This window comes from Rhea americana, unplaced genomic scaffold (genome assembly GCF_003343005.1).
Source record: "Rhea americana isolate MKP2758 unplaced genomic scaffold, rheAme1 scaffold_24, whole genome shotgun sequence".
Taxonomy (NCBI): domain Eukaryota; kingdom Metazoa; phylum Chordata; class Aves; order Rheiformes; family Rheidae; genus Rhea; species Rhea americana.
The window spans coordinates 999,700-1,071,261 of NW_028186357.1; the positions used below are offsets into that span (position 1 = coordinate 999,700).

General features: G+C 41.8%; 2 protein-coding genes and 1 long non-coding RNA gene across 5 annotated transcripts in view; 1 reads left to right on the forward strand and 2 right to left on the reverse strand.

Annotated features, from left to right (window-relative positions):
- Positions 1-20,286, forward strand: part of ZDHHC7 (zDHHC palmitoyltransferase 7) — a 22,027-nt gene extending 1,741 nt beyond the window's left edge. The window contains exons 2-8 of the mRNA XM_085306400.1: positions 3,799-3,879; positions 6,726-7,048; positions 9,888-10,012; positions 15,052-15,148; positions 15,617-15,698; positions 16,969-17,099; positions 18,153-20,286. Coding sequence (XP_085162526.1) covers positions 6,743-7,048; positions 9,888-10,012; positions 15,052-15,148; positions 15,617-15,698; positions 16,969-17,099; positions 18,153-18,329 — 918 coding nt within the window. The 5' untranslated portion in view covers positions 3,799-3,879; positions 6,726-6,742 and the 3' untranslated portion in view covers positions 18,330-20,286. The remainder of the gene's footprint in view (positions 1-3,798; positions 3,880-6,725; positions 7,049-9,887; positions 10,013-15,051; positions 15,149-15,616; positions 15,699-16,968; positions 17,100-18,152) is intronic.
- Positions 20,287-24,714: 4,428 nt separating this feature from the next.
- On the reverse strand, positions 24,715-51,067 carry LOC146595026 (hepatocyte nuclear factor 4-beta-like). 3 transcript variants are annotated; one of them, XM_085306486.1, is made up of 11 exons: positions 50,953-51,067; positions 50,122-50,125; positions 44,240-44,440; positions 42,282-42,376; positions 32,533-32,639; positions 31,313-31,468; positions 30,655-30,742; positions 29,556-29,708; positions 26,803-27,039; positions 26,022-26,135; positions 24,715-24,851 (listed from the first exon to the last, which is right to left on the reverse strand). In XM_085306486.1, the coding sequence occupies exons 1-11, from the start codon at positions 51,065-51,067 to the stop codon at positions 24,715-24,717; spliced, it is 1,407 nt and encodes a 468-aa protein (XP_085162612.1). The 3 variants fall into 3 exon arrangements, with proteins under 3 accessions (XP_085162612.1, XP_085162613.1, XP_085162611.1); XM_085306487.1 differs by lacking the exon at positions 50,122-50,125 and having other exon boundaries at positions 44,240-44,411; XM_085306485.1 differs by lacking the exon at positions 50,122-50,125 and having other exon boundaries at positions 44,240-44,433; positions 50,942-51,067.
- A 1,081-nt stretch (positions 51,068-52,148) lies between these two features.
- On the reverse strand, positions 52,149-55,419 carry LOC146595027 (uncharacterized). The gene is made up of 3 exons (XR_014896030.1): positions 55,354-55,419; positions 53,030-53,204; positions 52,149-52,280 (listed from the first exon to the last, which is right to left on the reverse strand). It is a non-coding gene; the product is annotated as an uncharacterized LOC146595027 (long non-coding RNA).
- Between the last annotated feature and the right edge of the window lie 16,143 nt (positions 55,420-71,562).

The following is a 71,562-nucleotide window of genomic DNA, read 5'->3' on the forward strand; positions in this document are numbered from 1 at the left end:
ATAAGACATAAGTAATCAGATGACCAATTTCCTTGTAAAAACATCCATACTTAAGTACTTCTTTAATTTTTCCCCCTTTTTGAAAAGAAGATATGCTTTTTCTTTAGAATCTCAGAACTGAAAAGAGACACTTCCAGAATTTTCCTATGGCCTGGTTCTTGCTTTTGCAAGGTGCTAATAAGAGACTAGTTTAAGGAGAATCTTTAAAATAGCTTTAAATGTGACCATGTTAAACATTTGCTCACTGAAAATTGTCCTTTGAATTCATAGGTAGGTGTTTACCTGTAAACAGCATCACATTATTTATGTGCTTACACTGTAAAGTATCATTAATGAGGATATGTAACTGAGGACATGGGGGAGAGTTGAGAATAAGTTGGACACTTGGGGTGAAGTCACAGATTGCCAGTGCAAGCTATTTAATCTGCTGTTTTTCAGAGTTTCAGAGGTCTTTATGCTGGTGCACTATGTTGCTTGTGTCCCAGATCTGTATTTTTGTAATTAGAGATAGCAAAAGTTGAGTGTGTCAGGGCTGATGTGGGAATGCAGTTGATGGATTTGCTGTTTTGAATACTTGCAACTTGAGCAGTTCTCGCATAGGCTGTGGTTTCTCAGAAAGTTCAACCTTGGAGCTCTAGCACCTTTCCTTGTTCACAGCCAGACTGTTGCTTGGGCTGAGCTAAGGGGTTTTCAGTGCAGATATTGGTTGATGTAGTTACTGGAGTAATTTATTTGATGTTTGCAGTGCAACTGTTTGCTAAAACCAGCCACTAAGCAGAAGTTGAAAGCAGCCACAATTTTCTTACTAGATGGCTTTGCAGTTTGGATTACATGCCTCTATAATGAAAAGTTAGTCATCTAAATTAGACGTGATTACGTCTAGACATTAACTAGTGGATTTTTATGTCATCAGTGAATGGCCCACGTTGTCCATGGAATCGTAAGCATTACTAGGTTTATCCATTTGATTTATTTTAAAATTTTGCTGTTACTGAAATTGTTCACCCTATAACCTTTTGGTGAAACTACAGTTCTGTGACCTTGATTTGATCCTGTGCTTTCTAGGTAGAATTTAAATCCTTCGTACGTAAGCAGTATCTGTCACTGTCCCTACAACTATTGACCTATCACTAGGCAATCAGAAAAGTTAAAATAAAGGCATTTTGTTTACTACATTTTAACTGAAAAAGAGCAGTCTTCAAAACTGTTCGTTTCACAGTTTAAGAAAGTAGGCAGCCAAAAAAAATGTAAGGTAGATTTTTCTAGAACAATGTTTTTCCTTTATTCCTCAAAAAATAGCAGGAAAGACCAGTGTCCTTAACTCCAAAGTGTTCTTTTTTCTTTTTCTTTCTTTTTTTTTTCTTTTGATCTTTGCTTACTTTAGTGGACCTTGCACTAAGGTATTTCCTCTCTCATCTTCCTAAAGCCTTCAGTACCCTTATTCCCCTTAACTCAGAGAAAGGATGCAGTGAATATTCTCTAGCCCCACTGGAGAACTCTAAACATAATTAGGAATGGGCATTTTACAAGGCAGTCTTTCCAGTGGTCATGAGTTTGTAATAGCTTCTTCCATGGCTGTTTTTATATTGTTGTATGCTTTCTAAGCAGCCTGATTGTCATTTGTGAATATCGTTGTTATTCCAATAATTTTTCAGCAATTTGGGCTTGTATTTCATTAACAATGAGATGCAGGACAATTAAGACATATTCAGCCCAAGAATTTCAAATAACATCTAAGAGTGGAGCTGAATTGAAATTAGGTTTAAGATAATCATCTGTGCAAACAGATAACATTTTGCATGAAGTATGTTGAATATATTAGTGTTAAGCAACAGCTAAACTGCAACTGCTCCTCCAGGTAAACCAATAACCCTTGATACTACAAGACACAAGGAAATACTGAGTGGAATTGCACTGAGGATTAGAGAATTAACTGAACAAATCATGAACCTGACCATGTTGTCAATGAGTTCTGCATAAGTCATTTAAAATGATTGCTCTGATTTTAATATTTCACCTGCAGAGGGTTAGCATGTGTCTTCTATTTCTTGTCATCGTTGACTCAGAAAATGGGTGGGTAGCTTTGCAAATTAGTGTGATATATTCAACCGATCTTTTTATGAGTTTCTGCTTAGCTTCCACAAAATGCCATGTCTGTGACAGCTTAATGATTGTTGACTTCACAATATTGTGAAAACTTGTTTAACAAAGGTATAATAGGTTTTTCATAAAGCAAAACAGAAGGCAGTCAGTAACTTTGCTCAGATACGTGTACATAATAAGTATTTGCATGGTCTTGTAGGCTTGCAGTAGAATACACAGATTTATTTAAGGCAAGAACCTTCTCATTTTCAGGGGAAATATGTATTGGTAAAATTAGAAGATTGAACTGTAAAAATTTGAAAACATATGATGAACCACCCCGTCAAATAATACTGCCTCTGAAATGATTTTTGGAACAGCTAGTTTCAGAAGCTTTCAGTTAATAGGAAGCAGCTAGTATTTGCTATTAGCTGTTGAATAGCAGAATCCTTGTATTACTATCAAAATATATGAATTTAAGCTAACATTCCAAATCAAAGAATGAAGCTGCCATGTCAGGAAGCTTACATAAGTAATATAAAATAACTGAGAAAATAAACCTAGATACTTTTCTAGCCAGACACAAATCTGAAATTCCTTCTGCAAGCTAATCATCTCATCCTGGACTGTATAAAGCAAAACAAGAAAATCCTCTTTGGTCCCGTCTTGGGAATTTAATTGCAGGACACATGTTATAATTGGCGCTGGCAGGACTGGGTGGGCGATGGCACTCAGATCTCGTTGCACAGAGCAGGGGTCCCAAACTTAGTTTGCCAGGAATCGGTGCCAGTGGTAGCAATGTGCTTTCTGTGCAGCATGCGTATGCTCGCCTGCTTTTTGAGACAGGACTTCAGGAACATACTTCTGTTCTCCTCCTCCAAACAGCCAGCCAGCTTGGGGCTCTGCACAGCAGTCCTGCTCTAAATGCCATGTGATGACTTCTGAAGTTCAACTGTTGAAATTTTCAAGCTTTGAAGTACTTGGTTTTCTAAATTAAGTGCGTTTCCCCTCCTCTCCTTTCCTTATAAAAAGAATGATCTCCTAGAGTCTTTAAATCATGATCTCTCAGTTCACAACGTGTGTGAGTTTGGGTATCGCATCCTTGTAAAAAGGAAAGAATGTGTTTTTTAGACTCAAACTCATGAAATATTCATGTTCTAAAATTAAACATGGTTAGAATAGCTTTTCGTCATTATGCTAATTTGTATATCATAAATAATATTGTTATTTGCCTGTGTGATGGAATCTAACTGCACATTTTCATAGGCATAATTTTGAGCTATTTTTTTACATACAGATTCTAGAAAGAGTAGCTTTGTTGTTTTAAATTAGCCACAACCCAATCAAATTAAATTTAAAACTGTTCTAATTTTTGTATCTTCTAATCATACAGGAATGGCAAACATACAAAAGAAATATGTTTTGGATACCTTAGTTTGTGATGCTAAAATGTGCATATCTAACTCATCTTAAAAAGACATGTACAAGATTGATATCCAGGGTTATCTGACATCCTGCTGTTTAGAGTTACATAGCTTGTTCTTTATGGTAGCTTGATCACTCTAAAATATTTTTTCACGGGCAAAAGATTGCTTGCTGTAAAATACATGCGGTATATTTTGAAGTAGTCCTATCATAGTACATTATTTGTGCTTGATGTTAATTCCTTGAAGCAATAACGCGTTACTAACCAATTTGTTGATGATGTCTTTTCAGATTACACCAGATATGACTATCTGGATGTCCTAGTATAGCCTAAAGGAGGAACATGATGTCAGAATAACAGACAAAACATTTGTGAGTTATATTTTTCTCTGTTGTTTTACTTTTATGTTGATTTTAATACAACAAAAATACAGTAGCTTTATATCATTTTATTTTCATACTGAAATACTTTACAGAATTAATCAAAAGTTCACATGTCATGATCTATGTAGAACTATTGATTTTTTTTCAGCCTCCTCTTGACACACATTCTGGTTCATGATAACTTGCTGACTTGAACTGCTGAAAAGCAACTTTGATTGAAAAATCATTGCATATTTCTTCTGCTAAGATAATATGTCCTAGATCAATGAAATTGAAAAATTTGTATGAAGCTTTAGAATGGAGAGCTTGGGTTTTGTTCTCTTTTTGTTGTTTGTTTGGGGTGGGGTTTTTTGGGTGAGTCGGGTTTTTTTTGTTTTTTTTTCATTGGTTCCTCTCAAGCACTCCCAAACATTAGAACAGCAGGAAGTTTGGGGAGCAGGGAGAGGAAGTGATTTTAGACGCTCTTCGGGGAAATTTTGCTTGTAAAAATATTTCAGAATTACCTACACTTTGATTTAAAAGGTCAATACATAACTTTGAAAAAAATATAATATCAAACAGTTGAAAAACCTAGAACTTTTGTCTTTAAAATTAGTTGTATCTACCCTAAATTTCAGTTAAGCAAAAATTTGCCTACGGAAAATATTTTGACAGAATACTAATAYCTGAAAGCACTGTAGTTGACTGTTTTCTGCAGTAGTGCCACTTAGCTCTTTAAAGAAGGTTTGGCTCTTCAAAGCATTTTGGTGGGTATTTTGAATGTGTTATAAATTTGACTGTCAGCTTTCATAAGCTTTAAGGCTTATTTGCAAGTTTATTATGCATCCTTTTGGAGTTTGGCAGGGCAGGGGGAGGAAGAGTCAGACAAGAACTTCTAAGTTTAATGTACTCGTTTTTGATGAAATAATACCTGTTTTTACTTAGCTCATGTTCCAGTTGCTAATTACATAGTCTGCATGAAATTTAACTTTTTTTTTGTTTTTACAAGCCTTAACCACAAGGAGTGGTTGATGTCCCAGAGTGCTTTTGAAGTCAATTGACATACACTGTAATATTAGCTGTAAACATTCAGAAAGATTTGAATAACTTTTAAGTAGCTGAAAAGAGAGGGTCATTACCTATCCAGGTTAACCTAAGTTTGAATTGTATATGAGAAAGGTGAAGCTTATTCTAAGGCATTTTTCTAGTATGCAGCTGCCTTCATCTGTGGTTTAATAGCTGCATTCTAATAAAAAAGGAGACTTTGTGTTTAAAAAATAAGAAAAAAAGTTGGAATAGAAAGCAAACACAATGTATCTGCTAGAGATTGTAACATTGCATTCCCTTAGTAACTGAGACCTGGCTCTGGTCGCTTACTGTAGTCAATTTTTCCTGTTTTGCAGCAAGAGAATGTAGGCTGTGCTTAGCTAACTTGAGATACCAGTAGGAAACAGTTATTTTAAAATTTGCTCTGGGATCTTTGTACTGTAATTTGCATACAGTTGTTTCCATTCTTTTTTTCTTTTTGGCTTATTCCTGCTTGATTCAAGCAGTAAGACTTAAGTATCATATAGATTTAGTAGTTGGAATATGTTTATATGAATTGATTCTTTTTTTAAAGTAACTAAAAACACGTAACTTCATCTGAAAGCTGCCTCATGTGTGAGTCTCTTTACTTGGTAGTAGTCACTGACCATTTTAGCCTAGCGAAGTGATACTATGCTCAAGATCTTGGCATGTAACTTAGTGTTTTAAATCCTACTAGTCGTGTGGAGGCTGCAGTTAATGCAGGAAAAAAACTTGAGACTTCTGTTTTGCTATCTCCAATCAATACAATGCTTTCAAGTTTCTCTGAGACATGGCCTTTAGCAGCATGAATCAATATGATTTTTCAAACACAGTAACTTCTAATGTAGCAGGCTATTCTTAGCACATAATGCTTAAATTATAACTTGTCTCCTGTTTATTGATAGCACTTCAGTACTGCCATTCCATATCTTTGCTTGTTAGAGATCTCTGGAAAATAACTCTATTTTCATGAAAAGTATAAAGATTTCAAGTCATCTTTTTGTTCCACACTGGAACAACAAAGCCTTATAAGGATTTTCATGAAGCTAAATTAACGTGTTCTTTGAAAAATCTGATCTGTGTAATCCATTGCCATGCTAATTCAACCACTGCCATTTGCTTCCCTTAAGTTTGGTCTGATCTGAAACTGTTTTGTCGGTTGTCCAATATATTTTCGTAACAGGCTTTTTTTCCAACACAAAAGCACTTTTGTCAACAAATTTAGCTGTTTTCTAACATGCTCTGTTTTTTGTTGTGAACAATTAACTGGAACAATTCTCCCCCCCCCCTTTTTTTTTGTTTTTTGTTTTTGCTGTTCCCTGGGTTCCTGGAGCAGTATGAGAAGACAACAGTCTGGTGCTGTAGTTTGCTAGCTCCTGGGACATAAGCTGTAATTTAATGAAGGCTTTGCTGAGTTTTTTTTTTTTTTTTTGAGATAGGAGATTGTATTTTTATTTTTTTTTAAAAAAGGAATGATTTACAGACATCAGCAAGGTGGAAATAAAACAACTTCCAAATATCTTGGTCAAACATTGAAGTTGAATGATCAAAAATGAAGTTATGGTGTCATAATGCTTGGTAAACAGTTTAGAAACTTGTTGATGAAACTTTGTAAATGATTATCTTTTGACTACAGAAATATTTCAGCTTTATGTAATAATAGAGCGGCTTTTGATCAAAAAAGCCAAGTTCAAAATGGATTAACAATACATGTTTCATCTTATAAAAATGACAGTGGTTATATTTCAGGCTTCTTTATGCGTAATAACAACATCTGGTTTCTGCAGGACAAGTTCAGAAAACCATGCAGTCATCAGGGCACAGATTCCGTGATGTTGAGCACCACCCGCTGCTTGCCGAAAATGACAGCTACGATTCCTCTTCCTCGGAGGCCGACATGGCAGAAAGGGTTTGGTTCATCCGAGACGGCTGTGGTATGGTCTGTGCTGTAATGACATGGCTTCTGGTTGTCTATGCAGACTTTGTAGTGACTTTTGTCATGTTGCTGCCTTCCAAAGACTTTTGGTACTCTGTGGTCAACGGTGTTCTCTTCAACTGCTTGGCAGTGCTAGCTCTGTCATCTCATCTGAGAACTATGCTGACTGATCCAGTAAGTATGCAATTGTTCCTTGACGCTGCATTGTTTTCTCATGTAACTCAGTCAGCTGCAGAGAAGTTTGAAGATGTGGTGTCTGTCCCTTCCTGATAGGACTAGTTGTGTTTGTTGCACATCCCTTAAATTGGAGGAACTATGTCAGTGCTTTTCCTGTTCTATTAATGAACCATAAATGAGCTTTGACTTGAGCAGAGACTATAAACATGAATTATAAGGGAGAGGAAGGTTCCTGAGAAATACATTTTTGTTGAATATTAACCTAGACTCTGAGGAAGTTACTAAAGCTTAGTCATTTCTGTCCTATATTTTCTTTCTTTTCTTTCTAGTAGTATTTTTAAAACTTAATAAAAAGTTGTGGTTTCATCCTGTTGTATCATTTGAAAGATATCTTCCGTTTACGGAATGTGAAAGAATTTTTGGAGGTAGATGTGCTGTCCTGGAAAGTCTCATTCACATGCTGTCATATCAAGCATCAAGTACTACATCATAAGGTATTGCATTTAGATACATGGACTCAGTGGGAACTGAGATTTAAGCTGAACTAGCATGCAGTTGGAATAGTGTAAATGTGAGAGGTCTTAAACAGACTCATTTCTCTGGACTTCTACTACTTCAGTTGAAGACTTAAAGAGATGAAATTGTTTATTTTCTACTAAAAGTCTATTACTCTTTCTTAGGGAAGAAATCTAGAGAGCAAGAGGGAAGGAAAAAATCAATTGTCTCTAGGTTTTGAAACAGTAATAGTATGTCTAAAAGTTATGGGAGTTTCCAAGTAAGCAACGGGGTACTTCAGTTAATGGCTTGCTAGATCTTTCATTCATTTCTCAGCCCACACCCAGTGGTGGAACATTGACTTCTACAGACTGTGACAGTTATGAAAGCTAATAGTTTAAGGATAGATTGCTTAAAAATATGTGCTGGTAAAATAGTGTATCTTTCTAGAACCCAAGTTGTTCTTTATGGAAGAACATGAATTTGAGATGAATCACCACCTTTTTTCTTTGCTCCTCCTGACTCCCTGAATGGAAGACAAGACTGTGTTATAAAGATTGAAGAGAAAAGGAATAAACTGTCTCAAAACACATTAATTATAGCATACTATCTTAAGTATAAAAATAGATTTTTTTTTCATTGAAAGGAATTGGCAGTAGTGTGAGATTATGAAACTCATTTTTTGGAAATAAAGCATATTTTTATCAACAAAATGGTAAAAGTATGGCCTGAAGGCATGGACCTATTCCTTAGTGATAGGTGAATTCAGGAATTGTTTTATAAGCATAAGTTTATCTGGAACTGGATAAATTTGTGCGTATAGAAATTCTGTCTTTGAGGCAGTTCGTGATGCCTACACTGAAGCAGTTTCCTGACTTCAATGAGAACACTCATACCGCAGAAAACACTCCAGCAGCACAGCATGAGTGTTTAAGAAGCACTCTTTCAGCCTGTACCCATTCACAGGCCAGCTGGCTCAAGTTTGAAGCACCATTTAGCCAGAAAGCTTCCTTCTGGTGCACAAAAGTTCATCTGGGACAGAACTTGGACTGTGTTTCAGGCAACACAAATCAAGATTGTTATTCCAGCCCATAGGCAACAAAAACATTCTGCTTAGGTGAAGAGGTGTTTTGCAATTGAATGTGAAATGTCTGCTGGTTAGCTAATTCTGTCATGAAAACTTTCTTAAGGTGTCTACATAATGTGGTGTTGCCATTGGCTTTTATTCATTGAGGAATAATTATAGAATATTGCAGACAACTTAAGCCAACCTGGAGAAAGATATTCTTGTGTGAAATAATACTAACTCTTGCAGGAGTTAGTACGGAAAGGCCATTGCGCTGTCATTTCGCATTCCGGTTGATTTCACAATCACTTTCTGTCACAGATAAGCATTTAGCTATATAAATAAGCAGAATGACAGTGGTAATTTCCATTATTTTTCTTCTTACTATCCAAAGTTAGCTTCCAGTCTCATGAGGCTATATATTAATATTGCTATTGGAAGAAGCAATCCTGCTTATTCCTGTCCTTTCATCACCTTCCTCCTTATATCAGCACCACGGTTTATGCAGCTCTATGGTGAATGGCTCAGGGAACTAATCAGCTAAAAAGTAACCTCTCTTTTTTCCTGCTGGATTGTTTCTTTTCTGGATCAGTTCCTTTAACTGTTCACCATGCAGCTACCCAAACTTGCACAGTAGCAGAAGGGAACATTGGGTGTAGAATGAAGAAGCTGATCGTGAGAAAGCAGTGGTGGTTCATGCCAGCAGTGTCCAAGCTACAAACTTAAGTATAAAAGAAAAACGGATGACTCATGATTGTAGAAAAGTTGTGTATGTAGCGGGGGCTAAGTCTTGGATTCAAGGAGTTCAAAATAAAAATCTTTCAAGTAGTTTGCTCTGCTGAGTTAACTTCTGTGGATGGTTTGACCTAATGATAGAGTCTCGCAGTTAATGTATGCCACTGTAAAGAAGGCATGTCTCTCTTAGCAGTGCTTGCTCAGAGTAACTGCTGAGCAAATATTCTACCCATAGTGCTTATGTCTGCATGTAAAGATGTGTATTCCTTTGCTTTATGTATGCTGGTAACTGCAGGTTCTATCAGAATTATGTTAATGCTTGGTCATAGATGAGTCTTGCTTAAGTGAAACAAATTGAGATCAGCCAGAAGTAACTTACTCATCTGGAAGTGGTTCTGGCTTATGGCATACTAGCTTTAAGTAAATTAACTTATTTCAGCAATTGTACTGAGATGACTGGTATGAAAACAGTAAAATATGCCTTTAAACACTTTCATCTCATTTAAAAAGCTTTCTCTCCTTTAACTGAAATGATTTCAGGGGGCTGTACCCAAAGGAAATGCCACTAAAGAATACATGGATAATTTGCAACTGAAACCAGGAGAAGTGATCTACAAATGTCCAAAGTGCTGTAGTATCAAACCTGAACGTGCACACCACTGTAGGTATGTCATAGTTTTCTTTGAAGCAATTATGTTGTGTTTCAGAATATTGTTCCCAATATATATGTATTATTTTTTTTCTACAAATTTTTTACTGTATCCAATAAACTTCCATGTTAATGCATTGCAGAATAGTTTGTATATATAATATTCTGTGACCAGAAATGAGTGTGGGTCAAGGGATAGAAGCAAGGGTGAAGAGTTTTCAAAATAATTTTATTGTGGTGTGGTAAATCTTTTTCAATCTATGATTTTTTTTTTCTGTGCATCATTCTAAATATTGTGCCACACTTCTGATAATGCAGAGCAAATGGAAAAATCTCAATGAACTTTCTGATAGAAGCCAGCGTAAGGAATGACTCCTGCAATCTTAAATTTAGAAAGTACAAATATATTTTAAATTGCCACTTTAGTTTGTATTCTTCCCGTCTTCATCATACTTCAGTTGAAATGATATGTGAATTGGTAGCTTATTTTCCCAGAGTTGTATGCATAATCAGTTAAATGTGTTTCTCTTTATTGATGATTCCTTTTAGTAAGGAAAAAAGTGATGTTAATTTGAACTTAGCATATTGTAAAACATCATGTAAAAGATTGTCAGTCTATCTTTTAATTAATTCTCAGCCTTTTGAATTTTCAGGCCCTGTGGAAGCATTTGTCTTGTATATTACGTGAGAATTGAAGATAGATGTGTCTGTATAATTAAGACTTACAGAAATGTTAATGATTCTGGTGATTATCTCTAGGTGTGAGGAGTGATGCATATTGAAACATGTGGCAATATTAAATTTTAAGTGTCTATGTTGGTGCCATCAGAAGAGGAGTGAAGGTTTTGTCAGGACTAAAACTATTCTGTAAATTTGGGTTCTAAATTAAATGTTTCTGTGTTTGTCACTTATCTGGGTGAAAATTGTGACCGAGTAGCTATACCCATTACAATTTCTCTGCCTTGAGCCTGAAGTCTTGTTTTTATCTCAGATGTGAGTGGGCTTTTTATCTGGAGTGCAAAGGGAAAAGTTCAATATATAAATAGGCAGTATAGAATCAGCTAGTTTATCTGGGTTGGAGATTAGCTATGGCCCAAACGCAGATCCCAGGCGTGGCATTATGCAGAGCAAGCGTGGTTCTGGCTGCCTTTGGTGGTTCAGAGAGGGCTGTGTGAACACAGCATGCAGCTCGCAGGGCAGGCTCGGCCGTGGAGCAGTACAGCAGCTTTCTTATGGCAGAATATATGTATGGCTCTGGGGATCCGAGACAGCTTTGCGCAGCCTGCTGAGATGTCTTGGCACTTTGCTCGTGGGATGTGGTGAAGGGACACCCCGGAGGCTCTGCTCAGTGTGGGTTGGATCTTGCCAATTTGCTCACCTTAGATTCAGACTGGCTCCCGCAGAGACTTTGCAGGTATCTCCCCAAAACGTTTCCCACATCTGAAATGAAGACATCATATGTTGAGCTCTGTGTGTGAGCAAAGAAGCCGGAGAGCCTGGAGCCCGTGTGGCTGCGCAGCTCTGTGTAGGCAGGATTTGTATCGTGGACCCAGAGCTGACAGCGCACAGGCTTCAGGCAGGCCCTGCAGAGTTACCTGGGTACACCTGGGACAGCATCCCCAGCAAGTACTGTGTTATCTTGGATATTTCAGCAGCCTGCGGTCCCAGCTAGGGCAGTGTTCATCAAAAGGCGTTACTACTTCGTCGAGGAGGAATCATCTAAAGAGGACCTTCAAATATCCTGTTTATAGCAAGCGATCACAAGACTTTCCTCGTAAAAGAAGAGCAAGTGTCTGCAATGAGGAAATCTGTAATGCTTTCAGGGGGTTTGCTTTCACTATCCCAGGGTTTAGGGACCTAACTTTGTAGGCATATACTTTTCCATGCCTTGGTAGAAAGTGCTGACATGTTCCACGTGGGTGAAAGCGGTGCATTTTGATGCTTAGACAACGCGTAACTGGCTTCACAAGATACCTAAATGATAAGGCAGAGGCTGAACATGTGTGTGCCTAGCCTTTTGCAGCCTGCTTGCGCGTTCTTCTCTGCAGGTTGCTATCCTGTTTAATTGCCTGTTTGTTACTGTTATTCGTACCATATATGCTACTACTAGCTGCTCTTACTAGCTGCTCTGAACTTTTCTTGAATATTGAATTTACCTGCATTGACAGGAAATGGGCTGGAAATCAGCTACCAGAATCTGACTGTTTGCCTTAGATTTAGCATTGCAGAAGTGTACCAAAGAGAAAAAATATTTATTCAATTATGCTGCCAGCTTTCTAGTGGCTTACACACCCATTACAAGAGCATTAAAAGGATGTCTAGCCCCTAGTAGTCAAAGTGGCAATTTGCTGATAGGAGAGACTTTAAAATTGGAGTTGGTTCCTGTTGTGAAATAGTTGCACTCAAAGCCACAGTGCATGTTTTGAGTAGTCAATTATTAACAGAAGAGGCTCTTATGATGCAGTTATGAAAATTGTTTTGCAACATTGCAAAATAATTTCTGTTGAGGAAGAAAAGTAGTTGCATAATACACATTAGTGGTGGGGAAAAAAAAGAAGAAATTTTTATTTACAGCTAAGATATCTGGTTTCACAGAAATACCTTAAATTCGATTTTTGCTGCAAAGTTAACATTTTCAAAATAAGGAGGAGACTTATCTTAAGTAAATGTTACTCCTTTTTCACTGAAGGAGGGCAGTTGCTGTTACTTCTAACTGATCTGGAGTTCCTGTGTTTGTGTATGGGATCTGTTGTGAAGAATCAAGTCACTGGGATGTTCGCATTGGTCTATCTGTGAAATTCTGTTCCCAATATCAATTTCTCTGTTGTTTTTGTGGATTTTTTTTCCTTTTGAAATATAGTACTTGGCAATAAGCTATGTCTTTCTGAACATCAGCTTTGGCATTCAGAGGTGAAGCTGCATCTGTAGTTCCCTGAGTGCATTCAGCAGCAGGAGCCACAAATTGGAGAAGTCTTTTTGCTTTGTGCACAGCTACTCACTCTCACTGCCATCCTGCTCCTGCTTCTTGTATGGGTGGGACTGTTCATGCACCAGGAAATGACCCAGGCTCCAGCTAATGGCCTGATTTCCCCAAATTGTTCCCACACGAATGTCTGTGCTGCTGGACGAGGCAGGGAACAAACTGCAAGTGGCTGGAGTAGCAAGAAGGCAGCACTGCTTTCTCGGCATCCTTGCCAGATTGTTGGCTGGAAGCGTTCATGAAAGCACGGTGTTAGATTGGAAATGGAGAAGGCAGGATTCCAGGCATCTGATGGCTCAGAGGGCTCCGAGTGGGCTTGTGAGAGGAAAACAAACGAGGAAGAGTGTGTCCTGCCCACCTCACGCCCTTCAGTGCTTGGCTTGGTTGAATCTGATTTCACTCGGTACTTTAGTTCTGGTTGTGGAGTGACAGTATGAATACTGTTTTACATTAAGAGGCGTGGATATGGTGGCTATAGTTAGCCCACCTTTCCCACAAAACTCGAAGTCATTGAGTGGCTGAACTTACTGGCAAGCTAAGAAGGGCAAACATGTTTTTTGAAGAGCCTTCTGAACACCTTATCTTGAATCATACTTGTTTCTTCTGCACTAGGGAATGGTTGCAGTGTTTGGTTATGGTATTGTTTTTTACACGTAACTGGTGCTATTTAAAAAGTAATTTGCATCAGAAGATGAATCATCTTTAATGTCCACAAAATAAGCAGTGGGAACATAGAGGCTGGGTTGTGATAGGACAACGGGAGTTTCTAAGGAGCAGTGGGAGATTTGAGATTCTCCTGTTGCCCGCACAGGAGTATGTTGTGCTTGTTGCTGAATTATAGCATGCATATGCAGCTGCTTCTAGTCATTAAATGATTTTTTTTCCATCTTTCTTAATTTTAGTGATGATCTTCTAGTTTTGTTTCATGGCTTATCACTGCAGCAGTTATAGGAATCATATATAAACAAGCATGCATTAAAAACAAAGGATTTTGAATAATAGTACCTGCATATGTCGGGCTGATTTGACTCCTTATCTGCTGAAATGAAAATGCTTAACTCTTCAGATATTCTGCAAGAAAATCGTGAAACACGTGGTGTGTGGCTACCTTGAGTACAAAACTAGGAAAATGAAACATGAGCATCATTTGAACTATTGAACATGTGTTGCAACTGTTCTGTTCCTCTTGTCTAACTATTCCTGTCTGGCTGCAGATGGACACACATTTAAGAGAAATGAGCCCTGCAATGCTGCATGGCCTAGTAAATATTTAAGAAGTTACTGAAATACTTGCCTTTTCTTTCTGGCAATAAGTTTGACTAAAATCTGTGCAGAAACTAAGCCTTTAGTTTAGAACTAGCAAAGAGCAGTAATGTTTAACAGCATTCAGTAATTATATTTACAAGCAGGCAAAGAACGTGTGCTGCTTATAGTTAGGCTTTTTGGTGGGGGATGTATTTTATTTTGGGGAAGTGAAGTATCACATGGTAAGCTATTCTTTGACTGAAATTTTGATTCCATGTGTTCAGAATATTTACAGAAGTATGACTAGTTAAAACTACCTCAAGAGGGAAAATTTCTCTCTTGAAAAGACTACCTTTTCTGACTTGTAAACCAGATTTACAACTTGAAAGTCTACAAATGTGAAACAATTACTTTGTCTTAACCTTTTCTAAAAGGGAAGTTCTTACTTTTCTGATCTGGCATCTAGAAAAGATTACTGTTCTGCTCATTCAGTGCCACAAGTGTCTAAAATAAGTTACTAGATGTGCTTGATTCTATGTTTAGATATGCAATGATCCTCTTCCAAGAACATATCAATACAATTTTTTTTGTGGAAGAACATCTTATATGGTCCGATTTATAGTAGGCGGAAGCTTCAGTGAAGGGTTTCTTTAAAGAAATGCAAATACAATGTTAGTAAAATCACTGTTGTGATTGTTAATGTTAGTAAAATCATGAAAGTAGCTGATTTCTGCACATCAGCTTTTCGCTGCTGGGTACTTGTATTTCCACATTAAAATGTGTGCTGTATTGTTTTGCTACAAAAGTTGTCTTTTCTTCCTTTCCTTTAGTATTTGCAAGCGATGTATTCGAAAGATGGATCACCACTGCCCATGGGTGAATAATTGCGTGGGTGAGAAAAATCAGAGATTTTTTGTTCTGTTTACGGTAAGTGCAAATCAGCAACAGCTTGATGCCAGTATGAATCTACCTTGATTATAGCAATTTTGGTCGTGTTTATTAGCAAGTAATGACTTATGGACACAGTTGCTTTTTCCCTCCCTCCCCCTATTCTACCCAAGATATTCTCCATGTAGGAAGATATTTCTACCCATACTCATTTTAATCAGTATTTTGTAAAGTGTCGTTGTCTTAAATCACCTAATTTTACTATGTTTTATATAGTAACAGTTGGTGAAATTACAGTGTTGATTTAGGGAGCTAATCTTTACGCTTTCTTAGTTGCCCACGTTTTTAGATTCAAACTTGATTAGAATTTGATTTTACATCATTGTATTAAATTAAAAATGGAAATAGGAAAGTACATTCACTGTACAGTGGTGTAGGCTGGCTGTAAGGAATGTCTGGTTTACTACCTGGCAACAGTCAAAAGTAAGCACTCTCTCTTATTTCCAGATGTATATAGCCCTAATATCAGCTCATGCGCTCATACTGTGTGGGTTTCAGTTTTTCTCCTGTGTCCGAGGGCAGTGGACTGGTAAGCACATACTTAACTTTCACTGGCATAATCAAGCAGATATTAAAGGGGGAAGTCATAATGTTCCACTTATTTTAACCCCGTGTAAGAAATATTGGACTTTTCTCTTTTTTAAAGTGAAGTCCTGAGAATCTTTCTGTACCTGTTTGCCAGTAAGTCCAGCTAGATTAGGTGAGTGGTGATTTTGAAAGATTTACAAAGTCTTCCATCTTTCTTTTTTTGTCATTCACCACAGGAGCAGTGATTGTCAAGGGCACTGTCACTTGCTTCCCCTACAGAGAAAATTTATCACCTCTGTAATAGGAAGAAAACGGGTACCCAGGCCTCAACCAGCTCAGCAGCGTATTAGCTGAAGCTACCAGCTGGGTTGTGTGTCACACCACAGATCTGTGAACAGCTGAAACTTAAGCTTGTTTCCTACCCGATTCTGTTACAGGAGCCAACTGTGGGGCTCCTGTAGAAGAGAGATTTCCTAAACTGCCCTAGTTGTTTGTTCAGTGCTCTGACTTGCATTCCCTAATATGCCAGTGCACCAGGGCTGACTCTGACCTTGTGCCTTTGAGAGAAGRTGGTTGATCATGTGTTCTTCCCAATACCCAGAGCAACAAGGGAATCTGTATCACTGCTTTCACTGAATATTCTGTTAAACAGATGGTAGCCTAGTAGCCTTTTTTAACCTGAAAAATTCTAATTGCTGTATACAATCCCATTTCTTTACTTAACTGATTAACAGAGTTAATTATTTGATCAGAGGATCTCCAGAGATGTAACTGAGTGCAAGTCATAACCTTACTACTTTGTATGATGCTAGAAGGAAAAAAAAAATTTGCAGCAAGTTGGAAAATCTGGATTAATTAGCAAGTCAGAGCTGGCAGTGGTGATGATTTTTACAACCTTTGTCATGCATGAAACTTAAAGCTGCTGTCATCTTTATAGATGTGTGGTTCTGAGTACTGTTTCAAAAAGTGTCAAGTGAAAACATTTATTTGATATCCTATTTGTTCTAGCCTTGACATATTCAGGCAGGAGTGCAGTGATGCAGTACCATGTGCTGTATAGAAAAGCAGAAGTGTGACTTTCTTAAAAATCCTTATTTCCTTGGACAGCAAATAAAGCGTCTACAGTGATAGTAAAATTTGATGCAACTGTGAAATAGTTTTAAATATCAAAGCTGTTTAGTCTTTTTATTGCTGTTTGTTGAAGAGAGGATGTATTGCTCTGGACTTGCTCTTCAAATCTTTTTTTATAAGTACATTTATCCATTTCACAGAATGCAGTGACTTCTCCCCACCTGTAACTGTGATCCTGATGATCTTCTTGTGCCTTGAGGGTTTTCTGTTTCTCACTTTCACTGCAGTCATGTTTGGCACCCAAATCCACTCAATATGCAATGATGAAACGGTAAGAACCACTATTTTCATATACTTTAACAATTTTACTTGAACAATGTGATTAGGTATAGTTTTATTTGCCATGATGGGAGGCTGTTATTCTGGAGAAAATCCAAAATCTGATATAAATCCTAATTTTTATTTTCTACCACTGTATAAATAGAAGTATTTCTGATTCTGCTTTCTAACAGATACTCTTGCATTATCTGCTTTTCTAACATGTATTTTTTAGCTAGGTCTTCAGCTACACAGATTACRCAATTTCTGACTTTTTTGGACTTGTAGTTCTAAACTACCACATTTTTAATGTGTGTTACAAGAAATGATTGCTTCTGTATGCTTAAACTAGCTATCTTGATATTAGCCCTTCATGCTGTTCTTCTATTTTTCTGTACTTTATTAGAAGTAGGCAAGAGACCAAACGTCCAAACTACGGTAATATTCTATCTGCCGTGTTAAGCCTTGAAAGGATGTTCTTTGTGCTGGATAATTTACTGGAAACATACRGAATTTGCATAATGCAGCTGTTCAGAATTTTCTTATCTGATGCTGTGTTCTGTTTTGAAGAGCTTTTATGTGTTACTGACTTGAAAAACAATTGGTTAATATCCAGCCTTCATTAGTGGGAAGTCAGTACGGAAAATGATTGTAAGAATAATGCGCTTGGGAAAGCAAGCCTAGCTTCAGTAATTGCAGTAAAAGAATCTTCCTGGAAGCCTTATTGCCTAGTTTCGTTAACTGAATAAACATCTTTTAGCAGSCGTGCTGATCCTCTAGCTTTCACATCAGCCTTTCTGGTCATCTTTTTTCTTTCAATTTGGAGTGTGTGGGGGGAACCAACCTGTTTTGTGTTCATTGTATGTTCTAAGTCTTCTGCTATGTACCTAAAGGGCTAAATCAGCCATTCTTATTTCTTCCTTGCTAAATAAGTAGCAATAAGAAACTAGTTTGCTCACTAGCCATGAATTGAAAGAATACCAAATAGCCATCATTTTTTGATAACTGCTGTTACACTTTACTGAACTGTAGGCTTCAGCATGTCACTGCATGCCTTTATTTGCAGGAGATTGAAAGACTGAAGAGTGAAAAGCCAACGTGGGAGAGGAGACTACGTTGGGAAGGAATGAAGTCTGTTTTCGGGGGCCAGCCTTCACTCCTGTGGATCAATCCTTTTGCAGGATTTCGAGTCAGGCGACTTCTACTGCGAGCAAAGAAAGGAGGACCTGAGTTTTCTGTTTGAGTTTAATTATGCTGGAACTTGCAAGAATACTATATAATATTTATTTGGGGCCAGGAAGGCTATCTACGTATAATCTGTGACCAGGTGAAACTGACACCAGACATTTGCTTGTAGCAAGCAGTTYTATACGTTTGTCACAGACATCTCATTAACTTTCAGAGACACAAACTGGATCTGTAATGGTCTTAACAACAAGATGACAAAGGAAAGCACGTGGTCACACTAAAGAAGCCAAATGTCATGCTACTGTAATTTATTTTGAGATTAATTATGCATTTTTGTTAAACCCTTTATGTTTGGGGACTTACCTGTGTGTTTTTATAAAAATTATGTACTTAGGTGCAGTTGTCAATCATAAGGAAGAGCGTTATAGTGAAAATTGATCTCAAATGAGACCCAGCCTTCTAAATCCACTTTTCAGGGAATAGCAGTTTGTTCAAATTTAATTTATATTTCAGCTTGTCCTAATAAACAGAGCTGTACTCTTGTGTCCCACTTCAGACACACATTCCTTATATGCAAGTGATTCAAGGGACTTGTGCACATGGAGCATAGCACGTTAGAGGCACTCTTACACCGCTGCCAAATGTCTTCCCAGGCTCACAAAAGCATGTCTCGTGTTTGGCAGTACTAATCTCATGTGGCATTTAGGTAAGTTCTAAATGTTCAGTAAACAGTACTGTTTACTTACAACTACGGGCCAAATTCTGCCCTCAGATATGCATCTCCAATTCTTAGTGCATTGATTCGAAAGGAACTTAGGCTTAGGTGTCCAAGGATGTTGTTTAGTCCTCTGTGCAGGAGTAAGTGGGACCAGTGACTGTATCCTCTTGTATGGGATTAAAACGAATGTACTGCAGGCTGGAGTTAATCAGCTGAAAGAAAATTGTTTTTGTAAGATCTTGCTTTGCAGACTTTTCATAGAAGGAAAAGTGAATGATCCCTTGAACAAAGACATCAGAGGAAGGAGGGAGATTTCTTCTAGTGCTGACAGAGCTTACCTCCTTCTCACGTGCAACAAATCTTAAGCATAGAAGAAAAATCTGCAACAGAAAGGGAATTATTTTTAATTTAGCAGTTTTCCAACCAAAACTACTCTCAAAAAACAGAAGAGCAGTATAGATCCAGAACTGCTTTATGTGGGCCTGACAAATAACAGTAGTGCTAAGATATATTCGTAAATCTGCAAGTAATGAAATTCAGCTGGAAGTGGCTTATTTAAACATTACATTTAGAATTTTTTTTTGTGTTTGTTCTGTAAGTTACCAACAACGTAAAGGATAAAAAAGGAGCCTTGATGCATAGCTTGAAACTGTAGCCTAGGAAGTAAACAGTTCTCTGTTCTAGGACTTGCCTTAACTTGTCCAGTCTTTGCTTTTGCTTTGCCAGTAGTACTGATGATCTGTCCCACCTCAAGCAGTACAACGTCCTCAAGAATTTTGTATTAGTAAGTTTACTTACTATAGAAGCTGTACTTTATTTATTTTTTTTTTATGACCTGCTTCTCCATTTCTTTGCAACTGTTTGTGGCATTTTGATTCCAGCTTCATCAAGTTTTATACCATTGAGTGGGTGAACTTACTAAAGGATTGCAGTTTATGAGCCTGCAAACAAAATTGTGCAATATTATATAATACCTTCACTTTGCTTGGAGGAAATGGTGTGTATTACTGGAGAATTTCTAGGTGGGCACATCCAATGAAATTGCAGCCAAATGAACAAAACTGTCTGATGTATATGAGGAAAAAGTTGGAGGTTCCACAAGGATCTTTGCATATTCAGTTGCACATCTTAAAGATTGGGAGAAAATGTATCTGGCTTTGTCATGAGGCTCTTAATATGTATATTGTTTAATAAAATATCCTGATGAAAATCAGAAAATATCACTTAAAAGCAATTGAATCCTGTGACTTAGCAAGTGTGTGCGTGTGTGAAATCAAGTTTACTTGGCTTTTCAGACCCTTGTTATGTTGTAATTTTTTTTAATGTAAAAGGAAAAATAAAGTGATGAATTGAAGTCTTAAAGTTGATTAACCTCTGCTCTGCACAAATGTGCATGATCACCTTCAGATTATACGAACTTCAGGGTAGCGGTCTTGCATCATTTGGCTTCTAATCTGTATTTACCTGTGTATTGAGTAATTTAAAGCAGTAGCAACTGGTAAAGATGCAGYTTTATTTTCCTTACTGAGGCTTTCAAACTACACTAGCTGCTCTCAGGCTTTTCACCTTCTGCATCCTCTGTTGTAACTGCTTATGTTATTAGTGCCTGTTTGTCCAAGGCCAGTAAGAGAGCCTAGGTAATGCGTCCTCTTTGAAAACTCTAACATAACCGGCTTTGTGCAATCAAAGCATTTGTTCAGAACAGCACAGGTTTGGACTCCCTAGTTTTTCTGTTCAAATGTTGACTTTTTTTCCCCTAATTCTGTAGTTTCGGATACGAAGACAGCTACTTCTCCAGCCTAGAAAGCAGCACTGCAGGCAAATGCTTGTAATTTTGGAGTTGTAAACAGAGCAACTGACCCAACAACRCAGCACAAGGAGGAAACGAGGTCTGCAAAGGCGCTGAAGAATGGAGCGACTGGAAGCTATTTATTTCTGTTGCAACAGGAAGCTGTTACTGTTGCAAACACATCCAAAGAATAGGTGTTTTGGTTTTTTTACCTTTCCTGGATGTAATGTCACGCTTCCTTTTGTACACTGCTTGTCCTAGTCACTCAGATAAAAATCGGTCATATGCAGAAAATTTCTCCAGATACGTTGTTACAAACTTTATGCTGGCACCTTGTGTTTCTGGCAGGTTAATGGTCTCATGTTTGTGGTGCAACAGTTAAGCTGTGCTAYGTTTATTTTATTTTTTTTAATTAGAGATGATCTTGTTTGATCTTCAAATGGAGCAGAAAGCTCTGCAGATGGGRCTGACTAGTTTCTCTTTTTTATTTTTATTTTTTTTCCTCTCTTTTGTTTTATTTCTAGTAGTAATGACAGGCTCTTTCATAGGCCCTTTCTGAAGTCTTAACAGTAGTGGTAAGCAATAATTTATTTATGGACTTCTTCATGCCTTTCCTGTAGGGAAATGTCACTTATCTGTCAGTGTTTTCACTGCTTTCTATTGGTGCAATGTTAATAAGCAAAACATTCAAAGTAAATGAAGGAGTGATAAACCTTGTTACTCACGTGTTCTCAAAATGTTCTCTGAAAGTGGCTAATATGTAAGAGGTTTTTAAAGGAGAAATTGGACTGTAGAATGATTCTTGACTGTTGATAATACCAAACCAAAATTCACTGACCATTGCAATTCTGCATGCCTTTAAATTATTCTGTGAACAGAGCAACAATTCAGTTTATGCAATACTAGCTGAACAGGKTAGTCAGCTGTGGTGGAATATAGATTGGTGATTATTTCTGTTTCTTAATGCTTTTTGTTTCRCCTACTTAAGGAAAGTGGAAGTACTAATATGTTCTAAATTTCTTCACGGGGAAATGCTGTCATTCAGCTTTTGCTGTATTTCCTGAATATCTCACAGTAGCAAATAGGCTCCTGGAATACAAATGACTCTTGTCGTGCCCAAATTCAGCCCTGCRAAATAGCTGGTGTGCATCAAAGTGRGTCCAGTCTTRGTCTCTTAATARCCTAAGTGAAACTTTGCATCTCCTAAAAATTTCTGCTCTTTGATACTGTAGCACRGGATGAAGTTAAAATAAGACCTGGATTCAACCTTAATAAAGCCAGTGTTACAATTATGGATGGCATTTATAAATAAAATGCGTCAGTTAGAGAAATGAGCTACACTTYATTACCTGAGACACTTCACATAGCATGCTGGCTAGTTTGTCAGAATTGCCACACTACTACAGAATATTTTTCAACAATGGTTTTTGCACCTCTTTTCTTAACAAACTCAGAATTCTAATAAAACAGAATTCTAACAAAATAATCACTTCTGAAGTATATTTGCACACAAACATTAATATTTGCTTTAAGTGAGTTGTTTTAAAGTGGGGTTTGATATAAGGAAGACATGAAGAAATTTTTTTAAATCTAGTCTAGCTGTAATTATGGGCATCTCATAAGACAATAAATTTTTCTCTGTGTGAAACTTAGACCAGACCAACTAAACTTTAGGGGCTGAATCTGATTCTCCTTCCAAATGCATTTGCAAGATGAAATACCAGCTTGTTTATGGACAATTTTATTCTAGCAAATAATACCTCAGACTGCTAATTAATCAGTCTCACATAAAAGCTGGGCTTTGCAGCCCTATGTGATTCTTTTTTTCTATGATGTGCATGAAAATCTCTTAAGGTATTTGCATTYAGAAAGCAATAGAGAAATTTGATTTTGAGTTAAAGGAAAAAAGGCAAGCTGCCCATTTGAGAAATGGAGACCGTATGGAATTTATTTCCCCTGTAGATTTTTATTCTTATCATTAGTAAGTGTAAGTGTACATTTAATTTCTAGAAAACTAATGTAATCTACATGATGGAGGAACTGGAAGCAATGTTACACAAGTACAGATGCACCTTTCATACAGCAGGAATGTTTACACTGAACCTGTTTTCCAGAAGTACCCGTTTAAATCACAGCTACTGGCATATAGTATCAGATCAAATTCATCACAGACAGTAGAAAAATAAAAACAGTGTGATCCTAGGTGAAGTTCAATCCTTGCATGTCTGGTCTTAAATGATTTTCAAACCTCTGTGCTGTAGAAGGGCAACTCTAAAATGCCTCCCTACCCCTGAAGGATGAGGCGAGTGCAAAGTGTTCCCCGTTTCACGAAGGCTCAGGTGCTCTCCAGGCTCTTTCAGTCGGGAAGATTGCATCTCCCGGGTGTCCTCTAGCAGAGGATCTCGAAGTGCTTTGCAAGCATTAGTGAAATAAGCCTAAATCGTAGCTGTCTTCTCTCTGCCGAGAGGGTGCGATGTGCCGGACCGGGAGCTCGGCTGTGCGTTGTGCTGCTCGGTACGGGGCCGTCCGTAGCGCCTCGGGGGCTTTCTGGCAGAGGTCCGCTGGACCTGCTTTTCCAAACGCGAGCGTAAGCTTTGCAGAAGCACAGCAGTCTGCTCTCTAATGGCGTGGAGCAATTTATGCAAGACCACGGTGGCTGCTCTTATGAATGTCTGAGGTTATACAGCCAGTTTGAGTTTGTATTGTAYGTAGCTGTAGCTTGGTTAATAGTTGGTCACTTACTGCTGATAAAGATTTCCATTACGGCAGAAACGCTTTGGGTGATAAACTGCAAACATTTTTGAAAACACATAGCTCGCCTACAGGCAACTTGCCTCTTCCTTTTTTTRGCTAATTCAGAGCTGTGAAGTTTAGGCAGCAGATGCTGCAAAGGTATTTAAAGCCACAGCAAAATCACCTCTGTATCCCAGGAAAAGTTTTGTAGTGTTTTTTCTTTAGGCCTATTGCTTTTTCCATACATGGTTGCAGTAAAAGTTTATGTAAGGTAGAAAGAGTTGATTTGGTAAGTCAACAGCTTTTTGAGCTTAGTACTGGTTGTGGGTTGTATCAGACTTACCAACGGTGGTCTGATGTAGCTGTCCTAGGTGTTGTCTCATAAGAGTGGGTTAAATGTGCACGCAGGGAAGTGGAGACGGCAGCTGGCTTGGCTCAGGGGAGAATTTAGCTGCTRCAAGCACGTCCTGCCTTCTGCCTATGGGTCACCAAGCCGAGTTTCGGACGAGAGTTAAGAACGCTTTTACCCGTTCCTGGCGGTGTATCAATTGCAACAGAAGGGATTTCAGTATTAAACGGTGGGAAATAGCGGATATGGAGACCTCGGTGTTCCTGATCATGCCTGTGCCTAAATTAAACTAGGTCTGCAAATCATAATTCAGSTTTAAGTGTTAGCTGGTCTGTGTGGATGAAGTAAAGCCGGTGTGCGATAAGGAAGGCTCGGCCTGCTACGGGTTATGAAGATACGCTGCTTTAAACTACAGCGGGAGAAATGGGAGTGTAATTCAACTTTTAATGGGAATAGACTGTCTCATACTGACAATTCAAGATAAGCTGTACTCATTAGCAATTAACAGGAGCTATATAAGGCATTTGTTTTTACGACAGTAGCAGTTGAAGGCTTTAAAAAAGGTTGTTGCCACACGGTGCTAGGTGGTAACAAATGCAACCGAAAGCCCTGCTCCGRGGAGCCTGCAGTCCTGGTCCTACCGAAAAGCGCATCAATCCCGATCACTCGTGCGAGGGGGGCGGTAGCGCGGGAAGGCCGGCGGCACGGCTCGGTCGCTCCGCGGGCTGCAGAGTCGGACTGGTGGGGTTACGAGCAGGGAATTGCTGTGCTTTGCCTCTGCGGAAAGAAAGGGCTCGTTTCATTTTCGGCAAGGTTGCTGTACAGCTCCCAGCTTCTCCTTCATCCTCAGCCTATAAAATTTCCTGCTTTGGTACAACTGTCTGAGGCAAGATCTGCGCTACGGTGGCAGGTCCTGCGCTAGGGCCTAGTTTATAGTCTTCACTGCCKGTGCTTGTAGAAGGAGACGGAAGGGATGTTTCAGGAGATGCTGTGGGAGAGAAAAGAAACCAAGAATTAAAATGCGCATGGATGCTGTTCAGTAGAGAAGGGTCCAAATAAAATAAGCAAACTGTCGTAGGGACCAAGAGCAGGCGCTTGGGGTTGGTTGGGGGTGGGTTGCTTCCAAAACCCAGGTCTTTGCTTCCTTCCTGGCTTGTGATGAGGCACAGGGTGCACAGTTAAGCACRTGCCAGATCCCTCTGGTATTTTGCACTTGGGAAATGTTTCCCCGCCAGCTGCTTTTCAATCCCTTCTCTTCTAGCCAGAAGAGAGCTTCATAGAATTGTAGAACAGTAAGGTTGGAAGGGACCTCTGGAGATCATCTAGCCCAACCCTCAGCATAGCCCCACACAGGGACTGATCCCACGACCTTGGCATTAGCAGCACCACGCTCTAGCCAACTGAGCTAAACCTGCTCAACCTGTTGGCCACTATACTTCATTTCCAGAACCAGAAATGTTTCCTGGTCAGCRTCTCCTTAGGTTCCCTTGCTGCAAGATGACTTTGGAAAAAGCTGCTACGAGAGGTATGTGATCCTAACCGGCTGAAGGAGACTGTGTGTATGTGGAAGACATTACGATTACGCGGCAGAGGCTGTTAAATTGCAGCTCTTGTTCTCCTTCTTCTTTTTTTCTTTTTTTTCTTTTTTTTTTTTTCCGGAATAGCACAGTCTGTTTGCTATTACAGCAGATAAGTGCCTTTGCATAAAGCCTTTCCCTAGCAGCAATGCCCAAAGTGGTTGACGATGGTCTTGCATTCAGGTCATCACCATATTGTGTTCTGGTTCACACTAACCGAGATGCTTTACATCAAAACTCTTGCCACTAACAGCTGTGTGCATTCCTCTGTGGTATTTCCTAGTGCTATCTGTGCTTGTAGAAATGTACTGACAACATTCCTGATGCTTTTTTACTTGTGATGTTTGGTAGCATCTCAAAAGTCCGAGCTTCAGGGTTATGCTATTGTGTGAAAATCTCGGCTTATTTTTGGAAGCCTATTTCCAGATTTCACAGTAATGGAAATCTGCAAGGGGGGAATATGAACTCTGGTTCAAGTGTAATGCTTAAATATATAAATAAACCTAAAATTCTTTTTCTTAACTGCCTTTTCTATCTAGACCGTTCACTGGTGCTGCCACTGTGTAAAAATGGAGACGTACGGTCTGGAGCAGCGTGAATCACAGAACTCATACTGCTTGGAAGAACGTGTCCCGGCAGAGGGTCCAGGCTGAGGTTGGGAGGTCCTGCTTGGTACTGGAGATCGATGGTAGTTCCTGCAGTRGAAGATGGAAAAGACATCATTTTTTGCACAGTTACCAAGAAGTCAGATGAACTGTATGAAGTTTCTCTTTTAAGGGAGTATGGGAAACTTGTCTGTGAGCAGGGTTAATTGCTTGGCTCATCTTTGCTTCCTTCATGCTCCTGCTGTCCTCTGCTCTCAGCCACAGTTGAAGAATAAACCACCCTGTATGGCTGGAGTTTAAGGTAACAACTGATAGCACTGTTTGTTGTGTAGGTGTGTGTCCCAGTTACTGCCATTACCTGGGTTTCCCATATAGTTACAATTTTTGCATGTTGCTAACAAAAATGAGGGGTTGCCTTGCAAACTGCATCAGTTTGGTTTGTTGCCTGAAAATCAAGTCCTCAGCTGGTGAGAAGCACCATCGGGGGTACGTGTTCCAATAAAACTGTCCCTGGGGCAGGCTTTCAGAGGTGGGCTGCTYGAGAACGGAGAGGGGATGGGACTGCAGTGAGATGGACCCACACGTGAGCCACTGTTCAACCTGAGCTTTCACTTCCCTCCTCCCAGGCCTATGTTTTGTTTTCTCTGCCATATGTGCTCCCATTTCCTCCAGAAAAGGACCACAAACCCAGGCATGAAGCCCTGTAATGGCTTCAAAATGAAACAATTTTGCCGTTCTTTCTCAGCACGGTTTGTACCTCCCAGCAGCATTTCCTGCAGCAAGCTGTCAATCCGCGCCACTCCAAAGAGCTTCACGAACTGGACCTGCTCTATCATCTGCCAGGTGATGCTCTGAAGTGGTGGCAGGAGGAGGAGGATGTCGCTGAACCGGCCTCGTGAGTCGTACTGGCGATCGTTGATGTAGTCCTCCAGGTTGACTTGGACCTGGAATCGCATGTTCTTCACCTTCCCGGGCTCACTCAGGCCTTTGCAGTCTGGGAGAGAAAGAAATTAAGTTAATTGCTGGTGCCTTTAACTGAAAGGTGTTATTCTGTTAGTAGGGCTCTGTAAAGGGAAAAGGAAGAAGCGTTAATGACCCTTTGACCGTGATCTCTCAATGTCTCCAAGTTTATTTGACAGGTTAACATTGGGCTGCCACTGTTCCCTTTCTGATGTAGAACAGACTATTTGACGGGAAATAGTAAGAAAATAAGAGCTTGCTTCAGACTGGTATGCCTGGCTACTGCCCTTAGCAAAGAGGAAGGATTTTGAACCTGAACCTTATTTACTGTCTAAGTAAATGATCTGGAATTTTTCCCCTCTGAGTCCTAACTACTCCCACTAAATCCATGCAGGTTTAGTGCTTCTGAAAAGCGAACCACTGACATATTTACTAACATTGCATCCCTGAGGACGGAAGACCATCTTTCTGGCTCATTTGCCAGCACCTGCTCCACACCACTAAYGTCTCCTGGATAAGCAGCTTCCTACAGCTCCTTCAGTCTTGTCTACAAGAACAGCATGGGCACAGCTTCATCCAGAAATCTTTACTTCACCACAATGTTGCAAATACAATGGCTGTAGCCTTCGACTGTTGTCTTGATTTCCTGTGTTTGACCTGTGATCGATCTGATTTTCATGGATCACTGGTCCATTTTATCTTGATCAAGTAAATGTGTACTCAAGCAACAGCTCTTAAACCTGTTTCCTTCCAGGACCTCACTGATGTCTGACTGAATCCCTAGACCTCACCCATTCTTGCTCAGCCACTGTCTTTCCTTCCCACCTGGCAAACTACACAACTTCTTCCACTGCTTCTCTTCTCTTTGACTTCTCCAACTTTTCTATCTCCTTTCTTAGCAGAAGGATAAGGTGTAGTGCCAGGATTTATAGCTCTCCACTCCTGCCTTTCCTGCTATCTAAAATTGAGATTTCTGGCTCATTAAACAGTCTCCTTCATAGTYGACAAAGAATTCACAAGCAGCACATTTTAGGGATCATCATGCCAAGAGATTAGAYAAATGGTTAACAAGTTTCTGCATGTCAGTGTGTGACTCCATGGGTATGCCCCATTTTTAGCGTGGAAGAAATTCACCTTCATAGAGGTTTGCAGTTTTTCCTTTCAGATGAAATCACACCACCTTGCATTTGCGATGTCTTAAAACTTCACCCAGACACTGATCAGCTGAGAAGATAATTTGTCAAGCTAAACAACTTGATAACATACCTGATCCTTATATGGGTTTACAGTAAGCTCTGTGGGTAGCCAAAGTTCATAATGTTCGTAATAAAACTCCTATATCTTGATTTCAAATCAAACAACATAGCAAAAGCTAATTAATGGAAGATAYTGTAATTTCTCTGTGATAATACATGGCAAAGACAAAAGGGCATTATTCTGGGCTTAGACTTTTTACCCATTCTCTTCTCCAAGCTACAGGGAAATGTACATTAAAGGGACTTCAGWGCTGTACCAGAGGGGATCACGCAGAAACAGAAGGACAGGAAAGAAACTTGCACTGGTAGAAATAAGTTTCAGGACGAGTTTTTGTTTGCTTCTATCTATTTCCCAAGGCTCTTCTGAGTGCCAGCAAGATCCATTAACAAGCAACCTTGGTGTTTCTGGGTACTCAGTACCCCGCACAATCCAGCTCTCTGTGGTTTTTAATGTTCCTTTCTGAACCCTGATGGATGCTTCATACCACTGCTCGGTTGACTCACTTCTCATGCATAATTCAGTACAGGCATGCATGTTCTTAATAGCTATCATCTCCTTCATTTCAGGCTGATGGGCTTTCCTGAAGCCAAGTTACAGAAGCAGCAAAACCCCTCTAGGTTCTGCTAAATTTGCATGTCGGTCTGGCTGGAGTTAGCACTTGCTGAATAATAAAGACGCATTCAGGAATAGGAGGAATAGGTCACTTCCAACATGTCCTTACTGCACTGCTAAATCTTGCTGACTACAGCAGGAGACAGGGTGAAATGCAGAACTGCTGCTGAGGGGTTTGTCCTGGTTATCAGAGATGTCTCAGCCGCCCTGGGATTCGTAGTATGCCTRCGTCTCTCCCTCTCCTTGCCCCAGYACCTCTGCCACCTTCCTTGCAACTGTGCTTTTCAAGCAGAAATAAAGTAGCTGAGGACCAACAAGAGCAGCATTTTCCAGAAATGCCAGGACAGATATTACTCTTCCCAGACCTCATGCTCTGCCATGAAGGGAGGAGATGCTGTAACTCRCTGCGCCAAGCTGCCATCCGTGCTGCGAATCTATGTAGAGAGCTCATGCTTCAAGCAAGAGCCAAAAATGCAGCTCAAGGGCCTTCCTTTATTCTGCCGAACACATCGCCCACCTCGGTGTGAATCTGATCTGGCCTTGCTTCTAGAAATGCAGCCACTGGAGGGAGAGGAAGAGGTCTACTTCTCTGCCTGTTGCCCCATGTCCCTTATCCTTTTGCAACACAGTAACTCCTTTTCAAAGCCTGTGTTTGCCTTCGTAAGTAGGAAGGAAGCTTACCCGGATCAAAGAAAATGATGGCTTTAAGGCAAGCGTACTCATTGTCGTCTATCTGGATGTCTCTCAAGGGCTTCACCAATTCGTCCAAGATTCTGGTGGCCACACGAGCAATCTCCAGTTCTGGGCAGTGCATTGGGATGATGAAGTCRTTCCCTGGGAGATGAGAGAAATTCAGCATCAGATGTTTGCTCTCGCTCTGCGGACATGGTTCATTAGCCAGTCAGAAGTCACCCAGAGACATGTATTCGACAGTCATTGTGCCATGTGCTGCAGATCTCCAGCATGCAATTTCTTACTCAAAATCAGGATTGACAGGCAAATATCTAATTAGAGTGTTAGGTCCTTAATTTTCTAGTCTACATATGCGGGTGCAACCACACCATATGCAAATCCTGGTCCATATGCTCTACTGATTTACTCTCTGCTATACCTAGCATCTGCAAGCATTGCTTACTGCTATTTAGTTTTCAGCATGGGTTTTTTTTTAATTTTTTAATTTTTTTTTTCTATTTTTTTTGACAAAGTTCTCTCTCCTTCTTTTGCTTGAATGTGTAGCTGTCAAGGTCAGTATTTCTTCTCATTTTTCCAACAATAATCACGCCTGTGTTTTTGGTGGCAAAAGGCTACATGAAAAGAAAATACCTATTTGCACTATAATTTTTAATAGACCAGCCTGCTAMGTTTTTAAGCATCAGAATCCAAATTCTGCATTGCCTGTGTCCTGGCAATCTCAGTTACAAAAACAAGGCTACACGGTTTGAGATCCCATTCAAATACAGTATTTTTTTTTCACCCACAATTTCAAATCAGTGAGGGAACAGTTTTAAAAGTCACACTGAATTTGCCAGTTCCTTTTTAMTCTTCTCCAGAGACCTTCCCAAGCACTTAGGTTCGAGCCAGATGTGCAGACTGTGTCCATTTTATCCGTGACAACAACATGGCTTTCTCTGAGTCTGGCAACGATTTATACACAGTCAGCGGAGAAACAGTGAACTGCTCCTTGGCAGGGTGAGTGCAGAGGGGGTTTAAGGTAGCCAGAATACTTGGCAATGGCTTGTGTGTGCAAATGAAAAAGTAAGAGGGAATTTCACTACTTTACCTAATAATAGAAAATCAGTATATGGTATCGACCGCTTGGCTACCCCAAGGAGCAGATGTTCCCCTGCGTGGGCTCGGAGCAAGGCAACCTGGAGATGGCACAGAAGAAAGAAAAGATATTACATTTTAAAGCCAGCAACAGTGAGCTATTGCTGTTTAGATTAAGCCGAAGTCAGCYTGTGTTTAGATATGTCAGATCTGCAGATAAAGCGCTATTAARAGCTAGAAATTATTAGTGTATCTTGACTTCACTTTTCGGAAGTGCTGTTTTCATGACAAATGAAAAAAGAAGTTGTTTTCAGCTGAAAGAGCAAGGAGGACTGGGCTCCTTTGGTTCTCAGGAAATAAATGGCTTTTATATTCAACTCTCAGGCATCGATAAGAGGAAAAAMCRGTCATTTATTTATTTATTTATTTATTTATTTATTTTKACTATGTCYTTGTGCGTGCTGGAGTGATCAACTTCATTTTTTTGGAGTTCTGCTGGTGGGATCATGCTCAGTCGACTCCCTGTCCTTTATCACTCTTCCTCTCCTGCTAGGAGCTGTTGCTCTGCATAAGGTGATTTATATATATCAGCCTCAAACTCCCCCGTTAAAAGCACGTCTAGGAACTTGTATCGGAGGGGTGGGTTGGAGGGAGAGGCGTTGGCGGGTTACCTGGTCGTCAAGCGGGAGCTCGCAGAACGCTGGGATGTATTTTGCCCACTCCACCAAGACCAGAAGCTGCTGTTTCATGGACTCGCACACATCGTTGATGGTTGCGACCTTCTTCATTGCAATGTCTGCGCTGTGCGTGGGACTCAGCGACGAATACTGAAAGAAAAACAAGCAGGTTGCCTTCAGGCCAGATCGGTGGCGTTGTGTCATCCAAAACATCTCATCAAACATGCTTAAACATATTCTCCCTCGGTAGCAAGTTTGTTAATGACATGAGGACCCTTCAAGGGTATTAATCTCATCCGGTCTCTGATACAGTGTTTGAGGTTGCAGTTGAGCGGGTACTTGCTCAGCGGTGCGTGYTGTCCGATGGCTAGGACAGCCACAAACCTCCACGAGGTGGTGCTCCGTCCCAACAGACTCCCCTCCATCCTCTCCTCCTTCTCCAGCTCGCTTGCCAGGGCAAGGAGGCGGTTTTATTCCTATTCCCTCTCCTAGCAGTAGACAGCAGCGCTAGATCTTAGCTTCTTGGCAATAATTTAAACCAGCAAAATGCATGGCATGCGTTCTTCCTTTCCCCCCAGCAGCCATCTGGGATACAAAACACATATTTTGATCCCTAAAGAGCTGGGGGGGCAGGGCGTGGGGGGAAGGGGGTTAAAACGTAGTAAATTTTTGAAGAAGCGGAAGAATTGTTGTATGTAATAAAAAAATCTGGACAGTATGTCTCAGTGGAAAGAGTATATCTGCATAGGAATTTAAACAACTTGCAGGCTAATATTTACGAACAGAAACAAGAAAGTAAGAAAGGAATCAGCATTAGCTTAAGCCTAATAATTTTATTAGCTTCCCCGGACACATACTAAAATTGTTACCCTGCATGAAATGTGGAGACTCTTCAGGGATGAAGCAACAATTTAGGCTTGCTGCAGAAGGGACCTGGGATCTTTAACATTCTGGGTTCTCAGAACTTTAATTTTGTTTCTCAAATGCCTGCAGCTGTGCCTTGCAGGACAAGTTGTCTTGATAATGGGCCAAGGACTTTTACTGTCTGCTTTTGGATATCTTTAGTGCATCTTCTTCCCAGTGCCAGGTTTTGTGCCAGAGCCATCCAAGGGCAGAAGACATCCAGCCCTGGTTGGTTTAGTTGCGCTCATAACCCTACATGGAAAAGCTGAAGGACATAGAGTCTTTTAGAAGATTGTTCATGCATCTCCTACCTGCTGTGCCATGGCTTCAGCCTGAGTGAGGACGTTGATTGACAGCGAGCCGTTGTCCTCGTAGCTGCTTCTGCGAATGCTGATCCTGTCACGTTCATTCTGCACAGCTAAAATGAGAGCGAGCAGCAGTTGCGTTAGATGCAAATTTCCCATATAACTAGTAACAACTGTTAGWTACTGTTTGCTATCAGAGAGAAGCAATTGGCTACGCGTTTTCTAAGTCGATAGGGATGTGTTTTCAGCATTCCACCTCTGAAATGGTTAACTGAAAATCRGCAACCTCATGTGAACACCTGTAATTCCACATTCTCTGCTGAGGTCCCCAAACAGTGGATGGGGCTTTAATGAGAGTAAATGGGTCCTTAGGACAGGAAAATGGGAATGAGAAGGCCAAGGACAGGAGCAGAAGAGGGAGGTAATGCAGTCTGCCTTGGGAAATGTGTCCTCTGCAGGAGGTTAGCTGATTCCAGGGAGGCTTAATGCAACAGCTTGGAGGGAGCTTGGTCATGTAAGCATTGGCCTCTTTTACTTAGGCCTGGAAGGGCACACAACACTGTCAGAGTGTTGTCCTCKCCTCCATTTTTGTCATCTCCTCATYGACCCCTCACTCCAAGTATGGCAGAATATCTGCTCTGTAGGACCAGTCTCCTGTTACGGCATCATTGGAAAAGCCATTYCCCAACTCCACCTCAAAGCAGCCTCAAAGCATCACTGAGACATCCTAGATAATGTTCTCCATGGGCACATCACTACCACTGAGGCGGGGCAGGTAGACACATTTCATTAAAGAAACTCAGAAGAAAGGAGGCTTAAATTCACTGGCTTCCTTCAAACCTTTCCTTCAGCCTTGTTCATCATGCTGCTGACTTTTTTAGATCACTCCTAATCAATGAGCCCAAAACTTAGAAGATGAYATCGATAGATAATTAAGGAAATAAATAAACTTAGGAGGGATTTTTTTCTGTTGGAAGACTATGRAAATCATTACTGCAAATTTGTTTCAAAGTATCTTGTTTAGAAACAGTGATATAAAGTGCCTTTGGACACACTATAAATTCACTTAAGCAAGGAAAATCATTCACAGAACATAAGGTGTCAAGTATTCAGAGAAGTGCTAAGACGCCAGCAAAAGCTTCCCCATTGAGCAAACAGGGTCTGCTCACAACCATACCGAGCTTTCACCTAACACAGAGGTGACTAGGATGAAATCTCCGTTTGATGGCATGAAATTAGGACGATATCAATAAGCCTGAGGTCTGCCATGGATCCACAGATGTACTAGTGACCACTGCACAGGGAAGATCAGCCATAGGGTTTTTGCAAACAGAGAGGTACAGTCCTGTCATGGTGAATCAGGAAAACAGCTGATTTTTTGAGGTCCATTCCACCCCTTTCACCGTCCTTTTCCTTGAAGCACAAACCATATCTAGCCTCATACTCAGTGGCTCCTGCATGTTGAACGTAACAGATTTATTGCATTTAAGCAGATTATTTTTGCAAAACAGACTCTGAGAACAGAACAGGCTCTACTGCTGCAACCAAGCAAAACAGAAGCAAATCAAAAAGCMGAATTTAGTCTTAGAAGAACCTTGTTTTCAGTGTTAGTGTGCCTCCTGAACCCTAGTGTTCTGCTGAGACCTCAGCCCAGTGGAGAACAACCCCAGATGCAGCTGAAGGAAGGAACTTGAACATAGGCTCCACATTTTCCTGACAACTCATACGTCTTGGCTACGTACAGCTCAGAAATTCAGCTGTCAGCTCCTTAATGCTGAGGGAGTAGAAAGATTTAGCATGTGGTGATAATATGGTACATCTCCGCTTCTTTGTACTATAATTCCAGACTCCTTTTGGTTTTATTTAGAGGGATGACTCAGACTTAGCTGTCAAAGTGCTACTTGCTCTGTGCTTTAACTCCTTGGATGCCACAGAGCAGGCTTTTGTCRCAAAAGCAGACAGTTTGTCACCAGATCTGCAGGTCAGCAGAACTGGGCGCTGCTGCAGAGCCAGCTCCTGTCTTGCCGGAGTGCCGGGCTGTCCCCTGGCTGCCCTCCCCAGGCAGCCACCAGGACTCCAGCAAGCACTACTTTTGCAGATTCAGCAAAACCTGAGCTATTTAGCCATCCATGTTTAGAGACTTTTCCTAACACCATCATGCCTTGCTTCAAAGCAGATATCTGTCTTTGGACAGGGCACATTTCTCTAACCAAATTCATGATCATGGTGATAAAGCTGGTGTCTCCCTGGTACCTTCTCCCCGGTGAGCCTGTGTGAAAGGTGATGGTGCTGACACCACGGGTGACCACTGCTTTCACGTCTGCTGGGCTGTCCTCATCCTGTGAACAGTGTCTCCAAGTGGTGCCTCTTGCTGTGTGAGGGTGAGTGGCTTCTGAAGGCCAAGTATCATTTCTCACAGGCTTTGGGAACCTGGATTTTTTTTTTTTTTTTGGGGGGGGGGGGGGCTCAGATCAAACCACTTATCTGTTCCCTGCCTCTGATGGGAGGCCAACAAAGTGAAAGGGCAGAAAACAGGCAGCTGGTGATAAAATCAATATCCTGTTATCAACAGAAGCATAGTATTTGTTTTCAGGGATTTGGGGTGCAGCCTTGCAGTTAAATCCCGGCCGGCTCAGTCCCGAACAGGGCGTGCTGTTGTGGCTGGCGGATGCTCAGCCTGGGGGATAGGGTGGTCCCATCAAAGCCATTTTTGATTTTGCAGCTCCAAGCAATTGAATGACTCCTAGCAGTACTGTGCGACAGCTGCAAGGAACTGTATCTGTTTTACAAGATGCAACACTCTCCTACACAGCACAAGAGCCTTTTCAGGCTACAGCTATTACACAGATATAAATAAGAGAAAAATAGACTCTCCAAAGCATGGTTTTCATAGAATCATAGAATCAGTAAGGTTGGCAGGGACCTCTGGAGATCATCTAGTCCAACCTCCCTGCTCAACAGGGTCACCTAGAGCATGTTAGACAGGGTTGCATCCAGGTGGGGCCTGAAGATCTCCAGAGAAGGAGACTCCACAACCTCTCTGGGCAGCCTGTTCCAGTGCTCCGTCACTCTCAACAGGAAGAAATTCCCCCTCACGTTCAGGCAGAACTTCCTGTGSTTCAATTTCTGCCCGTTCCCTCTTGTCCTGTCACATGGGACAAATGAAAAGAGTTTGTCCCCATCCCCTTGACACTCTCCCTTCAGGTACTCGTACACATTGATAAGATCCCCCCTCAGTCTTCTCTTCTCTAGGATGAAGAGGCCCAGCTCTCGCAGCCGTTCCTCACAGGGCAGGTGCTCCAGCCCTCTGATCATCTTTGTAGCCCTACACTGGACTCTCTCCAGTAGCTCCATGTCTCTCTCATACTGGGGAGCCCACAACTGGACACAGTACTCAAGATAAGGCCTCCCCAGTGCTGAGTAGAGGGGCAGGATCACCTCCCTTGACTTGCTGGCAACAGTCTTCCTAATGCACCCCAGGAGACCATTGGCCTTCCTGGCCACAAGGGCACATTGCTGGCTCATGGTCAACCTGTCATCCACCAGCACTCCCAGGTCCTTCTCTGCAGAGCTGCTCTCCAGCAGGTCAGCCCCCAGCTTGTACTGGTGCCYAGGGTTATTTTTCCCTAGGTGCAGGACTCTGCACTTGCCCTTGCTGAACCTCAGGAGGTTCCTCTCTGCCCAACTCTCCAGCCTGTCCAGGTCTTTCTGAATGGCAGCACAGCCCTCTGGTGTACCAGCCTCTCCTCCCAGTTTGGTATCATCGGCAAACTTGCTGAGCAGGCACCCTGTCCCCTCATCCAGGTCATTGATGAGTAAGTTGAACAGGATGGGACCCAGTACTGAGCCCTGGGGRAYKCCACTAGCCACAGGCCTCCAACTAGACTCTGTGCCACCGATAACAACCCTCTGAGCTCTGCCTTTCAGCCAGTTCTCAATCCACCTCACTGTCTACTCATCTAACCCACACTTCCTGRGCTTATCTAGGAGGATGTTGTGGGAGACAGTGTCAAAAGCCTTGCTGAAGTCAAGCTACACAACAGGCTTTTCCCCCGTTCTTGCCTTCAGTAACATCATTCAAGGACCAGGATTCTCTTACACCAGATAGCGAGCAAACCCAGGACCCCTAAGAAAATTTTCCCCCAGCAAAATCACGGTATAAATTATTTATATGGCACTAGTCACGTGAAAAGTAGTTGAGGGACTACAGCTTAGGACCTGGTTCCTCCTCAAAACTGCTCGAACGAAAGCAAGTCTGCAACACCACCGCCTTGCGTTTCCGCCCGCAGGGGCTAGCAGACYGTGTTTCAGGTCCGCACTGCTACTGGGCATTGGGTTAAAGAGAAGCAACCACAAGCCCCGAGAGGCTCTGCTAGGCCTGCGTTAGCATCCCTCCAGCACCTCTGTCTCATTTACAAGAAAAGATAACAATTTTGCCTTACTAACCAAGCTACGCGTCTTATTTTACAGGGGACCTACAAAACCTGGCAGACCTATTGCTAGTCCCCGAAGCCCGGATGCCTTTAAGGAGCCTTGTTCCCTTTTCCTTTCGAGTCGCTTTTATGGCCCGTATTTCAGCGCTTCCCTCATGCGCTGATAAGGTCAACCTCCAAGTGTAAGTGGATGGTACCGGTCGACTTTCTCAAGGTGATTTTGGCGTTATCACTGAAAGTACCCAAGATGCTGAGGAATAAGATACAAAAGGGAGTTAATGTTTTACCTGCCGCAAAATTAATCTATTGCTATGTGGTAATTATATGGCTGTATTTATTGGGCTCGTAAAAAAGTAAGGGAGAGGCCGTTTGCGGTGAGGGCACAGTGGTTCAACCGTGAGCGTCGCCGTCACGGGAATTAGGCAAACTTGCGGGAAGGGCTCAATCCCCACCGCTGCCCGCTGCTCCCAGCCGTTTCCCCGAGGTTGCTTGTGGCATTTTCTGCTCAGTGCCGGCTGCGAGGGCTGAGCCGGAGAGGCCCGGRGCCGCGCAGCGCGTTGTCCGGCTTGGAAACGGCTGCTGCGGGAGAAGACGTGAGCGGAGCAGCTCGYGGCGAAGCTGCCGGCCRAAAGGCACCACCGGGGCTTTTCCCRGAGAAACGGGATGGGGAGAAACAGCACGACCTTGCCCCGGGGGCYGGGAAGYRGCAGGGAGTTCATTCCCGACTGTGGGAGGCAAATGAGAAAATAAACACGTTCTCCGTCTGACGCAGAGAAGCCAGCGGTCGAGTTTTCGGGTCTCCGGAGCAAAGCTGGGCGTTGCTGCCTTGGGGCGMGCTAAACGTGCCGGGAGGCTGGCGGGCTGCGGGGCACCCGCGGGGGCTCTTGAGCAAACAGCCGCGTGTTTGTGGAATTGCAACAAACCCATGTTTCCCAAACAATTTGTCCTTGCCACCTTGCCACATAGGCACAGAGCATGTGACAAGGAACCTCCGGGGAAGCCAATAAATGAGGGCACAGGCATTGATTGGAAGTGGACTGCAGCAAACCAGTAACTTTCCACGGTAACTACACAGGTTAAAACCCTCTTTGGCCCRTGAGTTAATGGCTCCATGCTGATAAACATCCTCATTTAATGCTGATGGGTTTGGGATCGTATTACTAAACAAGCTGTTGGTCACCCTTTCTGCTGCATGGGCTGAGTAGRTGGGTCTGAATAATTGCAAAGAATATTTTTTTTCCCCCAAGCTGTCTCTGATACTGTAGCAAAGATCCTTTAACTTTTCCATCTGTCATTGCAATGACCTGGGACCCTGGTCTTTCCAAAGCTGGCAGCAGAGATGTGAAGACTATAAGTAGGACACAGGATAGACATCCTGACAAAACAGTTCTATAAACCTGTCCAATTTAACAAAAATAAATAAAGCCAGCCTCAAATCCTCCTACTATGATGTGGCAGTAGGTGGTACAATAATTCTTTTTATTTCTGCATAAAACTRAAGGTGTTCATGAACGCTCATAAATTACTTTAGCGGGGATGAGAGGTTAAACATTAACCGTTCTTTTTTTTCACTAGTAAACTGACGGTGTAACACTGGGCATTTCAAAAGACTCCAAGGTTATTAGATGTTCAGCTCAATGGGATTTGGTGATCTGGCTCATCTGAAAAAGCATGCCCTACTAATATATTCAAGGTTAAATATGATCTCAGCAAGATGCTAAAAGTAGTATCCTACTGTTTTCTTTGGATGTTTAAATATCTGGTGTACTGCTTCTCCATTAATACTGCAGTGACCAAAATCTTTAATCCACATCATAACAGCACCTCAGGAGACAAGAAAGTAGCCAAGCAATCCTTTACCTCGCCTCATCCCAACCGCAATGCCTGTTTACTTGTCATTCATAAAGTGAATTATTAATCAAATGTAATTGGGATAGAAGTGCTTCTGAAGTGAGCTAATTTCTAAGAAACCTAGAGAGTGGATTTTCCACAAGCCTCAAGTTTTGGCCCTTCCTTGCTCTTACTGGTGCTGATGGGACCTGGATCCCTTTGCAATGTGGCTGACCAATTCAGAGGTTCCTGTGCCAAATATCCTCTCTGGAGGCATCCAGCGCCCATGCAGGACACTCCTGGGTCCTTTTGGAAAGCAGGATTAAAGTCTCGACCATACCAACAAGGAAAGGTAAAGGAAGCTGGTGACACCTTCCATGACAGCCTCCACCCAGACCTGCAGGACCCGCGGCTTGGCTGCCCTGCACCCACCAAATTAACCACGCTGGGACTCATGGCCCTGCTGCTGCACCGCTTCCCCTAGGGCAGAAAATGCCATTTTACAAGGCTAGATAATACATTGCCTCTCAAAATCTCTTGCACATTAGAGTTGTTTCCAACAGGAAAAAAGAAAAAAAGAGAGAGAGAGAGAGAGAGAGAGGGAGAGAAAGATCCAAATTCATCACATCACATCTTACAACACAGGAAGATTGGGGGAAAAAATCCCTCTGGTTCAAAAATTCCAGCTTGTCAGCTAGTTTTGCCCAGAGGGGAACATTTGGGGACGGGTGGATTTCCCCCTATTGCACGCGAAGCCCCTTAGGCAGAGGGTGGTGGTGACTGGAGCAGCTTCTGCCATGGGAGTGACAGGACCCCAGCCGTCCCACCCCAGGTGTATCGGCAGACACCAGCCGCAATAACGATCGTTTCCAGTTTCTTCCCCTCTCCTATGAGTAAACAACGTTATTACCACACCCTGGAAACTCTGATTGTTTTTATATGGGCTGCCTGAAAAACGGTGTGCCAAAGGCAGAGCGTGTCAAACCACTGCGTGCTGGTGCCGTCACAGCTGGACACAACCGAGCCGAGCATCACGGCTCTGGTCCTTGACATAAATCAGTGCATGCTACCAGAAAATAATGCACAAACCTTTATATGTTTCTAATAATGCTCTGTCCTGAGACAGGGTTTCTCTTCTTCCCTAATGCTTCGCAGTACTGTTTAATATTAATCTAGAACCACCCTAAAGCAAATAACTGTGTTCTTTGTGTGCACACAGTTGTGCAAGAAAATTTCTTTCACAGTTCTGCACACAGGCTGTGCACACAGCTCTTTTCAGCTCAGTTCTGTAAAGTGGTTGCTCAAGGTGCTTTAAAATCTGTCTTTCCAAACACACGAGCAGTTTGCTAGCACACAACCTGACTGTGCACTCATAAAAAAGTTTCAAAGAATGTGACTATGTGGAACCTGAAATGAGTCATCTTCTATGGAGCTGCAATCGATAATGAATGAAGAAGCCAAGGGTTTATAACTTTTACCATAAAACCAATTAAAAAAATCATGCTTCACCTCAAAGAATGGAGCTGATAACCAGATTTCACCATTTCCAAGCTGTGGAAATTGCTACATCAATGACTGACTTCATCCCCATGTCAAATTGGCTAGATCCTGACATTCAGCTTTGGTTTGGTCTTTATTATTTTAAGGATTACCTTTTTTCCTCTTTCCTTCACCCCACCCCAGCTTCCATCGTTACTTATTTCCTCTAAACTAAGCCAGCAGGCATTTTTTGCTGCCTTTATTTATGTCAWATTGCAGGATATCTGTGTTCTCCAGGAAATGGAGAACACAGATATGGTCAGAAGTTTGGAAAGAAGTTCTTTTCATCATCAGTGCAATCTTATGAATTACCAGAAATTGGTGACAAATTTCCCCGTAGCTCCAGTGGAACCATGATTTCACCTCTTATGGTGAGGGATGTTTAATCCTGTGGCATGGATACTCACTTCTAAGTTCCTTTCCAGATCACTTGACCCCTAGCTGTCAGGGATTTGGAAATCAGCATAAATGAGGTGCGAAGAGTATTGTGACTATCACCTACTACTTGCAGTTAAAGAGGACATCCCCTCTGTTATGGGTTGGACCCCCAATTTGCTAGGAACTGTGCAGACTTGGAGTACAAAATACATCTCTGCCCAAAGAACTTGCAGTAAGTAAAACAGTATCATCGATGTTCTCCCACCATGAAAACACTGAATGATCAGTGACCAGAAATGCTGTAATAGGCACCATATTTTCCTAGGAAAAGTGGCTCTAGGAAGTTAAGAYGTATGTTTAGGGATGTGTTTGTTTCTCACCTAGCATTAGGAACATGTAACGTTTAGTGTTTCCTCTAGTGTCCTGCAAGGATAATCTTCCAATGACCACCAGAGCCCAGGCGTCTCATCACAGTCCGCCTGTCTCTTAACATGGAAATAGTGTGAAATGCAACAAAAAGCACCAGCTGGTATTTGACTGACCCACCAGTACTGGCACTAATAGTCACTCTATAATCATGCTGCCACCACAATGACAGTAATGCTCAAGGGCTTGACTCTGACGCAGGTCCAGACTCAGCAGGACACAGCTGGGATGGACACGGAATCCAGTTGCCCTCAGGAGCCCTGCCTAAGTGTCCTACACCATGGAGAAACAGGTCTCAGTCCCCAGGTCATCATGTTTTGCCTGTACCTCACTCGAGGGTTTGCAGCAAGTTAGAGGAGCATCTGCCAAGGCAATCACCAAACATCATGCTGCAGTAGTCAACTGTTAGTGTTTATGAGATTTATGAGGGCAGATCCTAGCTGAGATTGTTACAGCTGAGATTAGGAACTGCCCAATTAGGTACGTAGCAAGAAAATTTCTGTTGTGAAGCACTTACAGGCTAAATAAACAAAACTGCACCTGAGAGTGGGAGCGAGATGCCAAGGCCAGGCAGTGACTCCATTACTCTGCCCGGGAGCCACACACATGCCCTGTGTTGCATGGTTTATCGGCTTCCCTCCCACTTCAGGGGACACGAAAGGTGCCCTGTGTGACCACTTCCACAAACAAGTGATAGAGAAACAGAGGATCTAAATGTCTATTTAAGAAAAGATACAAAAAGAATACCAAGAGTAACTTATCAAGAGTAACTTTGGCATGGTGAAGACCATCTATAGGTTCAGCTTGTTGAGAAATGCTTTCCAAGGGCAATTCAGAGGTAAAATCTGGCTTTAGATGCTCTGAAATGTTCCCTGAAGAAGCCCATCCCTTTCCCAGTACAAAAATATCCTAAAGAGAGCAGCCCCTCCCAAAATAATCTAGTCTGAGTGAATACTGGCTCAGGGCTCCAGCTGAAATTTCCATCCACTGAGATGGGAAACAGGGTTTTCTTGTGAGAACAAGAAATCTCTCACTGTGACCTGAGTGTCCTGATGTCAGGGCTGTCTTTGCTCTCCACCATCCTCTGCCACAGTGGGAGTAGCAGACAGTTTGAAATGATACCGGGTCCTGASGTCCAGTTACACCTACCTTCTTTCTTCATGCCAGCCCTGAAGCATTTCTTCAGCCTGCAGTATCGGCACTGGTTCCTCTTGTCTTTGTCTATCACACACTGTCGGCTGAACCTGGGAGGAGATGGAAGAAACATGGAGCAATCAGCCTTACTTGGTAACCCTGGGCAGCCCCAAATGCAATCCCACTCTTCATCATGTTATCCAGTGTGTGAACCCGGGAAAGAGCCAAAGGGGTTGTCAGAAAGGGATCATATCAAACGTTGGCTCGGCCTGATTCCTCACCTCCACCACCGCTGGGCTTATGCTAGCTGGAAGCGTGGCTGAGACCACTCGCCCTGCGAGGACCATGAGGCTTTTGGCTGTGAAAGCGTGACTCCGACTCAAGGTGTCCTGATGCCTGGCAGGACATGAACTCCATCTCCCCCTTTCAGCCAGCTGTTGGGTATGCTGAGCTGGGGGACATGTTGGGACATGCATTACACTATGTCCCACAAGCTCTTCCGTGCCTCTAGCTCATTCAGCATTGTTTGGAGGCATATAGACTCCTAATTCCTCTTCATTTCCATGGTGGATTTGAGAAACCGTATGTGCCACAAGAGCTGGCCTATGTAGGCTTGGCAGCCTTCACTGCAGCGGGTAAAGCAAGGGAACAGGAATCTGGCACAGAGAGAAGAGACAGTGCAGGTTGCTCAGGGACCATCATCAGGTTGTAAAAGCTGAAGCAGTTTCAAAGGCTGGTCTGAAGCCAAAGGTACAAAGCCTCTAAGACTTTCCAAGGAATTCACGTCTGCGATAAACAACAGAGCTCCAAGTTGTGCTAAAAACAGCACTGCTCACCAAATAAGGATTCAAAGACAGCGGAGTATTTGCCATCTGCTTGGCTTTGGCTCTCTAGCCCTWCCCTGAACTGCCAAATACCTCACAGTAATTCATGGATTCCTGGGGAAGGGCAACGACCATGCTCCCAGGAGGAATTTTTAAAAAAATCAGTAGTAGCTATTTCCTCCTCCTGCTGGGATCATACAGTGCCTGGGATGATGATCATGAGGGAGGGCAGTGCTATCAACCAGAGCGTCTGTCATGGCTGGTGTGTTCGGGAGTGATGAGTGGCCCAGGAGCATTTTGAACAAACAGGGTGASTCGTGGTGCAAAAATTTGGAATGTCCTTAAAGGAGGAAAAACTTTGGAACAAAAAGGGAACTTCCAGGTTTCAATTAGAAACSAAGGGCTTCCACTTTATTTTATCTTTTTCCTCCTGCTTTAAAATAAACACCATTTTCAAAGATCAACCAAGATAGCTGCTGTATAATTTATAGCCTCCTCCTGGCAAAAAAAATCACTCAAATGAATACCTGTGTATATGTGGACCTGAATCATTACTGGTCCATGGTAAGTTCTTGGGGCAATTGCAAAGTAGCCAGTGACACGTCAGTGTATGTATTTTAATATGTTTGGCAGTAAAAATGGAGAAGCTGTGGTGGAGATGGAGGTTTCAGACGTGATATGCTCTTGAAGACTGTTGCTTTCATGTCAGATATTACTGGAAAAAGCAGGAAAGGTCTCATTTGAAAAGAAATCTCTGGATCTTTGGTCTTTCTCCACTTTGGCATTCCCTTACTAGATTGTGAGGAGGTAGCAGTGTCCCTCCACACCTAGAAGATATACCTAYATTTTAGGCACATGTCAGCCCTTGAATCTATAAGTTTCTTGTGGGTGTCATGGGTAAAATAGTGACAAGGAACTCATGAACTGGATTGCTCAGTGTCACAAAAGGTGTCAAGGTCCAAGGCAAGCTAGGAGCCCCTTGCTCCTTAGTTCCCTCTCCACAGGTCAGAAGCTAAGTTGCAGTGTTATGTTAGCGCTCACATCATGTTAATTCACCATCTGGGGGCCCCATTGTAAGTCCTGATCTCCACCCCAAGTCGTGTACAATGCCAATAAACTGCACAAATTTATAATAGCAGTGGTCAGTACCTGCAGGAATAGACGTGGTTCTTGCGGACGCTCCTCCTGAAGAAGCCCTTGCACCCATCACAGCTGGATGCTCCGTAGTGCTTGCCAGTTGCCCGATCCCCACAAATGGAGCAGAGGGAGCCGATGCCGTTGGTGAGCAGGTTGGTGTTCGTTGACTCAGTTGCGATGGCCTCTGCAGGCAGAGCACAGAGCCCCTTAGACCTCCCCAAGAGAGAAACCAGAATCACCTGGTAGCAAATCRCAGACCATGCACTGAGCCTGCCCTGCACACCCATGCACCCGTGCACGCGTGGTATCTGTTGTTCACAAAGCCTCCAGATTGCCAGTCATGCCCTTCTCATCCTCAGCTGAGAGCAACTCTCTCACCTTTGGTGTTCTGCATTGCCTCAGTGAACTGAAACATTTCAACGCACATAACCTCAGTGCGTTCATGAGAATTGAACAATTCCTACTACTTTTTGTGCTGTGTGCAGRGAAACCTTGTCCAGATGTCCAGATGTGAGATATATACTTTTAAGGGGCAGAGAGCAACCTCCCCAGTCACATATCTGAAGAACATGGTTCAAAGCACCAGCCCACAGAAGACAGTGGAAAGGACATCATTAGCCTCAATAATTAGAAGGCAGCGGGGAGACAACAGAGACAGGAAGGATGAACTACTCAGTGATAACAGGCTGATGCTCTGAGCTCCGCRGCAGATAGAAGAGAGGGTAGTAGCTCTCACAAAGGTCGGCTTAGTTCTCCTATGTCTRGGTCATTCTCTGAATTGCCCTCTGAAGAGGCCTGTTGCTTTCTACTGGTTTCGGAGGGGTGCAGAAAGATCTACCTTCTAAATTAGGCACCTAAAATTAGGTCATATGAATGCCCTCTGTCATGGCCTCTGTTTGCACTCGCTCATTTGGGGCAGGAATAGCTCTGCCCCTGCCAGGCCAGGGCCGTGTGTATACACTGCTGAAAATCCACCTTTAAAGTTCTCCCTTAACCACCAGACTTGCTGCCCTCTTAATCCTCCTAATTTGAGGCATAGCTTGGAAAAAAAAACGAGACACTTGAAAAGACCCAGATGACACTGTTTACATCTTGCTTGGAGGTGGAATGTGTGCGTAGTCTGTCCAGACCTGGGCACTCGCGGCAGGACGGGTTTATGAAATTGTTGTTCCTTTGGGAGCATGCTTTTCGCTCCAGAGGAGCCAACCTCATGCTACAGTGACCTGGGCAAARTTTCTGGGACAAGCAGCATCCCACCCCACAGGAAAATCAGACAGGACCAAGCAAAAACCCGCTGCTGTTGTATGGAGCAACGAGAAAACCTTAGAGAAGGTTTCTCACAGGGGAGGAACTGGCATGAAAGGAAGGGCACTAAGGTGGACGGTCAAGAGAARGTTTTCTAAAGCATAATGCATAAAAATAGCTTTGGATCATCCTCGCACAACATGTATATATGCAGAGCAAGAGAGAGAGAGAACGCTATTTTTGTATATGAATACACATCAAAAATTTGTAGTGAGAATATTTGCTATGCAATAAAAATTGTAATCAAGAGCCAAAAAAAAGAAAAAGCTGAAACAGCTTTAGCTTTTCAAGAACTAGGTATTTTTAGCGAGCGAATGAAGTCTTTAACATTATATGAACTCTGAAAAACTTACATGTTTGTGCTTTAAGGAAAAAAGTCTTTAAAGTGATTTTTTTTTCCATAATTGTTTTGGGACGAAAAGATATTTACATYTTCTTTAACATCGTTAATAATTCTAGTAATTTGTCAGTTTTTATTTTTAATATTAACCGCTTATTTTTTTATACTGGCTAATGGACAAGGTCAGGACCGACTGTGATTCATGCTGTACAAACATGAAAGTCAGTTTTCCTCCCGTTGCRCCCCCAAAATGTTTTAATCTAAATGCCACCTTCTAATACAGGGATGAATAAATAAGTAGACTGTAGTGAGATGGAGCACTTGAATCTTTCTTAGGTCATAATGACAGAAATTTCTCTCTTCCCAAAYCCACATGAGATGCTCCCAGATCTGACCTTTGTCAGCAGGAAACCTGGTCTATGTCTGAGCTGCTTAACGGTGATTTACACTGATTTTCTTAGTCTTATAATGCTTGATAATTAAGTACAGAATGAGCAGTACTAGAATACTCTTTCCAGCATAACTGCACTTACCGCTAAATATTTATGTATCAGTTAGTCTGTCCATTTGTTGTTTTTTGAACGAGTGTGTGATCATAAACAAATGCTCCGAGTGTGCTGGATTCCATTTAAAAAATTGCACAACAGAAATAAAGATAAGAAAGCCAATTTTTCTCCCCACTCCACCCATGCTTTCTCTACTGACTTCAGAGGAATCGAGCCAAAATTATACAATTCGGTCTCCAATGGACTTCTCATTCCTTAGCTGAGTTCAGATTGCAAAACATCCCCTGATGCTGGAAAGCATTTACTCATCAGAGAAGACTTTTTCCTCCTTATGTCAGTAGGACGTACAAGGAACYGCTTGCTAATGAGAGGAAGAAATTCATAATCTGGCCCTAAATCCAGTTTTGCTTCAGGAAGGACCCAGGTCCTTCCATGCTCTGAACCTTTGAGAGCCCATGGAAGTTAAATTTTGAGCTAAATTTTACCCTCACTTGTACTCGTGAAAACACGAACAAGCCCACAGACTGCAATTCAGCTGGGTAGCTATACATTAGGGCAGACTGGGAGTGTATATACCTAAAAGTCTAGCTCCTGGTACGTAGTCATGTGTCTTTTTCAATGGGGATGGAGTTGACTGGAAAGTAAAAAATAGAAAGAAAAGGAAAGTCCCCAGCCAGTATGCACCTGTTAATTGTAATGGTTAATTTTAATTAATAACGCTATTTATAAAACCAGGTTATTGACTAATGATGAGTTCCAAATGCAAAATARTACAGAGGAGAGCAAATGCACAACAAATACCATGTGTGCAGGAAGAATGTTTTGGTGTGGCTTTCAACCCTACCCAAGATCTGGGGAATGTCTGGGTTTCTCCTGGACTTCTATCTACTACAAAAGGTAAAGGAATGCCAGACTCGCTCCCAGCGCACTTCCCTGCTTGTGAAATCAGCTGAGAACCGGAGACCATCTACTTCAGCCCTGCTGGACACGAGCTACCAACCTGCTCAAAGCTGAGCTGAGCTTCATTTAACTCTGTGCTCAGCGCTGCGCTGAGATGGGCTCGTGAGCTGGATGTGGTCCAAGTCCAGCCGSCTCTCAGCAACAGAAACAAATTCCCAACTGTCCTCACCACCCCAGTGAGAGCTGCTCAGAGATGTGTATCGATTATAGATATTCATTGCTACAGTATAACCAAGCAGTTCCTGATCCAGGCCAACACAATAGCTCTGAAACTTCTCCTGGAGGGGTGTAGCTGCTGGCGTACAAGCCCAGACCATAACTCCTCTCGATCTCGCACGGGTGCTAGACTGAGCTGAAGACCTGCCATTGTGGCCAGAGTCCTCACTTGGACAGTCAGTGGGATATGCAGGGGCAGAAAAATCTGGATTTCAGTTGAAGAGGACAGCCTGCCTAGTAATGAGSAGATTGCCCCAGCAGCTTCAGCAGCTTTTGGGGGCCATCAAGCTCGCAGCCAGAATGCATACCAATTTTTGTTACGTACTGCCCATGCTATGTAAATCATTACCAAATCAGGGCTGAAATGAAGATGTCAAGTTTTACAGTTATAAGAAATGACAGTGAGGGTGGTCTCATGCTGCTGGCAAATGGTATCTGGCTTCCACTCAGAGCTGGAGCTTGGCATGGTCCCTGCAAACCTCTYTGCCACTTTTCCTTTCCATTATTTTGCTGACTCTGAACTCTTCAAGGCAGTCCCTATCTCTTCTAAACACACTTTTCTGTAGGACAATAAYCTTGCAATGTTTTCCAAAATGGCTTTAGCTTTTACATGTCTAGAAACCGAAGCCGGTCTTGGCTCTGGCACGCACACTTTGCAGCTAATAGAGGCGTATCCCATATGCTGAATCACACATGTGGGGCCAGAATGCAAAGAGCAGGTAAATGCAGTTTTAGGGCACACATKCACACTCAAACTAGCTGCCCAAAACCACCATTGCAAAATGTGGGCATGCAAATCCTGAGCCAGAGCAGGGCTAACACCAAGAGCTGGGCCAAATGTGGGCCAGAACAACCAGAAAGGTCAGAGCTCATCACAGGTGCGTGCGCTTGTGGCTCAGCCGGGCTCTCTACCCTCTGCCTGGCAAAATATCCCTGATGGCTTTTTCACGGGCTGCGGGGCCAGGCTGCAGCTGGGCTGGGAATGGGGTTCCCCGGCGTCACGCTGGTGCCCCAGGGATCAGCACCGTGCGGGCAGGCTGGGACAGCGAAACAAGCACTGCCGCGGGAGGAGGTGTCCGCTGCCGCGGCCCGGGAGTCCGTGCGAGGTGCTGAGCAAAATGACAACGCTGACGAGAGTGCGAGGAAACAGGTGTTAACAGCACATAAAAACGAGGAGAGAATACGCCTTTTAATGGCAGCTAAAATACAGGAAACTGGTTTGCACCAAATACATTTCTGCAGCTACAACATGTATTTTGTAAAGGAAAGGCAGGATTAGCCTTGACTTTCATTCATTTCCTTTTGCCATTCTTTCTTTGAAACAGACAACTTTTTGTACTCCTCCTCCACCCCCATAATGCGTTCTATCCTTTTTTTTTTTTTGAATTAATCTCAAAATATTTGGCAAATTATGCGCTACTTAAAGGTGGAGAATCCAAAATATATATTAAAGCGTAACTCAAAACTATAACAGCTTTCTGAAACGGAAAGCTTAACACGAAAAGTTCTCCACACCATTAATCAACCCAAAATTTTCATGAAAACRTATCCAAAAGAAGGAAATAATTCATTTTAAAAAAGCATTCTTATTTGAAAATATTCCATTTTTCACTAAAAAAATTGCTCAGGATGTAGGAATCAGTCCTAATTCCATTAAAATACACATTGTACTCCATCCTGTTTGTGTTCACACACAGCACTGCTGTTAGATTCAATRAAGGAGATAAAGAACAGTGTTACACACCGAGAAATACATAGTTTAAAACAATACTTTATATTTTCACAAACYTTACCTAAAATGAGCTTATTTCTTGATTTTGACAATTTTTAAAAACATTTCTGGAACTAAAGAGTATCTGTGTGAACTGGCCTTTCAGGGTGTATGCGGGAACTGAACTCAGTTGATTAGTAGAATATTTCCGTGCATGGACATTTCAGCTCTTTTTTGAAGTTATTTTTACAAACTGTAGAAGAGGACACTTACCCAAGACAAACAAGCTAATTTCAAAACAGCTAGTTCCTGAGAGAACTGGTTACTCATTAACAGCTAGGCAAATAACCCAATACTGATCTAGGCAAACTTCAGAAAAACTGAACCTGTCAGTTCCACTGAATGAAACAATGTAAAGAGCCCCCAAAAGATTTTAGTACTTTAACTGGCAAAAATATAGTGAATTTTGAGAAAATTTGTACCATAGTAAAAAGCAAAAAATATCTTGCTGCTCAGAGACAAGGAGAAACATCTGTGTTGAATAACATTTCTGGAGTAGGACAGCGGATGGAAACCTTTCGGCAAAAGTAATAAGAAATAAGATCCACTCTATCTGGCAAAAATAATTGAAAATCCTTTGCTTAGGACAGCTTTTTTTGAAGTTGGTTTTAAATTCAAATTTCTCTGGGCCTTTTAACTTTACTTACCTACTGACATCCTCCATGTCCCAGACTAGCAAGTCYGATCATTTTATGTTTTGTTAATAAGTCTAATTACGTTGTGGGCAAAAGCTATTCTGAAACCCTGATTTCTTTTGATGAAACAACTAATGAGTAAACSCAAGACAATGAAAAGCCCTTCTTAATTTCACTAAGATACTTAACAAATTAAATGAAATGTTGCCAAAATGCTCCAAAGGCGTTGCTAACGTTGGAATCTTATTCAGCTACATGATAAGTTGTGTTTTGTGACTAATACAGCCTTTCTTTTTCAGGCAGTGAACAGTTAATATCACAGAATAGTACTTCCTTTAAGTCAGACTACTTTTCACTGTTCAAATCCCAAATACCRTGCAGTACGCTCTATTTCTGTGAACAAAGCGGAAGTGTTCGTACRAAAAAACTTAGGTCTCACAGGCAGTTTCTGCGTCCATTGTAAAGACTTTTGGACAATCTTGGTAGCAAGCGTGTAAGAATAATATTCATTTGGATATTGTTTCTCAACCTGTGTACCTATTAACAAGTAAAATCAGACACATGGTCTGTTGTAACAATAGAGATGATGTCTTTTCCAAGGATTAAATTTGAACTTCGGTCATAGAGGGGAACGGAACATAATTTTTTAATGACGAAATATTAACACCAGCATCTCTCGTAAGTCATACATGGGGACAAACTTATGGTGTTCCATCAGGAGCTGCACCAACATTTGCTATGCCTTGTAGGCTCTTCTGAACATGAGACGTAGCACAGTAAGGGAAGGAATAACTCAAAATACGATCCTTAAGGGAAGGGGTCCCATTTCAGCCCAAATATAACTGCAGACGCAGCAGCAGTTGACAGGCCAGCTGCTTAAATATTACCCCTTCCACCCTTTGCCCCGCACCTCCTATCTGCCTTTTCTAGGCATTCAGCTTTTTGACAAGGGTAGTAGAGGTTATTCAAGAGGAAGTGAACAGAAATCTCACCAGTGTTATTCGGAAGCACTCGCAGGTTTTCAAATTCCAGCATGGTATAAGAGGAATCCAAGGAGTCGACATAATCGGGCATATCCATGTCCATGATGGACTGACAAAGCTTCATTATTACTTGTCAACAGCAAGGGAAGAGGCGAAAACGGCCCCGCTGTCAATCATGGCCAAGGTTTCCTCCGCGAAGAGACATCCCAGCCCTTGAAATGACAAATCATTACCCAGCTCTGCCCGCAGTCCCCTCCCCGCGCCAGGAGAGAAGGGACGAAGCCTTTCCCTCTCTCGCGCGCGCAGTCCCCTCCCTTCCTGGGGTGCATCTGGGCTCTGAGTCCTGATAATATGATGTAGATAAGGCCTAGACTCAAACAACTTGGATTGCATCTTTGGGTCAATACAGCATGGTTTATGGCCGTCCCTGTGCAAACATTTTGAAAAGGGCTGCGGAGGGGCGTTCACACACAYGAGCTGCTCTTCCAGGGCAGAGCAGTGGTCACGTCAAATAACACCCAYGTTGTGTCGATATTACCTTTGTTGGCTACCCACTACCAGCCCTTGGAGGAAGATCGAGTGATGTCACTTGAAGCTGGAGAAGAAAATGAGTCAGTGTCACAGCTGGCTAAAGGTTAAAGGTAGGTCAGCAATCAGAGCTTGTGGCACTGCCAAGAGACACCAGACGTAGTGATGCTCATCAGATCACACTTTGAGTTATTGGAGGGAGAAAATGAAGGCTTCTCACAGCCAGCTTCGTGCTTTTACCCTCCCCACTAGGCTGAGGAGATATGATGTCACCCTCATCCACCATCCACATCACCCAGGTCTTCCCTCTCCTGGCCCCAGGCCAGCCACAGTGTCACAGAGCTCCCACTCAGCAAGAGCTTGGTTACAGCTGTAGGTTGTTATGGCAGAAGGTTTCAAGCAATGGCAAGTGAGGAAAATGGAACTGGCTGGAAGCAATCGGACAGACTCCCGAACAGGTGTATGGTGTTGCATCTCATGCTGACCCATGACAGGCTTTTCTGGGAAAGGCCTGTCTCGTGGAAGGGCAAGTCCAGTTTCTCCCACAGGACTCTGGGATTATTCAATTTACTGAATTTTGCACAGAAAGTTCTTTCATTGTTAAGAGTCATGAGTTTTACTGCAAGTAAAACACAGTCATGCATTTCACTAATGCAATATAGCTTGAAGTGGTTGGTTTAATCCTGGTTTCACCTTCCAGACACCTTCCTTGACATTACTGCTCCCTCTCCAGTGACGTTGTTGTGTGTCAGAGATCCTTTCCTTTCCATGAGCTGTTCTGTGAGATCCAGTTCAACATCCTGTTGAATCTGGAGGAAAGAAGAGTCTTGAGAAATAGGGAGATGTGTTGCCAGAAAAAGAGCCTTGGCCAAAAGGAAAGGCTTGCCAGACTGCCTGAACTCTCACTGAACCAAGGAGTAGGGCGGCCCTGTGTATCYTAGCAAACTCCAAATAGCAAGAAATATCCCCAAACTAGGTTTTGAAATATCTTAGATACACACTCATTTTGATTTCATCCACACAATCCCATGTTACATGCGGGCTGCCAGGATTTGTCCGCATCCTAGGTACATAGAGTGAGTAGACTTTGCAACGTGTTAACTGTAGATGGGCTTTTCCCCTATAAAGATTGGATGCAAGAACATTTAACTTTATTTTCTTATCATTTGTGGGGCATAAAATAATTTCATGTACAACAGATATTTTTTTTCCTTCTTTCCTTTTTTAAGAACACGCCGTAACTAGTGGTGCACAAATGACTCCTTGGTTAGATAAGAAGTTATGTTTTTATCCTTGGACTATGCCCCCAGGCTTTCAGTTATGCCAGCATCAGCTAAGTTAGCATCTGATTAGTCGTTCTTGCCTCTTACTCAATGTCAGTCATGATTAAGCCTATTAATCTGGCACATTTTTGTAAACTGAGCTATGGGCACAATCCTGCCTGATTCTCAGCACTCTGCTTCTCTTGCAGTTATGCAAGGACTCTCAAACTGATTTCTACGGTTCTAGTGGATCTGTATGGGTTCTTGGCCATTAAAATAGCTCTCCTGGTACTCACCATGCTTTCAGAGAGTTGTGGCCCAGAGAGCAGACACCGGGCTCAGAGGCTTGAGGTCAGCAGGCATTAGGTTTGGAAATCTCTCCRTGTTCTCCGTCCCTCAGTCCAAAGCAAAGGCTAAAGCTCATTTCCAAAGGCTGCTGGGCAATGAAGGCTCACTCGAACAATTCTTGTTCTAGGAATAAGAAAAGGTTACATAGTGCAAATTTCTCAGTTCAGGTTTTCAACACCACATCCATACTGATGACCACAACTGACTTGTTATTGAATGGTGGTGCTGCAGTGATACTAAACGCACATTGCTATGCATCTCAAACAGATGTCAGCATGCTGTTCCACTCCAGCAGAAAAGCAGCCCTGAACATTACTGTAATTTTGCTGAGGTCTGAGAAATTTCTTCTTTTCGCTCTCTGTTTTTGTACTGCACTTTCTGAGTCACGGTTGCAATTAGACTGAGCYATTTGAAGCTGAGACTGAGTTTTATTAACATCAGGAGAAATCCAGCTTGCTTTGAGGTGCCCTCACATACATTTTGCACCATTCATTATCATGAAGCAGATAGAGCAAGACAATCCTGTCCTAGAAAAGAGCAAGACAATCTCTTACTGATTTCTTCATTAACTTACAATTATTTTAGCTGGTACAGTGGGCTGGCTGGGGAGCTGAGCCTCTAGCTGACTCCAGTAAGTGTTAGACGTACAAACCTGCCCTTGAAAAAGCTCCCATTGATGAGAGAAACAGGCAGATGGCAGGTGGGAGAGGTCTGATGCTTGCTTGRCTCTGAGGGCTGTGGGCAGCCCCCCCAAAAGGTGACAAGCCACCAGAGCCACTGTCCCCTTCACTCTTCCTGCTAGCATGTCCCAGGGAGTCCAGATTGTGCACATCAGCCTAGGTTGGTCTCAAGTAGAAACACATGATAAGCCTGCAAAAAGCACTCAGGGGATAGGAGAAACCACAAATCCTCCACAGAGAGGGACATCAGTGAGGAAGTGTTAAGGTGGAGGTTTAGATCCTTTTCGGCTGTGTATCACAGAGGAAACGTCCCTTTCTTTACATCAGGGGTGAGGCTGACCAGCAGTGCTCTGCTGCGACGCTGTTTCCAGGACTTGAGCTCTATCATGGGTCACAGACCTGGCATCCCTCGTAGGTGTATGGGTATTTTAGGTGCATGGGTAAAAGCTGGTCAGTGTAACACCATCTTCCCAGTTTTCAAATGGATGTTAATCGTCCTCCATATGGAGACGAACCGCTTTCTAATATGTTCTCAATTTATTCATTTTTTCACTGTCCACAACTGCATTTCAGGAGGCTAGAGATAGCTGGAGAGAATGCAGGAGAAAGGAGAAAAGGGAGGAAAAAAGTAGAGTTATGTTTAATAAAAATAGTCCAAATTTTCAAAGATAGCACTCTGAGAATGAATCAGTGTGGTTGCTTATATATACCGTGGAGAGGATAGAAGGCAAGCTCTGGCAAACATATGGTTTCAATATGACAACACGCTTATTCCTAAAAATAAAAACAGATGCCTTCGGGATTGTTTATTAGACAAGGTAAAGCACAGGAAAGATAAGAACATTTATTAATTAAGAGAGCATGCTGTCAGGAGCAACATTTCTTTGGCAGGGTAAGTATGAGTATATATTTTCAAACTATGGCATCTGTGGATCCTATTTTTTAAAGGAAACTGAGACTATACTGCACAATTTAAAGTCTTACCACTGCAGATTTGAAAATTTTCTCCATTTGAAAAGTAGCACAAATATAACTCTCCCCTGACGTTGTAGTGTCTGTGAGTATAAATTCACCAATCTCCATAAAATTACCTACTTAGAGAGATGGTGTCTGGATAAAAACACTGGTGGAAATACAAAGGCTAATAAGGACTTAACTTTTGGTAAAGTGCAGTAAGGAATACTATGCTGTGGATATTATAAGCAGTGTGAAATCAAATCGTTAGCATATAATCACTACTGCAGACGTGACAAAGTTATCCAGACTAGATGTCTATTAAACAGTTCCCTCCTTTCTTGAGTGTAATTTCTTACAGTGTGATGCACATAACACTGAATGGGACTTGCGATGGAGCTAGCAGCAAAATCTCTCGGCACTGTCAGSTGTTTCTTATTACTACAAACATTTCCAGTGCTGTGATTTTTACTGCGTAGTAAGGGGCCGATTGGTCATCCAGTTATATCTCCTAAAAGTGTTCTGTCAGCGTGGTAGGTTTTTGTTAAATAAAAATAGTTTAGGGAAAGTCTTGGGCAGCAACTTTAAGTTTTTCCAGAAAGCATCAGGACAGTTCATCTACTATGCTTTAAACTTACTGTGTATTTAAAAGCAGAACAGCAGTCACATCAGATCTTCCTTTCCACTGCGGTGGGGGACTCTCAGCAGGAGCACGCAGGGATCCGTGCTGATGACTGGGCCACGTCCCCACAGTGGCCTGGTGCAGGCACAGCTTCCAGCTACGGCCTGGCAGCTTCATCCCTGCCAGGTGAGCCAAAAATCTAGGTGGGACAGATGGAAAAAAAGGTGAGTCACCCTTTGCAAAGGCTTCAGAACCCAACGGGGAATGGCAGGCACCAGTGTTACRGCCAGGTACAGTGACGCACGCCACCATCACTTCCAGCTTCACCCACTTCATGAGTTTGCCTCCAGCAGAGACAAATTACTCAAAGCCAAATTATTTAATTCTTCCGGTGCTGTAAAAGGGAGATGTATAAGTGAGCAAGGATGGGAAGATGAGCTGTGGCTTTGGCCTTACCCCCCAGCTCTTGGCAGGTCCTAGGGCAGTGAGTGTGACATGAAACAGCTTTTAGAAGAACTGTTTGAGTTAGACCTGGGCAAGCAGTTGAGCACTACTTTTGTAGTGGATTGGGGGTTTTACTGAGCACAACGGGATTGAGGCCTAGGGGTCATCAGCCCATCTGTGATACAAACAACATAGCAAAGCTGGCGGGTGTCGGTGCCAATGGGACATCTGCTGGCGTAGGAACAGAATAGACAGGGGTGCCTGCAGAGATGAGGCCAGCRCTCTGCTGCCTGGGATCACACYGGCTGATCATTTCAGTGCTCATTAYCGCTCCAGGATGTTTTTTCCCTTCTGTGCAATGGAAAGAGACAATTTCTGAGACAGGATTTGGGGTTTCTTATGTGTTACTGTGYGCACAAGGTGGACTGCTTTTCCCCTCACTGCATGCCAGGTCAGCACGTGGGTTGCTCAGGATCTGCTCAGAGCCAAAGAGTCTCCTAAAACTTACCTTCTTTCTCTGTAACAGCTCAGCCTCATTCAGGGACACGGGGCTCAGCACAACACAGCACCCATTTCYGTCTCCTTTCAAACCACTCGCTTAACCTTACAGCTCTCAGAAGGCCACACCACCCCCAGATAATAGCTTCCCCATTAAAGCTAATGGCAAATGACCAAGTGGCCACATGTCACAAAAAAGAGTTAGCCAAAACCCTCAATAAATCTTGGCTTTGGCTCAGTGGCAGCTTTGCATTAATGCTTCTTTCATGTCCTGCCAGAAACCCACACTTTAGTAGCAGCGGCTCAGTTCTGGCTCAAAGTCCTCCTGACATGACAGAGATCCTTTAGAGTACAGACTCATCAAGATTGGGATTGTTTAGAGAAAGATCCAAATTTCTGGAGTAGGGCCAATGAGCAGGCCAGTGAGTCACATCCTGAGGTGGTGAACAAAACCTGAGTCAGGACATGTACTGTCTCCAGACTGGCTTGAAGTTCGGCATCTACAGCAGGGATGACATTAGCCCTACAACCTTCTTCAAGTCCCTGTGATGGATATGGGATAATATCACCCATTGTGCGGGAAGATACCTCCTTTGCCAGAGGAACAGGGACCATGAAGGTGGAGTATCAGCAGTACCTGCTGTGGGGGAGGGGGGAGGACCACCACCGCTCCGGCTATTTTGTGTTGAACAAGAAAGAAAACAGTTGGAAAAAATTAAATAAGSAGATTCAATTCTTCCTCTTTCTGCATTCTCTACCATCATCTTCAAACACTTCAGATGCAATTCAGGCTATGGGATTACTAACAGGTGCAAACTTGGTTCAGGAGAAAGGATCCTTCTGCATGTTCATGACCAGTTTGCTCTAGTCCTGGAGCTGGAGCCAGCCCCAGGAGAGATATTCATCCTGATACAACGATSCAGGCAGTGAAGATGCAACCATACAGATTTTGYTGTTTTGAGGAATTAATTTGCCTCRCTAGCAACCTGTACTGCCATTTCTYCCCAGGCACCACACCTTCTTACCATGTGAACCAAGTGGGTAAAAGCAAAARGTATGATGATCAGGCCATAAATCTCCTTCCTCTCCAAACAAGCTTATCTTGCTTCACTACTGCTAAACACATTCGTTTAGCAATTAATCATTTTTGGTTTAGACCAATTAAATTTAATCTTCCTTCATATCCCTTTGGAGAAAACAGAGAGACTCCAATCACTATGCGGAACAAATTCTTTCAGGATGATGGTCTGTTTTGTTTTTAAACTTTCTGGATTTTGGATGCATTTTCCACCAGGTTTGAGTGATGGATTCTGGTCTTTAGGAACTGTCAAACACAAATCATACAAATTCCCTAGAGCTAGCAACAGATTCAGGCTGGTGAATTTGTGAAATTCCCAGCTGTGTCAGTCTTGTACAGACTGTTCAGCTCAGAGAGAACCTGGATTGGATTTGGGGAATAAATCTGAGATGTTTTACATTCTTCCAGTGACCAAAGGTTAACCTGATGGTTTATTCTCTCAGAGTTCATATAATTTTCAATCTTGGCTATGGCATATATGGATAAGGCCAGAATTTCAGAAGCRCTAAGTGCTCATTAAGATTTCTAAAAATGAAATAGTTTGAATATCAAATCTGTTGAGAAACAGGAGCTCCTACTGAGGATAATGGCTGGATTTGCAAAGATACCCTCGTGTAACTACAGGTCACTGGTGTTTTGGAAATAAATCCCATTTTTTGGCCATCTAAGGAATATCTGAGCTCCCATCATGGTTCTTCGACTCATTTCCCAGGCTCTATGGGGTCTTCCTGAGTCCGATTCCATCTGTAAACATGTCCCTTGCTGGCAAACACTTTGCATCAAACACCTGACCCTGCACACACCAGGCTGAACTAGCTGGAATCTCTCTTCTTTGTCTTCCAGGAGTAGGAACAAATTCTCAGAAAGAGGAAACACCTGCAATATTTCTGAAACTGCTAATTTTTCCTCATGTCAACACACACGTCTGTCAGTGAGAATTCTCTGGTGATATTTCGGAGAACTTCTTGGGTTTTTTGCTTTCCTGAAAAATGTTAGTTTATCAACACTTGAAATTGGTTTTGAAAAAAGGGAATAAATTTCTTTAATAAATATTTGGGGCAGGGGGAGAATGTTTGTTTGCTTTGAAATGACTTGCCACTTCAAAGAAAACTTTAAAACAGAAGGAGAAGTGGAAATTAAAAGATTTAGAAAGGAACAAAGTGGAAGGTACTGAAGGAACAGAAACAAAACATTTCGTTTATTTTTGTTCGCCAGGCATCAATCATGGTATCAGCTTCTAACTAAAATTTCAGGTCCTTGGCTACTTCCTTTCTGCTTGGCCCATGAGCAGCTTTATTTTATCTTGTATAAGTAAATGGAAACTCATGTCTCGTGGAAAAACTCACAAATTTTAAGCTGGGGAACTCTGGAAAGATAAGGCTTTCAGATAGATCACGTCTAGTGCCATCATGAAAGTATTAACAGGTCTGTGAAGCTCACTCACCAAAATTAACACATAAGTTATTTTAATGGATATCTCACCTGTTCAGATGCATGACTTCTTAGCAGTGGTAGGGAAATACTCTCTTTCCACCTCCTTTCTACTAAAATGTCATCCACTTGTTAGGTTGGGTTTCTTGGGAAAATCCAGACTCAAATAATCAGGAGAGTCCAGGCTCAGCATTAGACCTGTTCAATCCAAACTTCTCCAAATTAGCAATGTATTCATTACCGAATTCTGCATGGTTACTTGGCTTAAAGTCCACACATACAATATACAGAACCAAAATATGTGAAGAAAATCTAGGTAGAAGTATTTGCCCTAAGAGAATAATCCTTCCCTTATTCGCCCACTTTATTGCCTTTGGAATACGATTTTTCCCGATGTGCAAGTCTAGATTTTTGCCAGCCTAAGAGAAATACAGGCTCCACCCGCACCTTATACAGAATTTGTTTCTTCCCCTCTAAATACACCTGGCTCGCTCTCCCCGGTGCTCAGGACTGTATAAAGCTCCTCAAGGGGCTATACCTTATTCTCTGCCCTTYAGTAGAGACATTCAATCAACTCTCCATGGTCCATCAAAATTGGAAGTGATATATCTGCCATCTAGTGTCAAACAACACATTGGCCACCATATGCCAAGAGAATTAAAATACATATTTACTTTTTCCAGTKTTGTCCAAGTGTGAGGCCAGGGAGTATCTCACATCCCAGAAGCTGCTTCCAGCCACATTCACCACATGCCTGATGAGGGACCCAAGGGACGTGAAAGGCAGTATTTGTCCATAGCACAGCTTTGGGATAAACCTAAGCAATTCAAAGCCCTAAGGAGCCTTAGGCAGAAAGTGGCCACTAGCTTTTTGTTTTTTTCTGGTTGAAAACAATGTGCCATTTAGTCAGGAGTAACCAACCTCCAAAACCGCATTTGCTACGCTTCTCATCTCCTCTGTGAACATCCCTGCTGCTTCATGCTTTTTTGGTTGCAATGTTGACACTTCTTCAGATCTGTCATTAGCTCAGTTAAAGAGAAAACAGAGAAGCTATTCAAGACCCAGACGCAATGTGGGAGGTTAGCAGTGCAAATTCCCATCTCATGTTGAAAGCAAGAGGGCTGTTATATGTTGCTGTTGTTCTTTCTGTTTTAGAGGAGTGTCTTCATTATTTTATAGTATCTCTGTATTATTCAAAGCATGTTTTTGAAAGCACTTTCCTATCAAAGTCATGTTCTTATATTTTAARATGTAATCTTTCACATTTCTAAAAATTTACCCGGGATGCAGATTTTTGCTTTTATCTTACAAACTCCCAGCTCTGCATTTGCAAGTGACTAGCCTTTTTGGTAGTGTTCTTTGATGTTTTAAGGTTCTGTGGAGAAATGTATACTCAGCTGAAGATAACTGGATATATTACCATCACAAGGATTCATATTTCTCTAAAATCCACTTTTTTGGTACTAAGCTCTTGATTCTATATTTTCCCCTCCGTATCTTCATGCCGCATTTGCATTATATGAGATAATGATCGAAAGATGTGGCTCAAATCCAAAGAAGCATCAGGTACGTGAGTTGACCTTTGGCTGTAATTGTCTGAGTAGTCAAGTATGTTACAGCAAACTGAAGAGATAAAAATCAAYGTTTCTATTGAGGAAATAAAGAAACCATTCACCGTTTTGATTTGTAGCTTTGATTTCTGTTCTTCTTCTCCTCCTCCTCTAGATTTTCTAACTTCACTATTCTTCAAACAAGTTAATAGCTCAGCACAAATGTAGAATTCCTCTAAATTACTCCTTTTGGTGCAGATTTCTAAGTAAAACATTCAGTCATATCAATTCCCTTACTTGTGCCTCCAGTTTCCCTTCACCCCTGTATCTTTTTCCAACTCATCTATTAAACAGTGAGCTTTTCCAGGTAAGGATCCTCTCTTTCTCCTGGATTTTAWAATACCTAGTTTAATCGGGTTCCCCTCTTGATTGAGGTCTGCTGGCACTTCTGAAAACAAAAGCTCATGATAAAAAAACGATCCTCCCCAAACCCCAGGTCTGGTGCTGCCTCAGMTGCCAGGTAAGCCCTCAGCTACGCTAGACATCGCAGTGCACTTTTTCAGCTGGGTACGTTAGATGATCAGAAACTGTTGGAGACCAGTTGAATATTCTCCTGGGACCTGCCAGAGGGACCCCTGGAAAGTCAGATGAGTTTCCTTCTATTTTTTTGAAACATTGACATAGTTACACAGAATAGCGCAAAATAGAGCCATCAGATGCAAACATAAAGAGCTCAAAAAACAGSAAGCAAATGCTTCAAGAAAATCAAGTCACGTTTACTTTGACTGAAATAATCCATTATACATTTCTGTCCTGATCTTGCCCAGACACAAAGCTCTCCCTGGAGCTCGTCAGTAGGAAAGGACTGAAGGAGCACATCTTCAGCCCGYGCGCATCGACTGCGTTAGAAAACAGCCTCCCATTTATGCAGGGGATCAGAAAGCTGAAACATGCACTCACCTGAAGAAATACTGATATTCTAATGATGGATTATCTAAAATGATTATCTCATCAAAATGAATACCGCTTGGCAGGCAAAAGGTATGAGTCTTAACGGATAACATCAAAGGGACAAGCCAAAAAAGAAGCATGAGAAAAATCAATATAAAATGACGTATTAGCTTAGAGAACTGGAACACAAGATATGGAATATCTATTTTATCTGCTTTTAAAGCAGTAGATGAGAAAACACAGTGGTCCCTGGGAATCACTACTTCTTTCCCCTCTACAGTCATGTATCCACAAGTAGTCGTTATAAATCATCCATTTCAGCCAGACATATTAACAGACAGAAAATGAGTATTTTCAGCAAATTTTTATATGCAGCAATGTCATTCAGTAGCTTATCCTGTGGTTCTGTCAAGAACCAAAGCTCTGAGTAATGTTAATGGCTGTCCCGTATCTGTGAAACTAGATAAAATCACCGGTGTTGGTTAGGACATATATCTGTATCTTTACAATCTTTAGTTCAGTCTAGAGWACTTATAATCTCCAAGCAACTAGCCACCATACATCCCATAAGAATTTTTTTTTTCTTTTTTGTAGTAGGCATATCTTTAAAAAAATGCCTTAGTGACTGTGATGAAATCGGATCTAACATAGTGGTTCAACAATGTCCTCAAGCCAAGAAGTGGTTCTTCTAAGTCAATGAATACCAGATGCATTTTACTCTATTCCTGGCATTTCAAGATCACTCTATTCATCTATAGGTAGGTATATTTTGCCTTCCTTACGCAAAAGGAGAAGTTATTTTAAAAGTACTTGGGGCAAATTCAGAGGGATTTTCTTCTTAAAAGATTCTCCCACAAAAAAGTGGTAAGTAAACATATTGACGTCGTGGAAGGATGCTTTTTTTATGATGTTAAATTGGAGAAATTACTGTAAACATCAAGCTATATTTTCCCCATCATACCCATTTTTGAACACTTCAGTTTCTTCCTGACTGCCTCACTCATAATTGCTGTTCTCTTAGACTAGTGGGTATAGTAAAAGAAAGTGACTGTTTACTGAGTGACAAATACATACATATACTAAATTCCTAGTTTCACAAATGTTTTCAGGAAGTTATAACCCCTGATAAATCTTTGCAGACCACTGAGATGAATAATATTTGCGGATGCATTTTTGAGGCTACCAAAACGGAGAGGTATTTGTGGCTGCTGGCTTTACCACTCACATGGAAAAGTATGTTTTCCTTATATCTGTCATATAGGCTGTATTTTGCACATATGTCTTTAATTAGACTGATTGCATATCTTAAAGAGTACATGAAATATTTCGAAATTGGAGTTAGCCTGCAAAAGGCATAATCTCTTCTTTTTCCTCATAGATAGTCACAGTGTCAAAATTCCCTCAATGCAGAGATTTTAGCAAATCATCTGAACTCAAATGCATAGTAAGAGTCTCAACCTCAGGGACAGATCTTCTAGGCATATTTATGCTGTTGACCAGTTTACATAATGAACGGTCACACCGAGCCAGCTCTTTCATGAGGGAATAACATTGAAATCAGTAGGTTATTGCAGGTCATAATATCAATCACTTAGTTTAATAGGACTATATGAACTCAAAAAGTATTGAGATCTTCCCTAAATCTAATCCAAGGGGAAGTGCTTGCTGGATATACAAAAATAAGTAAGTGCACAAAAATCTTAATTTTATCTGAATGACCTCATGGATTTGAACCAAGTTTCTCAGTCATCTAGTTCTCAGCCCTGCATCAGCCATCTAACAAGCAAAATCTTTCCTAAATTTGAGCCCATTCAGAGGTACATATTTATCTGAGAGAAGCTGATGGGCATAACATTGCAGTGCAGAAAMAAGTGTGCACTTTTCTCTCTATTTTAATAGAAGTCTCCACTCAACATGCCTGATAGCTCAGGGAACCAGTTTGAGGAGAATGTAACAAAGGAGAAAGCTCATCTCTGTTCCTCATGGCCCTACTTAGAAAGAGAGTATTTTTTGTTGTTATTACTATGACTGCAATGTTTTAGGCTGAACAAAATACAAAACATCCCACAGCATCCTCCAGCCAGTTCACCAAATCAAACATGACCATCTGCAAGCTTCCAGATGCTGAGGTCATTTTCAGCCTGAATAATTTCATGATCATCTGCCTTTGCCTAACCTTAAAAGGGGGGTGAGGGTTGGGGGGAAATGTCTCACACCAAACTTCAATTTCTGAATAATAACAGTGTTTTGTAAGACATTTCTGCCAATCCTGCAKTCCAGGTTGCTCTACACTGAATAGCAAGAATTAAAAATAATAAGAAAGATTTTCCTCATTCCCCTTCTCCTTCCAACTTGGTCATTCAGTTAGTCTGAAGAAAAGTTGCTGGAAAGCTTGGCAATGGCTTACCTTGGCAGTCAGGGCACTTACCATGGAGTTGTTGGTACTTCTGCTTGTGCAACAGCAATCTCGGGGGAAAAATATCTCATCTGTCTCACTGAATCATTATCTCTGGGTTACTTGCTGTAAATTAGAAACACATTCAAAGAAATATTTTTAAGGTAGTGACATTTACTCTACATCTTGAGAGAGAAAGGAAAGAATATTCAATGTCTTATGGCATTAGAATTTTGCAATGGTTTGAGAACTAACTACCAGAAAAGCCACGTGGATATAAAAGTCATCATTCCCTTCCTTCACCCCTCTCCACTGCCTGTGTACACTCACCACCTTGACATGACCAAGCTTTGACCATAAGCCTGTTGAGCAGCCTTACTTTGCCTACTGGATTATCATCGCCCAGAGTAAAAAGGACTGTGAAGCTCTGTCCTAGGTTTATGCTGTGACTGGCTTTGCAGAACCCCTAACTTGAAGTTAAACACACAGATTCAACTTTTTCCATCTGTGAAAAAGCTAAAAAGCTGGTCAGGAGTGCCCTGGGTTCTCAGCCTGCTTTTCCTCATGCTGAGGAGTGACAAATTAGCTGGTATGACCGCACAACTCGCTTGCAACTTGTGCATCTGAGTTGCCCTGTAACTAATAAAGTGTCAGTGAACAGGACCAACCCTGCTGCCCCATGGTCAGGCTCATCACCCACACAGAGGGTTCCTGTTCAGCCTGAATGTGCTCAAGACAAGCATCTGCCCTGCCTGAAAACAGCACTTTCAGGCCATTAGCACTTTGGCAGAAGAAGGTCTCCGAAAAAGGAGGTGCAAGCCATCATGCCTATATAGAAAAGTGCTTATAGGTGACCGGAGATAATTACTTTCAGGAACCATGTGTAGGTGGAAGGAGGGGCAGGAATGGTGTTAAYGGCATGATCTGTAGAGACACAGCAATACCAGATAATATTCTCAAATTCCTGGCTTCAGCTACTTTTCCATTGCCCATGTGGAAGAACCTGACTCCTATCTCCTTTCCCCTCCCAGACATTTCAGGAAAAAGAAGTTAAATCCTCTGGAGGAGCTCTCAAACCCAGGCTTTGCTTCTGATTTCAGTTATGTTTAGAGCATAACAYGAGTTTGTTTTTCTGTGGTCCTATGCTGAAATAGGTCAGTGTGGCCTCCCAGTTAAAAGCTGCCTGCCAATTATACTTCTCCCCAGGCCAAAATTCTGCATAAAAACACCCATTAACAGAGGGAAAAGACTCTTTATTGCTCTTATTTGTTTTTCAGCAGCACTTAGGGGGTGGATTCTTCCAGACCAGGTGCTGTTCAGAAATAAAGTAAGAATCAAGCCCTGCCTATAATAAACAAAGCGGACAAAAGGTAGGAAGGAAAACTGAAGAGTGAGACAAGTTGCCCAAGAAGCTGCTGGAAGCAGAAGCCAGGTACCTTCAATCCAGATGCATCTTCCCCACTGGATCAGGCTACTTGTTAGGAAACGCACCCAAACCCAGACTGCACTGTGTTTGAGGGAGTTTAATAATGCCTCTATTTTAACTTAAAGATGCACCAAGCAGCTGATCTACAGTACTGATTCCTTTACACAAAAGAGAGTCCATGGGAATTACTGAAAATAATTTAGCTGTGTCTTCACAAGCTGACCAGTAGCTTAAATAGAACGAAATAGCATCCATTTGAAATGGATTCATTTTGAATGGAATTTCWCTGACAYGTGTAAAAGATACTTATAAAAGCACAAGAAGCATCATCACCAGGACTCTCTTTTCCCRTTTTTACAACATAGACCATCTCATCTTTCTGCCTCTGAAAGAATCATTGCAACTGTGTGCTATTGACAGCAATATAAAASACAGGCACTGGTTCCTCAGGCGGTAACTAACCTAGATCACATGAATTCTGAATTGATACTAACTGGACACCTCCAATACCTCTGCTTACTCCCCTTTATGACTTTCTAACTTACATTTGTCCCCATGAGTAATGAAGCCAACAGCAATAGATTCTATGCATTCAATAGTTGCAATATTCTGTTCAAGTCTTTTGACCTAACTTTCTACTTAGAAGACCATGCAACATTAAATAGGTCCGTTCTTTTCCAGGAGAGTTGGTGAAAACACAGCCATAAGGCACATTTCTCCAGGCAATACCCAGCTTTAACGATTTCTTATTGTGCTAGAAATATTTGTAATTTAATCTCTCTAAAACAGAGAATATTCACGAAGAGTTCTATCGTTGTTTAAACACTTTGTGCCAAACAACAATTGCACTGTACTTTGAACTAATGGAAGGGAGTGATTTATTAGTTATTGTGATACTGGAGGAAACTAGACGTAGTTCTTCGCCTTTTGCTTTCATTATCAATGACGCACAACATGTTGCTTATATTTTCTGTGAACAACCTAATGTGAACACCCTCTACGCTTACTTTTTGCTCCGCCCCATGCTGCTATCATTCAAAATTGSTTTGGGAATACAAGGTGTCAAATCCTAATCTTGCTTTTCTAAAACTATAAATTAGGAGTAACTCCACTGATACAAATGGAGTCATTTCCAGTATAGCAGTTGTATAATGGCATAACTGATAGCTGAATTCCGTTCAAAGTATTAAGAAACCAACCAGCATTCACTGCGTGCACTGGAGACAACAATCTGTTATACATTGCTAAACCACACTTTTCTGCTCCAGTATATTTAATCTTTTACAGAAATCTAGTCTAATCCTTGCTTGAAAAATAAATCCCAGACAAAAGCAATAATGATAAGTGGTTTTCAAAGAAAGTGATACTTACTATGCCAACACCACAAGTTGTATAAATTATAAAATGAAGTCCATATCTTCAAAAATTATTTTTATGATTATACTTTAATGGCAGTCAGAGATCTCTACAAACCTTACGAATCTATAGACAAATCTTCAGGGTGCTGTATAGCTGACCGCCGGTGAGAAATGACCAGATGTGTGTGGGGGGGGGGGAAACATTTTTTTAGCTATGCATATGTAAATCTACACCAGCACTAGTGAAACTGGCTCTCCTAAAACAAGTTTATTCTGGATTTACCACAATTTTGAACAGAATTCATTGTGATTAAATCCATCCAGGGCGTAAACAAATCATGCTCTTAATATTGCGTGAGGCAGGCACAGAAGAGCACATAAACTGCACCATTTACATCTCATTTGCTGCTAGCTTGTACTAGCAAAAGAACACTCATCATTCAGCCATGGATACCCCAAAGCACTGCTGAACATGGTAACCCTTCCTGCTGTAAAGAGAGGCTTCACAACACATTGCACATCAGCTATCAGTTTGACCCGGCTAATTTAACAAAATCCACTTTAAGCAGTTCAATCAAACAGCAAAATGTTGATCTGCTGCTCAGACTTTCCTCTTACTCAAGATGGCAGCAGAGATATGAATCATTTAGCAGAGCTGATTCCAAGATTTATTTCTTGCMACTTCAATATGCCTGTTCTCTGGTCACTGGAAACAGATTCATTTTGGACTGGAACAAAGCAGAATCTCAAAGAAAATAAAACAAGAGAGTCAGGAGATGTTTCCGGATGTTGCTTACTGTGCCTTGTTGCTCCTGGCCATCTCCACTTCTTTCCACATAGGAACACATGATGTTTGCACAGCCTCATTAGAGAAATGACTTGTCTCYGGGTCGCAGTATCAGAGAGACAAGCTGGAGGAGTATCCTGGAAAAGAAGAAATGGATGATGCGGAACAGATGTTTTTTTTTTTCTTTAATTGCTTATTGCAGATGCAGCCCAGTAAAYAATCCACCTGCTATATTCCCATAGGGATAATTACTCACCCCATTGATCCCAGCCAACTGAATTTATGTTTCYGTGCCTCATTACACCCATTAGTATGCACCGAAGTGCTGAGCAAGTGCAGACTTCTTGTAAGTAGCTACATATTTCTGCACCTCTATGTACAGTTAGGAAGCGTTCCCTAACTTTCTTCATGCTTTCACTCAAAAGTAAACAACGCTTGTACAACACTTCCCCCAGAGTGCTGCACCTGGTTCATGGTTTGATTTCATGAAGCTTTCCAAGCAAGAAAAAGGTATCTAATCGTAAGTGAGGTATCAGTAAAAGAGAGGCACTTTCGGTGAGGTTGCTTATATGCATAGATTCATTTGGCAAGTAGAGTTTTCTATGGACATTGGTTGGAATTAATGGTGGAATCAGGACACTCTATGTGAGAGCACAAAACACATGTCACAGCGGTAAACAACACACAATTCCCATCTGAAATCTCAATTTCTTCTAAAATTAGCTTCAGTTTTATTTTAAGAACTGACCAGAAAGACAGACACTGTAATAGTTTCTGAATATTCAGGTTTAGTTAAAGATGATTTCCAGTTTGCCCATATTTTGCTCTTCTAAAAGGCATTTATCTGAGAGTAATAGCCAGTGTTTATGTATCATTTTTCCTGTACTTTTCAAGACTTACACTTAATAACATTAGGCTAAAAGCATTTGTAGCTAATTCTGATCATGCCCATCTGTAGGTCACCTAAGCCAACCCTCCCCTGGAAACAGGTCGGCTCACTTTTCTGACCCCGCTTGGTGTCACTGGCTGTTTTCCTCTTCACTGTGGGAGGATATGGAGGAAGATATCYGAGCAAGTGAGGTGATCATTGATTGAACATGGTAGAAATGGAAAAAGAAAGTGACCCAAGGTACAAGCTTTGTTATGGTCCTCATTAACTCAGCCTTCATCTTCTCTTCTTCTAAAGGGAGCTACTTATTTCTGTGCCTCGGGCGCGAGCCAGAGCCAGCTGGAGATAATTTAGTTCTACTTCACTAATGTTGATGTCTCTGGATTTAATATTGGCTTTTCTGGAACCCCATTATGACTCTTTGGCTTGGCGAGGTGGCTCAGGTAGTTACCCTGATCATAATATTTTGTTAACCAACCAGCTGCAGATCTATTTCAAACACGAAACAGGAATCTGGTCGGCCAGTACTAACAAACCTCCTCAAGCCCTTCCACCGCTTGACGCTCAGCAGCCACAAATGCTGGGATACATCTTCGAAAGCTTTTCAGTGGGTAGCTTAACTGGTGCCTGCCGGAGAAACCATACACAGCAAAATGAAGCCTTCAGAGAGAAACTCAAGTGGCTGGAAAGGTGATGCTGCAAAYGGCAGGGAGGGAGCTGCAGGCATGAGTCTGCTCTGGCAGTATTTTACCTGTGCTGTCACTCTTGGGTGCTCTCCGGGTGGTTGGTATTAGCTTCCCGTTACCCACTGCTCCTTATGCACAGGAAGGACATCAGTGCTGGATAATTTGGCACTAAAGGACATCAGTGCTGAAAGGGAGATACTTGATGCGTCCTCATCTGTGTCACTCAGATTTTCAGTGCTCTCAGAGCACTAGGACAAAGAAGAAATGTACAGAGACAGGATGATTCCTGGCCTAAGGGCAGCTTGGAGGAGCCAAGCCACCATAAACTGACAGTACCTTTAGCTGGACTTAACAGCGCTTTGACTTCCAGCAGATCTGCAAAGCCAAATTTAAAATATCTTTGTACTTCCATTTTGAGGAGGTCAGCTCCAGTTTGGTGCCCAGCTGACACACAGTTGTGGYGAGATAAGTAGGTGTAAAATATATGACAAATAGAGATATATTTAGTTCACACATCTCAAAATCACACTTGGTGGCTGTTATTACATGCAGTTGTGGACTTGTTTATTATGTTGAAAAGCCCTAGATATAAAGCAGTAGCTCTGATGTCTGTAGTACTGTACTCCACCACTTCCTCCAGAAAGCAAAATTTGCTATGCTACTTGAGATAAAAGAAATAAGAGCAATATGAAAAGCCACCTAATCTAATTCAATGAAAGTAGTCTTTCAGACTTCCTGTTCTGCAAATAATTTTATCTTCATGTTTACTAACCATTTGACAGAAATCTAAATTATCCCAAATTTTATTAGAATAAATTATCTAAACCAAAAAAAAAAAAGAAAAAAGAATCCCTTCCAGAAAGGACAGACATTCTTAATAGCCATCTGGAACAAATTATTCCTTTTCAAGTAGCATTGTTGATATTGAAAGTGTTGTAACAATATCCTTTTCTAATGTGGTTCTGCAGTGGCTCCATCCATAATAAAACTGGTCTATGCCGAAGAATCCACCTGGCATGACAAGATCCCCCAAACCTGGATTATTTTGGTAAGACTCTAGCTTTACATTCTGAATTTCATGGTCTGATGAATTTTTTTTTGTAATATTTTAAAGGAAACCAAAAAATGAGCATAGTCTAATTTGGGGAAATGCTTTTGCTGAAAAAGACAGCCTCTAAATTCTTGCAAATCCTAAACCTCACCAAGGAGAGATGGAGACTGAAAATGAGGAAAACCTTTCCTGCTTCCTGTCTTGTAAAATCTAAAACAACCATTTTCTTGAGTATTTGATCAGCTTTGCATTATGGCTATATTCAAGGGTTACCTGGATACTAGAGAGAGGGAGCAATACACACCACTGTCATGGATGAATGCCACTCAATGTGCAATGCCGTTATGGAAAGATACTCGGAAAAGTCAAACAATAGCAAGGGACCAGACAGAGGCAGCTGAAATAAAAATATCCGGAAGAAAGTGCTGAACATTCACCATGTTTTAAATCAAATCCATCAATGAGTGGCATGCTAGGTTCCCAAAGAAACATACTTCTAGCGCAGCAATCATATTCAATGCTGAAGCGGTATCTTTGCTCCTAAAAATCATCTCGGCTTCGGCCTCCTTGCAGATATTTATTCATAGCTGTGTTTCCCAGCACTGTTCCCTCTTAACCCTCAGGGAAGCAATCAGGGATAAAGAGAAAGGTGCTGAGAAACAAGTGCCCAGCACCCTGACTGCTGCAGCTCCTTGTCTACAACAGCAAAACATTACGGTTACCACCCAGGGAGCTTGACCTGGCACTGAGAACAACTCCGTGCAGAAGTAGCCTCGGGCTGCTCATGCTGCTCTTGGTCATCACTCTTGCAAGAGCAAGGGAGCAACACTTCAGTATCACAGCAGACACCCCCCATCACAGCACAGAAGATTAAGTTCCCTAGGAAATCAGTCTAAAGCTGATAGAAGGTCCCTGGACTTTGCTGCAGCCAGGTTTGCACSCCATTTTTTTYCCCTCCTCCTTTGCCCATGTGATATTGGCCTAGTTGGATAACCCCAATTTGTTTAGCTGTGCATATTCACGATTACACAAAAAATAGTTAATCTTTGTAAAATCCTTTTGGAGCATCATGRGAAAAACAAGGAATGACTGCAAAAAAATGATCTTCACAACAGCCTGCTGGATGCTGGAGATTAGCGTTTCCAGCTGTTCTATCAGCSAAACACTTCCAACCAATTTAGCCCACAGCAGCAAATCTCAATGAAAAGCTGCTCAGAAAAGGGATGAGAAGAGACAGAGCAGTTTCAGAACTTCTTTGAAGTCTTAGTCTTCACCACCAGTCTGCCCTTCCCTGGGGTCCCTTTGCTGTACTTCAGCCCGAATGCCATCCACTAACAAAGAATTAAAGAGCCCTGGGGRCAATTTTGTGTTGTTGTTTGCCCACACTGAGAAATGAAGCCCGTGATTCCCAAGAAGCCAYAATACCAGCAACAACATTTTGTCCATGTGGTTGTCAGCAACTGCTGGGACGAAACATGGCTTGAAGTCATAACAGGACCTGGAGTCCCCTCCCTGCCACCCTCACTGAGATCCAGCTGTCAGTGTTTTTTCTTGTTTTCTTTTTTTCTCTCTGTTGCCTGATAGTAGKGGTCCTGCCGATCTACAATTAGAAACCAGAGTTGCGCCTTTGTGTTCTGACTGCCCAGAGATAGAGCAGTAATTTATCTAGCCGATGTGCCAA